General features: G+C 42.5%; 1 protein-coding gene across 1 annotated transcript; it reads left to right on the top strand.

The window, feature by feature from the left end:
* Positions 1-35,385: 35,385 nt before the first annotated feature.
* LOC147905530 (uncharacterized) lies at positions 35,386-50,699 on the top strand. Its single transcript, XM_087373172.1, has 8 exons — positions 35,386-36,863; positions 36,964-37,953; positions 38,755-38,946; positions 45,928-46,026; positions 46,301-46,451; positions 46,714-46,855; positions 46,950-48,737; positions 50,181-50,699. The coding sequence occupies exons 1-8, from the start codon at positions 36,335-36,337 to the stop codon at positions 50,658-50,660; spliced, it is 4,371 nt and encodes a 1,456-aa protein (XP_087229298.1). The 5' UTR covers positions 35,386-36,334; the 3' UTR covers positions 50,661-50,699.
* Positions 50,700-72,089: the final 21,390 nt, after the last annotated feature.

The following is a 72,089-nucleotide window of genomic DNA, read 5'->3' as shown; positions in this document are numbered from 1 at the left end:
CAGGTGACATAAAGTTTTCTTTTGAAAATGGATCTGCATTTGTTTTGAAAAATGTGAGACATGTGCCTAAGCTGACCAAGAGTCTCATTTCAGTAGGTTAGCTAGATGATGTTGGTTTTGAGACCACCTTTGGTTTTGGGAGTTGGAAAATTCAGAAGGGCTCTATGCATTTGGCCAAGGGTGCCAAATGTGGGACTATGTATCCCTTACATGTATCAAGAGTGTCTGATCATATTGTTGCAATAACCAAGTAGACAAGTACTTCTTTGTGGCAATCAGGTTGGGCCATATGAGCCAAAATGCAATGAGACTCTTATGCCATTTGGGTTATGTACTGCATTTGAGTTTTTTTTACTTTGAATTTTGTGAGAATTGTCTCTATGGGAAGTAGACTAAATCAGCCCATAAAAGTAGGGGAAAGAAAGAGCTTGAAAATCTTGATTTTGTGCATTCAGACATTTGTGGTCCCATGCCTACACGTTCATTAGGCGGGGTTGAATACTATGTGACATTCATTGATGATGCAACTAGGAAAGTGTGCACTTATGCTATGGCTCAGAAGAGCGATGTGTTCTAGGTATTTCAAAAATGGCGGGCTTTGGTTGAAAATCACAACCGCAGAGATATCTCATCAAATTCCACACCCTTGTCTTTGTTGAACCCTTTAGCAACCAAACGGGCCTTGTACTTAGGCACATCATCACCTATAACCTTCATCCTGTAGACCCATTTACATGGCAATGCTTTCTTTCCATGTGGCAAAGAAACCAAGTCCCAAGTATTATTCTTCATGAGTGAACTCATCTATGGTTGCATAGCATACTCCCACTTGTGAAAATCCTCATGCATCATAGCCTCTTTGTAACAAGAAGGCTCCTCGTAGCGAGTAAGCATCACATAGTATGCCCTGGAACCTATCATGTGGTCTTGACATTCTAGTTGATCTTCTCAAGGGCATTTCAGCTTGTTGTTCCACCTGCATATCAGCCACATTTGGCTCATCATTTCCACCAATAGAGGATCCATCCTTTGTTTTTGATTGTGTGTACCTATAAGAGTTCTTGGTGGCACCATTTCCTACACATTTGATGCATGGACAGCTTGTTGTCTATCAACATATGTAGGTGGATTAACATACTGGAAAGTGATTCTCCTCATTTCCACATCCCTCATGGGTGTCTTATGCATCTTTTTCTCATTGAAGACCACATCATGGCTTCGTATGATCTTCTTTGTTTCTAGATCCCAAAGACGATAGCCCATTCCTCCACTTTCACCATAACCTAGAAAGATGCATTTCCTAGACTTAGGATCTAGCTTCTTTCAAAGCTCTTTTGGAACATGTGCATATTCCTCACACCCAAATATACACAAATGAGAGTAAGAGGGCTTCTTAACACTCCATGCCTCTTCAGGAATACCACCATACAAACTCTTACTAGGTGATCTATTGATCACATGCACTACAGTCTTCATTGCCTCAGCCCAAAAACCACCAGAAAGACTTGCCTTTGAAAGCATACATTGCAACCTTTCCTAAATGGTGCGGTTCATCTTTTCTGCAACTGGATTTTTCTTTGGAGTATGAAGGGACGTGAGCTCTCTCTTGATCCCATATGTATCACAAAAATGCTGAAAGTCATGAGAGATATATTCTCCACAATTATCAATCCTCGTGCAAAAAAGCGTTGCCACGTCACATTTTTTTCCATAAATTGACACATCATCCATTAATATTCGTACAAATACAATTTTATTCGTACAAATAAAACTATATTAGGACAATTATGTGACTCGTTTTCTGTACCTAAGCTCACGATTCGCCTATTTATCTTCTCTCACACTTGCGGTTGTGAAGATGACCACACTTAGATGTGTACTTGGACTTGTGGAAGCAAAGGATATGGAGCTTATGTAAATGGATGTCAAGATAGCTTTCTTGCATGGGGATCTGCATGAGGAAATTTACATGGTACAGCCAGAAGGCTTTGAAGAAAAGGGCAAAGAGAATTTGGTTTGCAAGTTGAGAAAGAGTCTCTATGGCCTTAAGCAAGCGCTTAGAGAATGATATCAGAAGTTTGATGCTTTCATTTGGTCCCAAAGTTTCAGAAGAAGTGAGATTGATCAGTGCCTTTACACTAAAAGGGCTAAGGACAATAGCTTGATACTCCTGGCACTTTATGTGGATGATATGCTATTGGCTAGCAACAAGCACACTTATGATCTGTATGAAAATGGCCAAGTTGCATGAGTCCTTTGACATGAAGGATTTGGGACCTACATGTCATATTCTTGGTATGCACATCACACGTGACCGGAGTAGGAAACTCCTTTGGCTTTCACAAAAGGAGTATGTTACAAAAGTATTGTAGCATTTCAATATGGAGGGGGGGGAGGATGTAAGTACTCCATTGCCTCAATATGTGAAATTCAGTTAGGCAGATAGTCCCAAATCAAGTGAGGAGAGTGTTGAAATGTACAATGTCCAATTGATGGGATATTGTGTTGGTACTCTAGAGGGGTATGTTTGTGGGAATTATGGTAGCCACACAAGAGGATGTGGACTACATGAATGGATGTGGGACATTGGTCACCACAAGTTGGATGTGGATCAAAGGATGCCACACAGTAGGCTTATGCCTTGAGACTCTCTATATAAGAGGTCTATCATTGTATTGTTTATCAAGCATTGGAATAGATTGATTGAGTGTTGCTTACATTGTTGTATCTCCTGTAATGGATTTTCTTGTATGGTTCAATCCTCCATGATTGTTACACTAATCTCATGTAACCCTAGGCTTAAGGGCGGTCTCATTCAGTTTCTTAACATGGTATCAGAGCTGGTAGTCCACAAGCTTAGGTAGATTAGTGTGTTTTCTTTCATGTCTTTTGTATAGATAAAAATATGGCAACACTCTTTATCATTTGATTTCGGAGAGATTATGTGAGACCTTGTGCAAGAACAGAGAATCCAGCTGCTACCCGAGAAAGAGTTCAAGTTGCTGCTCAAGAGGATGGTTGTTGTGATATTGTGGCTGCTCAGTTACTTCTCAAGAAAGTCAAAGACTTGTTGCTGCAGAAAAGAAGCAAGCTATTGCTATGGAAGATGCTGCCGAAGAGAAGAAGATGTTGTGGAAGACATACTGCTGCTACAAAGAAGGACCTATTGCTGTGAGGAGATATTGCTGCTACAAAGAAAAGAACACTGTTTGCTGGGACGATGAAGATTGTTGAAGGACGTTGCTCCTACTGATGCTGGTGTAAAAAATACTAGAGAGTGCTACTGCAATTTTGCTGTTGGTTAAGATTCAAATCACATGCTACTGCAATTTGCTGTTGGTTAAGATCCGAAGCACACAGATGTTAGTTTGTGCTCAAGAAAGTTGAGCAAGTAGTGTTGAAAGGCACAGTTTAGGTGCACATATGGGTGTATGTTTGGAAGCTTTGACAGCAAACTCAAGACAATAGACAGATCAGTGAAGGACACATTGGCCTTATGAGCTTTGTGTGCTCATAAAATTAGTGCCTCAATAAGAAGGATATGACTGGTGTAGCCACAAAGCAACGAGCATGCCTGAAAACTGTTTCTAGACTAAAATAATTAATAGAGAACAGGGCAGATGTTGTTAAAGAAGATAATGGTGCAGCAAGAAGAAAAGCTTAGAGGTTGCACCAGCTTGCAAATTCAAGAAGAAATGTCAAGCAGCAATGACGGCATCATGGGATGCTCCGCAGGCAAAGAACGAATCAATGAATTGGTTGAGAGATAGGAGCAATCAATCGGACCCAAAAGGAGCCAGTGAAGGGCCACTTGTGCAAGAGAAGAGCACCTTCAGTACAAATCGATGTCTTGGAAGTGTGAAAGAAGACTTGCAACAATAGCAAAAGAAGAAAGAGAAATAGTGTGACATTGATTCGGATGTATTGTTGAAGTCAATCAACCAAGTTGCTACCTAGAGTAGACGTCTGATGTATGCAATAGACAAAGGAAACAAATAGCCAATGGAGAGCTGATTTGTTTTCTGAACATGGGAATCGTTTTAACGATTTGAAGAATTCAATGCCATAGAAGCCCAGGGAGAGCAGCTGAATGACATTCAACATCACAAGAACAAGTGACGATCTGTAGAAAAGAGGAACGAAGGTAGCAGCGCCGACCAAAGCATAAGCCGAGCAAAGAGCGAAATAGACACCATCTTGCAGGGAGGAAGAGTTGTTGATAGTATCCCACCAGCTACTGTCGAGGAGCCATGGATGGGGAAATGCAGGCGCCCTTCTACATTGCAGGAGGGAGCTCCTCGTGCAGATCTTGCAAGAAAGAAATAAAGAGAAGTGTAAGCTATGAGAAAGGCACTGAAGAAGGCTCGCTGAAGAAGAGCATAACCACAGATTGAAGGAGAACTCAACATGACGGCATGAGAGCAGCTGCAGCAGGAAAAAGTTTGATGGTAGACGATTACAAACATGGAGCCAAAGTCCTTAGGGTTGGAACCCTACCTATTTTAGCCACATGCACATTATCCTTATTTTATGCACCTTAAAAACCCCTTTTGTACAAGAAATTTTTTCTTATGCCTTGAAAAATTGGCACAGCATCGGCGTGTATGGCAAATCATGGATATGTTGTATACACTATGACTGAGATCACTGTGGGTGCCCTGCCCTTGCATTGGCATAAAATGGATGTAATTTTCTCTCACCCATGTTTATGAGGGTCCTCTGCCCGAGCCCACGAGTGCGCAAAAAGATATTTGATTGTGGTGTGCAGGAGTAGTGTACATTGATGATGTACTACTTGGGTTGGTTCCTTCTCCCTGACACATGGGGTGTCTAAAAAGCACTTGGGTGTCCCGCCCGCACAGCATGGTGTGTAAAGTGGATGATAAGGTGTCTAGGTTGCTAGACACATGCACACACATTTGTTGAACACTCCAATTTGTCATTGAGGGGGAGTGTTGAGAGAGTGAGTTTGGCAATGCCAAATCATTGGGGGTGAGAGATGAGATGGTCACATATGATTGTACATTGAGGAGGGGTGTTGAAATGTGCAATGTCCAATTGATGGGATATTGTGTTGGTACTCTAGAGGGGTATGTTTGTGGGAATTATGGTAGCCACACAAGAGGATGTGGACTACATGAATGGATGTGGGACATTGGTCACCACAAGTTGGATGTGGATCAGAGGATGCCACACAGTAGGCTTATGCCTTGAGACTCTCTATATAAGAGGTCTATCATTGTATTGTTTATCAAGCATTGGAATAGATTGATTGAGTGTTGCCTACATTGTTGTATCTCCCGTAATGGATTTTCTTGTATGGTTCAATCCTCCATGATTGTTACACTAATCTCATGTAGCCCTAGGCTTAGTGGCGGTCTCATTCAGTTTCTTAACAGAGAGGGCCATGATGGCCAAGGCTACTTATGCATCAGCAGTTGGGTGTCTTATGTATGCTATGATAGCTACTAGACCAAACATTGCATTTGCACTGGAAGTTGTTAGCCAATATATGGCTAATCCAGGAAAGAGGCATTGGGAGACAGTTAAGTGCATCATGAGGAGATGTGTATCTACTTTGGCATAGGAGAGATGCATGTACTTATATACATAGATTCAGACTATGCAGGGCATGTGGATAGCAAGAGATCCACTCCTAGTTACGTGTTCACCTTTGTAGGTGATGCAGTGTCGTGGATGTCTCGTGCACAGAAGTATGCTGATTTGTCTTACACACAGGCCAGTATGTTGTAGCCATAGAGGGTTGCAAGGAGGCTATATGGCTTAATCGGCTAATGGGAGACTTGGGGACTCATACAGGTGTACTGACATTGCATAGTGATTCCATGAGTGCTATTCAACTAGCATGAAATTAGGTCTTTCATGCAAAGACCAAAAACATTGAGGTGAGGTACCATTTTCATCAAGGAGGTACTTGAGGACAAGCGCATAGAGCTTGTCAAGGTTCATACAGATGATAACTTTGTAGATATGCTAACGAAGAGTCTACCTAGTCAACAGATTGATTATTGTCGTGTATTGATGGACATTGGATAGTATGCTCACTATTTTTCTCCCTTAAAGGCAAATTGGCCTTTAAGTGGGAGGTTGTGGGGTTAAAGGCCATTGTGCCTTAACCCCGATTATGTATAATACTCAAACACACACACACACACATATATATATATGTGAATGGGTTTTTGGGCGTTCGGAACGCAATGGGACAGACGGTTTTGGAAACCGTGGTCTCAATCACTGGGTCCAACACACGGACTGAAAAATGTTTTTTGAAACAGAGCTGTTTGTAAACTCCACCGGAGTGCGAATGATGAGCAACATAGAAGTTTTAGGACCTCTTGAGTCCACCGGAACTGACAGATCTGCAAATGGTTGCTCCAAACTTGAGTTCCATCACCCGGGCAAAAAACGCAGAAACTGACACAGAGAGCCAGAAGTCCAATGAAATGATCCCGGATTCAAGAATGAAGGTGTTTCCAAGCTCCTGAAGTAATGTGGACACCAAAAGCAAGCAATAGTTACCTCTACAAGTCAATACGGAGTCTCTGTCATCGAACGGAACAGGGAAAAGCTCAAAAAACGACTTTTTCTTTGAAAGCTCTTAATAGGCTCTCAAAACCACTTCGCAAAGCCAAAATGACTTTTCCAAAGGTTCCTCCAAGGTCTCTGCATACTCGGATGCAAGTAAAGTCACCCAGAAAGCTTCCCACAAAGCTTCTCCTTCCTCCCACAGAGCTGCTGAGCTTCCAAGCATTCACGCACGCTCAGCTAAATCACTCGAGCTCTGATACCAGTTGAGAGTGCTCTCAACAGAAGCAAGAACAGAAGAAGGAGAGAGAGCGAGAGAGAGAGACAGAGAGCCACACAAGTTTTGGTGGGTGCAGAACCACCCTAATCTTCTTTTTCATTCATTTATATATGTGTTTGAGTATTGTACATAACCGGGGTTAAGGCACAGTGACAACCCCCACAGAGCTTGTGTGAGAGCTTCTTTCAAAGCTATAAAAAATTTATCTTGACGCTCAGTCCATAAGAAATGTTTAGCTTTTCTAAGAAGGTATGTCAATGGATGTGCAATATATGCGAAATTCTTGATAGACTTTTTATAAAAGCACACAATCCCAAGAATGATCTTAATTCATGTATATCTCGGGGTTTAGGCCATGTGACTATGCACTCAATCTTCTTTGGATCTACTCGAATCCCATTGGCGAATACAATGTGACGCAAATATCTATTTGATCTTGAAAGAAACTGCTCTATTCAGGATTTATGTACAATTGATTTTCTTTCAAGAGTGAAAAGACTAGCTTCAGATGTTCCTCATGCTCCTCAATGTCTTTGCTAAACACCAAAATATCATCGAAGAATACTACCACACAATCTTGGTGTTTAAGAAATATTCGGTTCATCATTCTACTAAAAGTAGCTAGAGCATTAGTTATCCCAAAGGCATAACTAGGAACTCATAACGTCCCATTTGAGTTCTAAAGGCAGTCTTGTATATATCCTCTTCTACCATATGAACTTGATGATATCTGGATTTGAGATCTATCTTATTGAAGACCTTGGCCCCTTTCAATTTGTCCAAAAGATCATCAATCCTAGGGATTGGATATTTGTTCTTCACTATGATTTTGTTTAGTGCATGATAGTCTATGCACATTCGATAGGTTCCGTTTTTCTTTTTGACTAATAAGACAGGTGCTCCATAAGGAGAACTGCTGGGTCTTATCAATCCTCTCTCTATCAGTTCCTCCACTTGCTTTTGAATTTCCTTTTGTTCTAGCAGATTAACTCTATAAGGATCTTTGCAAGGTGGAGTATTGCCCAGTAAGATTTGTTAGGTATCAATGCTCCACTCTCGTGTAACTACGCCGTGTAACTACGCGCGTGTAACTACGCAGGAACCAACTAACTCTACTTGTAAGCCCCCCATATGAGGAGAAGGCATTTGATTAGCTCGATTATCCGATAGGTCTTGGTTTGGACACCAAATGGGGGCCATGTGGCTTGATGGCTAGACGGCTTCAGATAGAGTTGGCACACTGCCAACTAGGCTACATGCAAGTGCAAGAAGGCATCCCATGACTGACCGCACTGAGGGTAGACGGAGCATTTCTCAGGGCAGCCCACTCTCAGGCTATGAGGCCCATTTGGAACCCCAGATGTGATCTCGGATGGTGGGCCGAACGAGGACCGTAGGTAAGTTGCTCTATTCTGCACCACGGTTCTAACGTATGGTCGTTGGCCTATTTCGGGACCGACCTCCAGTTGGCCGTTTTGGGCCAATTGGGTCGATCTCCCAATTGGGTCTAATCGACTATGACTAGTGGCTATATAAGAGCAAGCCCATGAAGCCCATCATCATCACTGGCTACAGCAACCCTGATTCCTTAGCATCTAGCCTGCGTCCTCTACTATTTCTAGCAGGCCATCAAAGCTTCTCACATAAGAGCGCACGGCTGGGAGGTAGTGCCATCTATTGTATCAGTTTTAGAGTAATCAAATTTTTGATTCTCCATACTATCTGCTTTTCTCTCATGCATACGAGATCGTGTTATCTGTTGAGCACAGACATTGTATTGTTTTCTTTCAAGATTTCTATCCTATGATCTTCAGGTCGAGAACGTGGTAGTCCAGGCAGCAAATCGTCTAAGAAACAATCAGAAAACTAAGAAAGAAACTTTTGGTGGGTAGGCTTAGTGTTTGGTTGAGTAGCCGTTACCATATTCACCAAAATCAGATATGTCTTCTCACGTTTCCTAATTGCTCTTTTGCTTGTGTGTGGTTGAGTAAAGGACTGAAACTTAGGTTTCATTGAGCTTTTCAGACATATTTCTTGTGTGTCCTTCTCAATCCACATTTGATGTGAATTGTAATCTATCTTAGGATTATATTGATGCCTCCATGGCATTCCTAAGATGATGTCCACTCCCTGTAGGGGTGCCACTAGAAAGTCTCGTGTATCCTTGTAGGGTTTGATTGAGATTTCAAGATTCTTGACTTCTCTAGTGCAATTGTACTTTGTTTTGGTAAAAGCAGCTTTGACCTTATAGTTAGGTGGGAAAGACTCTAGGTTTAGCTTTGCTAAGGTTCTTTCGAAAATGAAATCGTGTGCACTACCATCGTCATGCAAAATAACCTCTCTGCCATTAATGAAACCTTTCATCTTTAGAAGAGCATGACAATTATACTTACCTCACTCTTGCTTGGCTGCTTCATCATCAATCACATGCACTTCCACTGTCAGGGTCTTCTTTCTTTTGGGACACTCAGTGGCTATGTGTCCCACCTTGTTGTACTTGAAACACCTTATTTCTTTCTTCAGAAAATTTCCACTGTTCGGCTTCAAAGAAGAATATGTCTTCTATGGAACAAAACCGTTTTTAGATTTAAAGAAGGGCTTTTTATCAAATCTCTTTTTCTTATGGAAGGGTACATGCCGTTCTAAATCTTTCCCTTCTTTTGGGATCCCATTCTTCCTTTCACAATTCATTGCAAGAGACATTGCAAAGCTCAGTGAGCGAGGATGAAACATGTTAATCTCAGCTCTCAACTTAGATTTTAGACCTACCACATACTTCCTTCATTGATCTCGCTCATTAACTTTCTCTAAGGACTGTAATTGGATCAACGTTTGCCAAAATCTATTAGTATATGTGGAGATCGTTTCCTTATCGAACTACCTAAAAGTATCCCACTATTGTCTAGCTTTTGCTTTGAAATGTGAGGGAAGAAAATCTCTCTTGACGAGCTTTTGAAAAGACTTCCAAGATTTTGGTCGCCTTTTACTATGCTTAGTGATGTTCCACCAAAGTGCAGCACTCTCTACTAAATGATTTGTAGCACATTTAATCTTATCTTTTTCAGAGAATTTCTCCCCTAAGAAATAATCATCTAGCTAACTGATCCAAGACAAGACAGTGCGTGATTCTTTCTTTCCATCGAAATTTTGAAATGAGAAAGCTTTTCTACTTATCTTACTCTCCTTTCTTGAATTTTGTGCTCTCAATGTGGCTTAGACTGTCTTGATAATAGTATCATCATCGGAATCATCGTCAGATGACTCATCATTAGATGAATGTCTCTTCCTTTTCTTACCATTGATTTTCTTTTCCAATCTCTCCCTATGCTCACGCTCATCGGCCAACTGTGCTTGAAGTGCGTCTAACTGCTCTTGGAGCATGGGTGGTTGTGGCTGATGCGCCATGATAATGCCATAAATACAAATTAAGCAGAGCGGAGGAAAAATAGAGATACTAAGTGTATGAGAAATTAAACAGATGAAAAAGTGTGATTCGAGTGTATGGTAAGAAATGGATGGAGGAAGATACTAAGTGTATGAAATATAAAACAAAAGAAATCACTTATCTTGCTCTTTGATCAGAGATAGAAAAGGCTAGAGTGGGAGATATGTGATCGATGATGTCACTCATAGTCGTCCTTGCACTCGATTGATCTCCGATTAATTGCTCGGTGATTCGTGGTTCCAATCTGCAGAGTTTAGAATACAAGGAAAAACTCGTGGGCCAAAATTCTTTGATGGGCGTCTAGACTCTGAAGTCTGCACACTATGAGGTTGTGAGGTTTGAGGACTATGACTTCAAAATTTGCATGGCTATAAGTACACGAGCGAGCTTGAATGGGGCTCCAAGAACACATGCCTGGCATTGTGGGCGCACTATCTCTCCCCCATGGACTCTATTTTCTGCATATGTGTCTAGTAGTCCTCTTTCTAAGGTGTCTTTTTTCTTCTCCCATGAGCCACAAGGTAACCTTCTTTCTTCACAAGAGCATCACCAAGGCTTTGATACCACTGAAACCAAAAGGTATTGTTTTTAATATGCAAATTCACCACTTAATCAATTAGAGAAAAAGAGCACAATCACACCATGAGAACGACAGCAAACTGGGTACAATCTCTCCCCCCTAGATGAGTGGCTCATGCTTCCTCATCTAGAGTATAAAGCACCAAGGAACCAAAATTGTCCCTCTCATCCAAAAATGAGGGATTTAATTTACATAGCCTTCTTAGGCCCAAAAATGAATTATGTCCACTATAAAATATATTGCTCAGACTTGTAATAATAAAGCAAATACAAAATTGGCCCATGGCCATATATAATGCACTATGTGACACCTCGATCAGTACCCTCACACTAACTCCAATCCTCGCTATGAGTTTCATCACCTATACTCAAGCCGCCAATTACATTAGTTATTAATAATCGATTGAACGAATCACCAAATCAATCGATCCCAACATAACTGCACTCAAAGCACAATAATCAAGCACAACACCAATAACACTAGCGACATCAGTATTAACATGGAATCACCCACAATACCAACCATCTAGCATGGCAAAACACAAGCTAGTCAGGCATCCCCAACTAACAACACAAAGTATCCACTAGGACCCTTGTCGCGTCTGGTGTGCTCCTATGGAGTACTTTGCTATAGTCACACTTGACTAAATTAATAATGTCCAAAGCAAGATATATCAAAAAAATATAATTTTTGTAACAATGTCATACCTTGAATTGATTCTGTCAAAAGTTGATTAAGCAAATAGTTTACAGTGACAATTACTTCTGTCCAATATTGATTTGGAAGATGCTTCTCACTGACCATTGGTCTAGCCCATCTGCTAAAGTCCCATTCTTCCTTTTAGCTATTGCATTCTATCAAGGAGTTTCTACACATGTGAATTGCCTTTGAATGCCATTAATTCTGCAAAAGTCCATGAATGCTGATCTCATGACTTTGATCGTTCTGCCTATCTAGTTGTCTACCATGGCTTTGAATTCTTGAAATCTAGAAAAGACTTCAGATTTCTCCTTTAGAAAGTAGACCCAACAATATATGATGTAGTCATCAATGAAAGTCAAGAAGTAAAGTGAACCACTGATGTTGCAGTTCTCTGCATAACCCCATATATATGTATGAATCAAATTTAGTGCTTCTACAAAAATTCGTTCTCTTTCGTTTACCAAAGCAACATGCTTTGCAAACTTTTCCAAGAAACTGAAGTTTCAGAATTCCAATTTCCATATTCTGATTTCTTAATTATATTAAACTTTTGAGATATGTCCATATCTCATACCATAATGCAAAACGTGGCATTGGCTGCTACTATTGAGCTGACATGGCATGCAAATCTAATATTGAACCTTGCATTTTAAACAAGCATCCTTCCTTGAATGTTTTTGCCACTAGTTAGTATCCTCTAGAGTTATCTCTGATTGTGCATTCATCCCCATCAAAGATGACTTGATAGTTGTGTCTTATCATTTTCTCAACTGATAAAAGGTTCTTACTGAGCTTTGAAACATTGAGTGCATCTTTTACCAATCCTCTCATACCAGTGAAATTGTTAATAGGTACAATGCCTTTCCCTTGAACTAGATTTGATGTGTTACCTACCATGTAGATAACAGTCATGAGTCCTTCTAATGGTTTCATATTTGTGAACCATTCCTAATGCTTTGTCATATACCAAGGTTCTTTATCTACTTGATCAACTTGATAGTTGCATTCCGCTTTGGATTCACAATCAATGTCAATGTACCCTATGTTAGTTTTTGCATATCCTCACTTTTAAGATACACAGTGTTAGGCTCATTGGCATAATGACAGTGACTTGGATGTCCATCATAGTGATTTCTACTTCCACATAAATTCCCTTTATTGCTATAAGATTGTCCTCCTTGGTCATACTACTTCTTGCAGCAACAATCTCTTTCATACTGTCCAAACTTATGATGGTAGTTGCACTAAATGTTTGACACATTGGTGGATGCCTTCCCTCTTCCTTGAAATCTTCCTCTGTTGAAATAATTTCCTCTTGGATGTTGACGTTGATGCTAATGCTATTGCGGATGTAGATGCTATTACTAATGCTGATTTTGATGTTGATGATGACTTCATTGAGATGCTCTACCTATGTCTCTACCTCTGTTTCCACGTCTATCTAAGGTTGTGAATGCTTGATCATTTGAATGACCTTTGTGTGCTTGAATAGCTTGCATCTTAGTTCTTCTACTACCGAGTAACACTAACTGTAACTCTTTCAGTGTTGGAATTTTCCTCTGAATGGCAATACTCTGTTGGAATTTTACTCTAGAGTCTTGTTTCATTGATGTTGAAAAAACTCTGGTTGATCTGGTTTCTCAGTGTGAGAATCCTGGATGTGCTCTCAGACTCATAAAGTGTTGCAAACATATCCCATGCATCTTTGGATGTCTTCACTGTGTTGAGTTGTCCATGCATGGCATCTTGCAAGTTCTATTTGATCAATGATATGCATATTTGTCTTTCTTGTGCCATTCTACCTATGCTCTGGCAATTTGGCATGATCTACTATAGATGTGGACACCATTGGCGTAGGTATAGACCCTTCTACTTGTGTTGCGGCAATGGTGGGAGTTGTTGCTCGTCCATTGTAGACCCATTAACTTACTCCCATTTTTCCTAAAGTACAAGAATGATCTCTATTTAGTATCTCCATGTGCTTTACAATGAAGGCATGTGAGTGCAAAATGAAATGATATGTGATCTATTCTCTAAACAATCTTCCAATACCTCTGAACACTTTGAAATTTGCTCACTGATGTATTGCCGATTAGGTTTCAGGACATCTAATGATGTGAAACTGCATGTGAGCGTAGGGACTAACTCTGAGTAGAAACTAGTTGGGAATTTTTGGGCATGGCTTTGATTGGCTACTTTGGAGTTGTCTCCTCTATAGATGAACTACTTTGATCTAGAGCTAGACCAACTACCCTCGAGCAATGAAAAGCAGCAAATAATTTATTTTCTTTTTGTTCCTTTTAGGTGTTGGGTCAAATGCATTGAAGAGGCTTAAACATGTGCAAGGAGTTCGTTTGATGCTAAGGCTGAAAACTATGTGATACAAGTGCCGAAGTGTCCATATGATGTGATGAGCATGTAGAGCATGAAATTCTAGTGTGTGTTTTTTTGCAGCACCCTCAAATTCTTCCTAGATAAAGAGATATGGCTTGATCTAGGTGGAGGGGCAAAAAAAGGGTGAAAAGATGATGTGTCAGCTGTGTTCACAAGGAAAATTTGTGCCTAGTAAGGGGTGTGCCTGTGGAGCAATGTGTGTGAGGTGGTAGCTAGCTGCACATGCACAATTGCACCCTGTGCCTAGGAAGAGATCACTATGCTTATGGATGTGAAGATAGTGAGAGAGGGAAGGAGTCTCACTTGTAGCTTTCTCACATACACAATGGGGGAATACACACAAAGGTGGAGGCTGAAAATAGTTTTCCTCTTCTTAGTTGTGAAAGCCAAAAGAGCTCTAGTACAAAGAAATAGAAGAACCCTATATGTGGGTCTCAAACCAAACTCAGCTAACTAAGGTGGCATACTAACTGAGCCATGAACTAGAGTACATAAGGATAGCTATCATCCAGCTATTATTCATGAGCAGTGTACCAACCGCATCTGCAGCTAACACGTCGATATTTTTTAGTCATGTTTTTTCCTATAATTTACTCAAACCTTTAATTTTCCACTCTATGTAATAATAGGAAACAATAATTGATTCTATTTATAGTACAGATGGAGCTTGCTTGGACTAGTTGATCAACTAGATTTGTCAAGTTTAGATTCATTTTGATACGTTGCTATTTTTGAATTTACCTCACCCTCTCATTCTTCCTAGTTTGATTACCATGAAATTTGAAAGTGTGTACTTGATTTAGTGTAATGTCGGCATGGACCCTACATTTTGATAGAGCCTATAAGCCATCGACAAATCTAGCTAGGGACGAGTGTCTCTAATAGTGCTAGATGGTATAGTATATTAGTACAACTTTGTGTCGACCAACATGTATAACTAGGCCGAATGCTCAACACTCCTTTATGGCCTCGAAATAGCTCGAGCACACCACACGTTAAAGCTAGAAGTCTAAGATGGTTCATAGTTAGTATGCCAATTAGAAAGTCTGCATTAAAATTCTAGATATCAACAAGCTCTATAAATTTGCAAGAGTTTGAATCCCCAGAGTGTTGAACAATGTTGTGGACTCTTTGGCATGAGAAGCTTGTACTCAAGTAGATACACACTCATGAAAAAAATCATGGCATTGCCTTAGAAAGATGAATGGCCCATGCATGGGTAATAATTTTTGCATAATACTTAGAAGAAGAAGGATGCCAATCATTGAAGAAGATTCTTAGACCCTTTATCTTCTATTATTGGTTAGTAATTTTGATGTTAGTCCATAACATTTAAAAACTAAGATGATAATATGTGAATAAGGTCAAGCACCATGGCTTGAGAATTCTTGGATTTTGATTAAATTTGAGCAGTGTGCTTTCGAAGGTACAAATGTATTGCAACAACTTGACATGATATATCATAAATTTCTTGCAAAAATTAACTTTGACACCTTGATCATCTTGTTGTTGCTACCAATAGAAACATGTCATCCATATTGAGTGCAAGATTGTGAGACCATATGCATTCCTATTCACATAGACCCAAGATCAAGTCCACCCCTTGTGAGCCCTTATCATATATAATAAGTGTAAATGTTGATGTACCAAGTCTATATACTGCCTTCTTCAATGTTTTTTGATACCTTTTCAATGAATCCTTCTCGTTTTTTCATGTGAATCTCTTCTCATACATCATTATTCACAAGCTTGAGACTGCAAGTTTAGGTCCATATTGCTTGGAAGAGAGAGAATAAGAAGGTTGTGGTCTTCATCCTTGTTATCAAAACAAACATGTTTTCAAAATCAATGCCTCATGCTAAGCATATCTCTTTTTGCCACTAACTTTAACTCTCTATTTATCACAAAATATTAATCTGAAATTATCTTACATTTCTCCAAGATCCTCTAGTAGCCACCTTAGCTAAGCTTGATATGTACACCATGCAAAGATAATGCTGGAGTCTCTTGCTTCTTGTTGGACCAAGACACATAGTGAGAATCCAACAAAAAAGCATATCCTCAAACATACTTTCTCTTGGGACCACCTTCCCAATCTGAATCATAGAATCCAAGTAGTTATGGTTCTATATCATGAGTATATTTGTTATCACATTCACAAATGAGAATAGTTCTTTAGCTATTGTAATGATGCACACATGGCTTCACCATAAAGTGTCTCAAATCTCCTCTTAGGACCTCCTTCCCACTATGAATCATAGAATTCAAGTAGTTATGGTTCTATATCATGACTATGTTTTAGGTATCATGACTTATGATTTGCTATCACATTGATAGCCTATTCTAATGATGGACACATGACTTCACCCTAAAATGTCTCAAATTCCCTCCTTCATAGGAAGCATTTAGTTGTGTTGATGTCAATAAGTAGATCAACTTACCAACCACTTATCAATAAACTATGGGATCCAAAAATGGAGCGCTCTTCACTTTCTACCTATTATGTTGGTCTCTATGTGGGCACATAGGTATGGCATCTTGCATCCTAAACCATTCCACCATAGATTCTATGTATCTTGTCTAACTCAAGCATTTACCTTCATTTATTTGTTCAATCTCAACATCTAAATCAAGATGTATCACACAAATGCATACTCAAATAACATTTTTATGAGAACGCACCAAAACTATAAACATAGCACACAAACATGCAATCCAAAATCAAACCAAAGGAAAATAAGACAAAATTTGAAAATGATCACTAATAGGCTAATCCTTAGCTACCCCACTAGGGTGTCCATTTGCATTCATTTTGAAGAACGTAGAAGAAGTTATTTGCTTTTGAATCATTGGCTATACTTGTGATGTATCATTGGCCTTATAGCAAGGCTTCCTCTAAAAAGAGGTCATCACATTTACTAGTGGTACCACCTTGTGAATTACTGAGGAATTACTGCATTGTGGGGGTAGCTCAAATGTTGAGGCACTTAGGCCTTAGTGATGGTTATCATCATACCTTTTTATTAGAAGGCCTTGGTAGCTATATCATAGGTGTCTATGGCTTTAATTGCCACTACTTGGTTAAAGATGAGGCTCCATAAGAACTTTAAGTATCCATATAGCCTTGCTATATATAGCTAGCTGATTGCTACTAGTGGGTAAACTCCATTCTAGAGGTGGCTATATGTCAAATACTTTACGACCTTTTCTTTCTTCACTGTTGGTGCTTTAGCCTTGTTGTAGGATTTATTTTTGAGAAGGATGTTTTCCATTCATTCCTAAGATGTAATTGCTAGGATATTTCTATGGTGGGAGAGTTTGGTCACAATGGAGGCAAGAGAGATTAGGAGAAATTTTGAAAAGGACCCCTCTTCTTCCCCTCCCCTGCATTTTCTTCCCACTCCTGGTGGCTAAGCTGAACTCTATGGCCTAGACAATTGGTTAGGCCTCAACTTGGAGCTCTTTTGAAGTCAACTTCACTTATATTGATCCCTAGAAGGTTCCTCACTGGTCATCATTCTACTCTAGCCTAACAAAAGTTTGTCAATTTCCTAGACTAGTTTCTACACAAACAAAGAATCAAACATAACTTTGTGAGGTTTGCTTAGATATACTTTGTTTTTCTAAGTCAAATTCAAAATCAGTGACATTTGGACATCATGAGTCACCAAGAAGAGGGGGTCTTGGTAAATTATCATTTTTTAATGGGTGATAGAAAACTAGAGAAGCAGCCTCCATATGCTACAACATTAGCTTCACCTTACCTAACACTAGGTAAAACGAGATGATTCCTGTTTTGCAATAGCAAGTTTTCGTTTTCATAAAAGAGAATAGTGAGATGAAGCACAAGTTCCAAGAGTTAGAAGAGAGAGTAAAAGTGGTTGAGATTAAAGTGAAAAATCCAACTCCCTACTTAGTTTTAGATGATAAAGTTCTCTTTAGTCAAATGGAAGAGATACATGAGAAGCTTAAGGGAGAGGTTCAAGAGAAGCTCAAAGGAGAAATAAAGAGATCCTTAGATGCACAGATGTCTCCTCAACTACAAAAGGAAGTAAAAGAGCAAGCTAAAAGATTGCGCAACTCAAAGATGCTCAAGATTGGAATTTGGAGGTCTACCAGATACAGAAAAGCTCAACTAAAGACTCAAATATCAAATCTTGCAAAGGTAAAGGTGGCCATAAAAGAAGGCAAATGGGCTATCTTTCAAGATGGCAAAGCATTGATCAAAGACTTCAAAGGTAAATCAACAAACTCTCAATCCATAGCTAATGTTTGATCTCCATTTGTCTTCTTCTACTCTTAGTTCTATTTCTTCATCTTCACTGGTTCAACAAGTTGTACCGAAACTTAAGGTTATTATCTTGTATTTTGAGACATTATAATACTTTTGCTCCCAAAAAAAAAAAAGGCTCTAAGAGTGCTTAAATCAAAAAAGGATGACCCAAGTCTTTGAAAATCTTAAGTACTGTGATGAGCTTAGAATTTTTTATATGTCTATTATTAAATACTATCTCATTGGCTCCTTCCCTTGTTTTTGTGGAATCGTGCCCATTGTTAAGCTCAAATTGTGGTCACATGCCATTGAGTCATTCATTCTTCTAGACATGCTAGTGCATTTGCATTTAGTGTAGGTATGCAGGGAAGATTGCCATTTGCAGAAGCCAAATGATGGCATGTGTCACGTGGAATGTGCAAGTAAACATATTGCTAAAAAACAAGTGGAAAAAAGAAAACAATGCTCAAGAAATGAATGTTGCACATATCTTTACATTTTTAAGGCCCCTTGGGCAGTGGAATACAACTAGATCTTTGGCCAAACTCTACACAACCACCATAGCCTTAGCAACAAGATGATCTTAAATACCTCATGTTGACTCTCTTATATACAAAGCCCTTTAACAAAGCATGGGAGGTACCACCTACCTACACTTACATTCATCGACACCTACCTGTCAAAAGGGTAGTGCCAACAAGTTCTATGAAAATGATTTTGACATGCCCTAACACAAGTAGCAAATCCTTTTGACATAGATGGCAAATTATTTTGACATAGGTGACCTCAACCAGCTTGATTTGATGTGCTTCAGCAATGGTCATTTTGTGTCAGTGAAGATGATGTGTGTTAGTGAAGATGATGCATGGTTTATCCACCACTTTGACCTATTCTTTGACCACCCCCTACATTTTTTCTCCTCCTTGTCGGTGCCCTTCACTATGCTCAGCCTTGGTCCTTCATTTGGTTTTGCCTTTTTCTAAAATTTTGTCGTATTTAGGGGCTCAATATTCCCCATAATTGATGCTCAAGACATGTCCTCATGATTTGGATCTCTTACTACTATGGCATGTAGCATTACTTATGATGGCTTTCCATCTTATCACCAAGGCTTGTTTGCACTTGTGAAGAAATTTATATATCTAACATGCTTTAATCTCAAAGATGTGGTGAATCTGGAGGCCCTTTGAAATCTTGGGGTAGAACACAACTTTGTGTTGGTCCCTAGACTTGGAATCTTTTTATGGTGTCTAGTAGCATATTATTGTGGTTGGTTGCCACCTCTTAGATCTTCTAATTCTTTGCTATTTGCACCCACATTGGCCCTTCACCACGCTTGCTCCATGTTTAGAGGCATAATGAAGGATATTGGCAAGACCAACTCCATTGTATCTACTTTTTGTAGGGCCTAATTTGTGGGCTGCAAAAAAGTAGTGTCTGCTAGCAAGTCATTGGGGTGGTGGGATGACTTTTGTGGTGATGTTGACTACCTAGCTTTTCTCTTGCTCTCGTAGTTCTTTTATTCTATGCTATTCCAACCATAGCTCCTCTTTAGGTGCCTTTGTATTCTTGTGCCCTCTGCTTTGGCTCATTTGAGTACTTGATCCTCAAGGTTTTTGGGGTCATTCAAAGACACCCCTACTGAACCTCCTTCAAGATCATTTTCAACAATAGCTCCAATAGCAGCTCCTCTTTAGTTATCCTTTGCTACTCCAACAACAGCTCCTCTTGAGTTGCCTTTGTACATTTGTGCCTCCACTTTGGCTCATTTGAGTACTTTATCATCAAGGTTTTTGGGGTCCCTCATAGACACCCCTACTAAACCTCATCCTCTCATTAGGGATTTGGTCTAGTTGACTCCACAAGGGGGAATTGACCATGCCAAAATGTCAAGAGGTGTAGAAAATTCACTTTTTTTTTGTACTCCCACAATTTGGGTTGTCTTCTATGAATGTTGTAGCCCTAAAAGATGAGCATGTGCAACCAAGGACCATGGTAATCCTAAAAGCATGTACATGATTGCTTCAATCACTTAAGGAGTGAGGATTGTAAAGGGAATAGTCATAGTTATACTTCAACTAGGTTGAAATATTATAGTAGATTCACCAAACATCATTTTTATATTCTATGCTAAGCTAAGTCAAGATCCTATATGGCCAAGCTAATAACATGATCTAGTGTGCCACATCATCTCCTTTCTAATATTCCATACACAACCCATCTCATTTCATCATCATGAGTGGCAACTTTATTGGTTTGAGTTCATTCTCTCAACAGTCATGCTCTCCTCACTACTTTAATTAACATCTAAAAAATAGGGTGCTACCAAACAATGAGGCTTTTTTGAGCGAGTATGCGAGTTTTTTTTTAGTATAATACACATTGGGAGAGATGCTAGCAATTCTAACTCCACATGCATGCAAATATGATCTCACGGAACCAATATAAGGTAGTCTTATAACCCAAAAACCGAGGCTCTTGCAGTTGATCATGCAAATTAACTCTAAACAAGAAAAGTAGTAAGATCCAAGAAAGAGAAATGATCACAATTGTTCATAAAATTCTTAGGGATAAGTTTTGCCACCAAAAGCATTTACTTTATTATACATGAAATCTTGAGAGCTTCAAAGAGACAATGAGATCATCTATAAACCATCTTAATTGCTCAAGTATATGGAAAACAAACATGTTCTAGAAGACACAAGGCATTGGAGAAGTTCAAATTCATAAGTGACTAGTCAAATCCATGACCTACCAAAGAAGCAATGAGATGTATGAAAGAGCAAAGATCTCAACTATTCATAAAATTCTTGGTGATAAATTCCAGCAACAAATGCATTTCCTTTTTTATACATGAATTCTTGAGAGCTTCAAAGAGACAATGAGATCATCTATAAACCATCTTGCTTGCTCAAGTCTATGAAGGGAAAAAAACATGTTCTAGAAGAACAAGGCATTGAAGAAGTTCAAATTTACATGTGACTATTCAAATCCATGACCTGTCAAAGGAGCACTAAGATCTAAGAAAGAGAAACGATCTTAACTATTCATAAAATTCTTGGGGATAAATTTTGCCAACAAATGCATTACCTTTTTATGCATGAAATCTTGACAGCTTGGAAGAGACAATGAGATCATCTATAAACCATCTTACTTTCTTAAGTCTATGAAAGAAAAAAACATGTTCTAGAAGACACAAGGCATTAAAGAAGTTAAAACTCATATGTGACTATTCAATTCCATCACTTACAAAAGGAGCACTAACATCTAAGAAATAGCAAACAATGTACATAAAAAGAAACAACAAAATGTTCTTACAAAACTTGGGAAATTGTATCAATGCTTGATCAAAGCATATGCAAGGTCATCCAAAAAAATATAGCTTAGACTACTTTGTTTTTTCCTCCACTGTAATGTCATCCATAAAAATACATTTGGGAGCCAATTTCATCCTTTTCTTACAAGGGTTCTCATCCTCTCGACATGCCATCATATCTACAACTTCTCACACATAGCATGGCAATGCACTGCAATCATCACCAAGGACTATGTCAATGGTGAGAAAATTCCAAATCATATCCACTCCTCAAAATATAAAAGCATAAAAAATACAAGGATGCTAAAGTAAAGGTACCACACTAGTTCTCCTCTGGATCCTCCAATTCAATTATGCCTTCAAAGGCTTCTTCCTCACTTGAGCTACCATCAACATTTTCATTCTCTTCAGCATGTTCCATTGAAATAAAGAGCTCCTCTACAAAAGACACCATCCTCTTGTCATTGTCCATACCACAAACAAGTCTTTTGCAGTGCAAGGCAGCCTCTATAGTGCTACCACAACCCATCATTAGGTCAGGTATACTGCCATTTGATGGTGTCAATGCCTCTTTCAAAGCTGCCATAAATATTGGGCTCTTCTCCAACCCAACTAAAGAAAGAAAGTAATGAACATTGTTTAATCTAATATTGGATGGATCTTCACCAACCACATTCTGAAATATCTACCAAGACAAACCAATCATACCACGACATAAAGTTTTGTCTCCGTAAACATGTCTAGCAGTAGCAGGTAGGAAGTGTCGAACACAATCATGTGACAAGTCAAGAAATGGATAACCATCAACACAATGCTTGAATGTGAAAGGAATGCCTCCCTTCCTATGATAAATAGACATTATCAAAATAAATGTACCTTCTGCAAGAAAAAGCATTAAAGGTGAGAGATATAAATGTTTAAGCACAACACAAACTTAAATGCATCTTGCATATAGTGATGAATTTTCTACAACACATGAACTTCTTCCTAAATCCAAAACGGTTACATACCTACCTTCCATTTGATGCTCTTGGACTCAAGCCCACAACCTCATCAAATTACTTAGTACATGTACATTTACAATGTCAACTCATGGTTCTTCATCATGGCAGTAGCACAATCATACCTACGAAGACTCTCAGTGTGAAAAACACAACTATGTGTCATGTGTCAAAGACTGCCAAGTCTGCAATAGCGAATGCATCATCCACAAGCTGAGGGACCTCATTCCAACATGGTGTGGACTCTCCAAATCCTATGGCAGACAGTGCTATTGGTAGGTCGAGAACAACCAAATCCACACCCCATGACCTCATCTTTCCCCTCATACTTCCTATCTTTTGCTTTGCAATGAAAAAATCTTTCAAAGCTTTGAAGGGCACACTTGCAATTTTGTGTTGAAGTTCTCTTGATATTTCTTGGACATCTCCATGAACAATCTGTGCATTTTCTAGTAAGAGAGACTTTTTCCCAATAACAAAGCTCTTCGCTTGTGTATTGAAATAGTCTACAAGCTCCCAATGACAATATAAAATGAAACTCAAATCAAAATGAAACACCAAGACCAAAATAGGATTGGTAACAAGTAAAATGAGAATATGATTGTATGAGGTAAATGCAATAGAAGTCATATGTAACTAACTTTTGACATATCATCATCATGCTCTCGAGCCCGCTTACAGGGAGACATTGGATCCAAATGCATTGGAGTCTTGGAATGGCTGAATCCCTCATGAATAGGTGTTGTTATATTTCTCAAGAGTTCATCCTTGTGGGCAAGGTACTTCTCCTTTTTGCAGTCCAAAAATTCACCCACCTCATAATCCATCCACCAAGGACAATTCTCAATCTCCCATTTGGACAAACCCCCAGGTCTATCTATGTTTCTTGCAATTCATAAATATCCAATCTTAAAATATTGAACATATATTTCAATGTCCAAAAAAATATTATACTTGTTCTTACCTTTCTCTGGGTACATTGTTGCCATAGCATCTTCAATATTCTTTCAATTTTGCATAACATCTGGACGTTTGGATACTACTCCATTGTCCATCAACATAAACACATACAAGTCTCCAAAGTTTAGAATGATATTGAAAAACTTGAAATTGATTCAAAGAGAAGGCCAAATAAATGGCATCAGACAGGTCAAAGTAGGGGCAAGAAGAAAACAAGAGCAAGAGGCTCTTCAGAAATAGGAGGCAGAGATTAGCAAAAGCAAGAGGAAGAGACTAGGAAAAAGGATGCTGAGGTGGTAGAGAGGCTCAAGCAAGAACGAGTCTTAAAGAAGCCAGCAACTCAAGACAGCTTATAGACCTTCAAAGTTATGTTTGAAACACATTTTTGGAAGCCTCTCTATTCATTTTGCCAAATCTTCCATAGGATCTTTGATCGACATCACATCATGAACAATGTCCCCAAGTCTGACACATGAACCAAGTCTGGTCCAAGGATGGATCTTGAGCAAGAGTTAACTACCACTATTAATAGTTCATGCAAGTGCCATATGTTTTGCAAGATAGAGTGATGAAGTAAGAGAAGATGAGGGGTAGACAATATGAGATCCTCCTTGGAGCCGTATTGGCCAAAGAGTTTGTAAAAGAGAGAGAGAGAGAGAGGTGAGAAAGGATAGGGTTGGCCCTCCCCTTAAAAGGTGGAATGTATAGAAGGCCAAATGTTTGACTTTGGTCTTCATTGTGTATTGCAACCTTTGGAAATACAAGCTCTCTGATTTGCTCCATTATTGTTGATTGAGTCTTCTTGCTTCTCCATTGCATGTTGCCTTGTGATTGCCACTCACCCCCTTTCACTCTACCCCTTCCTTCCATACTCCTTTCCCTCCCTTCTCTTCCCTTGCTCTCTCCCTCCTCCTCTCTTGTTGAGTCACATTGTCACAATCTTATAGGCACTTGCATGAAACAAGTGATAGCTTCTTGCTTTGTAAAGCTCTCATGAGGAGTTGTTTGGGAGAGGAGTCTCTGTTAGCATTCCTTTAAGATCCCCACTACATGTGGATTCACCACCGTACTACACAAATAGACGAATCCTACCCTTAGTGCCCATTAATCTATCTCAATGTTTACCAACTTGGCACAGTTAGGGTTCATTTTCTACCTCTATTTTTAAAGCAACTTCAAATTGAGAATAAGGGAATTTGGTGTTGAATCAAATTCAGTGGTACCCCTCCAAGTCCTTGTGTTTCCATGCAAATACATCCTTATAATCTAGAAAAGGTTCTTGGGCTTGCTCGATAAATTTTTCGAAAATTTCTGCATTAATCTTTGGTTCCCCCCATGAACCCACATTGATCTCCTTGATGGCTTTCCATTCTATGATTTGACTGCTACCACTAATTCATCCAGTAGGCTATTTCTTCCTAGACTACTCTTTGTCCCTCTTCTCATCCTTGGTGAAGCCCTTTGGGAAGGACATCTTACTTGATGGACCTCTACAACCATCTTGTGCTTGTTGAACTAGCACGCTTTGGTCATGTGGCTTGAGAGTTTTTAAATAATGGAATACTTACTCAATTGACACTCATTAACTATATGGCTATCGACATTGCACTTATGGCACTATACTTCACGATGGTATGTAGCTGATTGCTTTGTCTGTTTGTGATGCATTCCTTCACGGATTGCCATTTCTTGCTAGAGCAAGTGATGGCACACATCATGTCAAATGAGTGCTAAGAATATGCAATGAAGGAGTGAAATGTCGGGTGTAAGAGAATGACTTACTTAAAAACAAATGGAATACTAAGGAAAAGACAAAGGGAAGAGAAACGTACTCAAGGGAATGGAAGAAATATACTTTTCATTGAATGGCTCCTTGGGCATTGAGAGATACAAATGGCTCTTCAGCCAAACTCTATGTACACTATTTGCACTGGCAACAACACTGAGAGATACAAATGGCTCTTCATCCAAACTCTATGTACACTATTTGCACTAGCAACAAGATGACCCTCTTGCTAAAGGAGGTGCTATTGTTGAAGTGCTCGGATCAGTGTGCCTTGGATATTCCATTCTACACTAGAGTATGGATCAATCATTGGCCAATTTATGGTGCAATCTTCACCCAAAGTGTGTATGTTGGCTTCCCATCTGTGACATCGTGGAACTGCATAGAACTTGGGATGGGTTCTGAGACATGGAGATGCACACCGGTACTCTTTCAAGAAGATTACATCAAAGAGCTTGGGATAGTGCCAATTAGGTTGGGGATCCAATCGCTTACCCAATCTTCACTAATTTGACACTAACGAAGGTTGGTAGGGAAGTTGTCGAGGGTCCATCCACCTCGAGTTTCCATATCAAGATATTTGCTCCAAATTTCCTTGATGGGGTTACTGGGAAGTGGTATCACATCAAAATCATACCCATCATTGGAATTTGGCATGGGAGTGCAAATTGGATTATCTAGATCATGATATTCAAAATCAAATACTGGGTCATTTTTTGTTGATGGCAGCACAAGTAGTGTCAAAGGTGGTGATGGGGCAAGGAGAGAATCTGGGGACATGGGGGAGAAATATGGAAGAGTGTTAGTTGTGGAAGGGGGATCAGAGGGGAGGGGGGGAAGAACTGAGCAAATGACTTGAGCAGCTTGGTAATCCTCAAGGGTAGGATTAGCAAGGGAAGGGAAGAAGCTAGGTGTGAGGGGCTAGTAAGTTTGTGAATGTTGGGTTAGTTGAAAGTGGTGAGAGGCATGAGCAAAGAGACAATGAAGGGAGTATATGTTAGGCTAGAGCTCTAGGCTAGAGCTCGGGGAAGGTTAAGAGGATGGTAGTAGTTAGATATGGGAAGTTGGATGTGAGATAGGCCCTGTCATCTTTCGAGACTGACATATTCATCGGCATCTGCCCAAAGTGTTGGCCACCAGTAGCCTGCGAGGACTTTTCGTGTTGTTGCTTCCCCTTGGAAGTGTCCTCCTACAATGCCTTTATGGACTTCACTCAAGATTAGCATGATCTCATGAGGCATTACACATCTTCTTAAAACTTGGTCACCTGGTCCTTACCCATCTTGTACAGTTGTCCTGATAGGGTGCAGCTTTTAAAATTAGTTTTCTGGCATCCACTGCTTTCATTTCAAGGGGTGGTCTTCCTACCATCAAGTACCCAATGATATCTGCACACCATCTATCTAAAATAGTGTGGCATCTGACAAGTCATCTTCTACTCCAGTGGCTTCTTCTCCTGACTTGACACGATACATGTGATCAGCAATGTAGTGTTGGGCACCTTTGCGGACCACTATTTTAAAGTTGAATTCTTGAAGCGGGAGTTTGAGGGAAAAGAAATTAGGGAAATTAAGGGGAGCCATCTAGTTATTCTTCTTGTTGTACATGGACGGTTCACAAGATAAAGCAATGCAAGAGGTCTAGGTATGATTCTAAGGCTTCATCGATTAAGGCAATGGGGAACCAGGCGACCTTGGTTTCATTAGATTGATCTCCACCCGCTCGGCATGCGGCATCAAAATGTTGGTGGAATCGGGTTGGATCGCCCTTGCCATTATATTTGGGAAGTTAGAGTTTGCCCAAGGGGCACTTGCCTTGATTGTTATTATTGTTGCCAAAGTTGTTGTGATTGTTAAAGAAATTGTTCCCCTTCGCATCGAGTTCAAGATCCCCATCATCGGGATGGCGGTGCTCGGCCATGTTGTGTCGTGGAGGAGTTAAAGGGATTTCTTGAATTTCAAGGGGGGGGAATTAGGGTAGAGGCTTGTCAGAGGCATTGGGCGCAAAGGAGTTGTATGCAAATTTAGCGAGCATAGTTGTCGGATGCATTGGTCAGGGCGTAGCTGCATGTAGATTTAACGAGAGGTGGAATGGGTGTCTCTGCCGCAAGTGCGGGTGTTGATATACTTGTGTTAGGGGGGTTAGAGATGAGTTCGTGTTATAGAGACCATCATGTTAATAATGTGCCTAGGATTGTCCCACATGTGTAGGGAAATGTGTCGGTGTAGACGGATCGTCAATCAAAGGTCACGATGGAATTTTATGAGCAAATTAGTGCGAAAAGGGGCCCATATGGGGGCATGAATTAATGAGTGCTAGGGATTCCAAAATGGTGTGCAATGGGCTAAAAAATTGCCCGTAGCATGGCGTTTCTGTGTGTGAAACCATGGTTCAAATGGGGTCCAATTTGGGTCCCAAATGGGCGAGTCATGATGTGTTGAAGTAGGGGTAAAATGTGTTTTTTTTTTTGTGGGGGGGGTTGGTCCTTGGCCTTAAGTATGGTGTGAATGGTCTTAAACTCTAAGTGGGGTGGACTAACTAACCTAGTCTAGTTCCTCAAATTGAACCAACCAATTTGTCTAACTATTAGTTACTCTAATTGTTAGTTAGAGGAACTACCAATTGCAAGGACAGTTACTCTAACCTATTAGGGCTAGTTAGTTCTAGGGTGGGTTAGTTTTTTTTTAATTTTAAATAAAGGAAAACAAGATGAATGCTCATTAAGCATTCATAAGGCTTGCCTCATATGCGCAGCTTGGAAGAGAGAGAGAGAACTTGGATGTGCAGCAAGGAGAAGAGAGAAGAGAGAGAGGGGAGGGGAGGGGGCCTTGCCTTGAAATAGAAAGAGAGAAAGAGGGAACGTGGAAATTAGAGAAGGGCACAAAAAATGGATTAGAAATTATTTTCGCTTTGCCAAGCTCACCCACCGTCAATAAGGCTACCACTCAAGTGGCAGGCTAAAAATGGGGGGGCATTGCATGGCACTGGGCGGTGGCGACGGGAGGGGGGGTCTCTGAGGGGTGGAGTCGAGGGGGTGGGGAGGGAGGTGAGGAGGGGAGTGGAGGAGGTGGAGAGGTGGTGTGGAGGAGGGAGGGTGGAGGGAGGTTAGAGAGCTTCTCTCTCTACATGTACGAATTGTAAGACATTCTCTCTCTACATGTAGAACTTGCATATAGAAGTTGCATGTAGAACTCGCATGTTGCATGTAGGAGTTGCATGTAGGAGGGGGTGGGGGTGGAGGGCGGCCGGGGGGGGAAGGGGGTGTGGATGGAGGGGGGGGTGGAGGGTTGGGGGATGGGGGGGCAGGGATGTTGGAGGGGATGGAGGAGTGATGGAGGGGCGGGGGGTGTGGAGGGGAGGGGATGGGTGGAGGGGATGGGGGGGTGGAGGGGGGGTGGAGGGGAGGGAGGGGGAAATGGTGTCCTCTGTACTGAAAACTTTGATGGAAATCCAAAGGGAGGAAGAGATGGTCACCTTAATGCTCTCCAAGTCTTTCTCAATGTAACAGGATTATTGAGGGCGAATGGACGGTGGATGAATGGCTAGCTTATCGCTACGAGAAAAGGTCAAAATAACTCACCATGTGAGGATGGGAGTAGTGTGGTGGTCGATGGAGAGGGAGGAGGGTCTTGCATAGGGCTCGGAATGGGGAAGTAGATGGAGGCTAGATATGAAAGAAGAAGAATGGGGGGTGGAGTGGGTAGGGTTAGGGTCAAACCCTAAACTCTTCCTGGACCATAACTTTTCATGGTTAGCTCGGATTGCTCTTCTATAAAAAGGTAAAATGTTTGGAATTGCAAGCTCTATGCATTTGTGTCCATTACCTAGCCTGATTTGTTCGTCAAGTGGCTTATTTTTAAGAAATAAATAAAATTTCTTAAGGTAGTAACCCAAGGTTTATGCTTGGGATTGATACATTTGGCTAGAGTTGGGAAAAAATTTTACTCTCCTTGCCCTTGAGTGTTATGTTCGTGAAAATTCATAGTAGTTCTTGTTTTACACATACTTGCATGTTTACTGATTACTTGAGATACTAGTCTCCCCGACAGCGACACCAAATGTTGGCTCTTTCCCATGACTTCCACAAGAAGAGCAGGGTTTGCTCAGTATGCAGGGTTCTGAGGCTTTTTGTTACCCATAGATATATCGGTGTGGTCGTTTGTAGTATAAGTGTAGCTTAAGACCTCAGGTCGTATTCCGGTGAGAGACGTAGGCTTAAGTGTGGTAAGCAAACATAGTGCATGCATGTGTGAAAGGAACATGTATCATCACGGCTGGGGTAATGAAGGCTTTCACCTTCATTGGGGGTTGAAGGGTTTAGGTGGAGTTTAAGGGTTAGAGGGAGGTTCAAAGCTTAGAAGGGGGTTTCAAGGTTCAGATAGAGGTTCCAGAGTTTATAAGAGGTAGAAGGAGGATCCAAGGTTTAGGGTAGATTAATGGTGGAGGACTCGTCTCCCTCATAGATCATGGAGGTTAAGAGTTGAGGAACTAAGGGTTTAGGGGGAGCATAGGAGTGGGAAAGAAAGAAGGTGTAAGAGCATGGGGGAAAAGGAGAAAGAGGAGAAGGGAGGAGGAGGGAGGAGGAGGAGGAGGGGGGGGAGGAGGAGAGAGGTTGAAGGAGAGGGGAGGAGGAGTTGCAAGGTTAGGACATGCTTTTGGACGTGGAGTGCAAGGAAGCATGGACACTTGGAGACAATTGCTTGGAATACCAAAGTAGAACTCAACATAATGCCCCAAGAGTGTGGGCTTCATTCCATTATGGGGTATTTATACAAGTTGGAGAGCTTCTGTCTCTGCATGTAGGAATTGTAAGACATTCTCTCTCTACATGTAGAAGTTGCATATAGAAGTTGCATGTAGGAGTTGCATGTAGAACTCGCATGTTGCATGTAGGAGTTGCATGTAGGAATTGCATGTAGGAGTCGCATGTAGAACTTGCATGTTGAGGATTCCTAAGAGAGATTCTTCGCTCCATGTTTTATTATGGAGACAATCAATTGTGTCAAAATACCACCACCAAAATTGTTTATGACTCTAAGCTCCCATCCATTAAGTCAAAAACACCACATCATTTGAGTTAAAATTAGAAAACCTCCCTCCAAGTGGTTTGAATATTGGATATTTGGCAATCGACACATATGCCAAATGTGCACATTGTTTTAAGCAATATAAAATACAATTTTGATTGTCAATATTTTTTTGTCTTTATATATCACATATGTAGTTCTTAATCACTTTCCATGTTATGATTGTGTTCATGTTTATATTATTCATATTATCAAATACCACTTTTCATTTTTCTATTCATGTAGTCTTTGGAATTAGCTTATATAGCATCTCAAAAACTTACTTTCATTTTTTATATATATGCACTCTTCCTTTAAGTTATTCACGTTGATGTTGTGACCACCTTGAAAATCTAAAAAGTAATGCATTCATTAAAAACAAGTTTCTATATGGTTAAAATTTTGATAAAATCTTTGATTGTATCTCCAGAGCAGATGCAAAAAACATGTAAGTTATACTTTTATGTGCGCCAAGTTTAATAGTATATCTTGGTGACAAGACAATTGGGATCTCTTGATTTGCTTCTATCCATGTGGTTAGTTTAAGATCCACATTGTGACTATTATTGCATGTTACATTGATGCTAACTACATCGCACACACCCCTTGAAATCATCTTATGGTCTAGCGAACATGTAGCACGGGCATCTATTATTATAATATGATGAGATTTTGACCAATCTTTTGATTTTTAAACTTAAAAGAACTCAAATGGAAATATGGGCTTTTTTATAAAAATGGTATGCACTAATAGGTTGGTCAAAGATCTATAACACATAGGCTAGTGAAAGAATTAAGATGGCAGTGATTATAAAGATTTGATAAGTACAAAAACATGACCAACACTAGATTGGATTAAGGGAACATTGAGTCTATTCCAACTAGGTTGCCCCTTGCAAATCAAGCTGTAATTGGCCATGTGGATAGTAGTGCAATGCCTTGTAGTGGACCTCACATACCTAATAATTAAGTTTAAGAACCATATAGGCATATACAATTTTAAAAACATTAAAAACACATGTTTTTACAACATAGGCTAGTCATTAAAGGGTAGATGGGTCAATAGTGAATCTGTATGTGGGCATAACCAAACCTCAAAGCTAATATAAGAAATTAGTACATGGAAATAAGTTGTTTGTTCTTAGTGTAAGTGAGTTTCATTCCCTTAAAAACTAGTTGAAGCTTTGACTATGGTCATCCAAGTAGGTAAGGCAAAGATCGATACGTTAAACTTCGACTTTTGTAAACTATTTAGTAACAATTTAATAACAAGGAATCACACAACGTATGAACAATTAGAAATAATAGTAATTTTGTACAATGTTGAGATAGAATTGAATGTCCTTGCTCATGTGATAGGAAATCTATGACATTTCTATTTTCCTTTTGAAACTTGAACCAAGATGAAGGATAAAGAATGTGATCAAATTTTTAATCGGAAATGCATCTAATTCCCTTGTGTAAAAATAAAGCTATAATTTTCTACTTACTTGATTTATGCATTATTTTCAATGTGAACCATAGTATGACATCAACAATTTGCACAAACAAGAAACGAGTGACACTCTCCATGTTATAGTCATGCAACTTAAGAAAGCATGGATATTGCTAATACGAAAACTTGATTGAGTCATGTAGGAGGTGTGTTTGTGCACCTTGCCCTCAATTGCTATTTCATGGTCCATGTTAACAATACTTTTTTTGTAATTTGTAATGTATAGATTACAATTAGATGGTGTAGACAAATGAAGGAGAGAAAGGCAAGCCTGGGTCACATCTTTTTTAGCTTAGCTTGAAGGTGGTGTGTGAATGGGTTTTCTTTGTGATGCATACATGGATGCTACATGTACTTGTAACGAATGGAGGGAAAGGCACATGGTTTACCTCCTCTTAGCTTAGCTTGAAGGCAATATGTGAATGGATTTCCCTTGTGACAAGGATGCTACATGTGTACTCGGGTGAGGCAAAAGGAGGTAGACAAGTACATGGATGCTAGATGTGTGCTAGGCAAAAGCACTGAGAGAAGTAGGTGAAGTAAGGACCTTGTTTTTACCTCTCAAGGCATTTCTTGGAATAGAGGAAAGACATAATTTTTCATTTTAATAGAAAAGAAAAGAAGAGGGATACTACAATCACCCAAACAATAACTCAATGTGATAGCTTCCACGCATAGAATTGAGTTTTCTATGCATGCATACATCATCCACTCTAATATGTAGAGGTGCACCATTGCCACAAGTTGGAAACATGCCTTTCTATAAGAATGACAAGGCTCTAAAGTTGAGTTTGAAGCTTTAGCTAGGCCCTTTAAAGGTTTTTGGCCTGCCCTAACAATGCTTCAAATTTGGCAAAGCAGAAATTAGGCATTTTTAGAAATTTTGGAAGTGCATTTTTCTTATTGGACAATATGTTGACTCTTCTTCATTGGACTTGAATGGAGACTTTAAAGTGGTTGACTCTCTCTCTCTCTCTCTCTCTCTCTCCTTCTTTATATCCTCTAGTTTTCTTACTCCCCGCTCCCACCCCCCCCTCTCGCTCTCTCCCCTTTATCTCCTCAAGTCTTCCTCCACACCATTTCCTTTTTGTTTGCTGTTTTGATCTTGGCCAGGCCTTATGAATTATTAAATATCATTCACCTTGTTGTTATGTTCCAAGAGGCCATTATTTTTTTGGTTCCCTTGTATGTTGACCTCCCAAGTTTGTAGCCTTATGTCATCCTTGCCTTGAACTATACCTCCTATTGTTAGTAATGCAAAAGTTAGTGAGCATAAATTCATGCTCTCTCTTGACAAAATATGGGTAGATGAAGAGCAATGATTTTTAAATTGAATGTGGAGCATGACTTGAAATCATAAAAACTATAGAGGCTTTTGCCTATCTAAATCGTGAAAAATCATTACTACTTTTCCACAATATGTAAATACAAATATGAACTTATTGAATACATTTTTTAAATATAAATATATATATTTGAGGGAGGGAGTCCCCATAGACATCAGCCCATTTAAATGTGTAAACCAATCTTACACAAACCGTCAATCATGGTGGAGCGGCATTATCATCCTTGCCTCATGGATAAATTTGTATTGAGACATGGTGATCCCATGAAGCTTATCATCAGTGACCTTTGGAAGGCATGTTGTGTTCGCTTGAGCTAACGTAGACAATGACGACCCTTGGTTCTTACTTGCCCTCTTCTTGTGTTGATGTGTTATGTGTGTGATGGTGCAACTTTATGCTTCTTGAAGTCCAAACTTTCTTGAGGTTAAGTCATGTCCACATCAAGGTGAGAGTCCCTACATGCACCTAGAGGCATTCTCAAACGGCAGAGGTCTAAGCAAAGGTGAGCACTTCACAAGAGCTCTGCCTTTGCATGCATTTACTTCAATTGTAGGCAGAATGTAAAGGGGTGGGGTGGTTGGGTTGAACCAAGTGGATGCGAAGGATGTGATTGGGTGGGGGATGACAATATGATGAGGCATGTGGGGGCCCCTCTCTATGAAGATGGGTGCCCTTCTCAAGGCATTTGATTAGGCTTTGAGTAGCCTTGTCAGCATATTATAGAAGTGGAGGGCAAATGGGACGCTACTATAAGTTAAGACTCCTAACAAAGTGGTATGTTCAAGGAAAATTAGTGTTGAGCTTGTTTGCTGGGTCCATCCGAGGGAAAAATTGCGAGCACGAATGTACATTTGTTCAACACGGATGCATATATGCTACAAGACAATAACTCGCCCATGTGGCTTGCTTGTATCACCCACACCTCTGCGAGTGTTGGCTTACCAAGGGAGGCACATGTGAGAACATGAGTACCCCCCTCCAATGACTTGCCGCGTGCTGCTTGCACCCCCTATACGAGATCTCAATATCTCAATAGAGATATTGCAACCATTTGCATTGAGGATGATGTTGAGATGGGAGGAGTGGCAGGAGGATCTAGAGATTAGCACAATGAGACGAGGAGGAGAAGAGGAGTACATAAGGAGTATATAAGCATGACAACATTGTACATTTGAAATGCCAAAATCTATTGGATGAGTTTTTATTGCACTCTCTGCTCATAAATTTGCTAGCACAATCTTGCTCCTTCAAAGACAATTAAAAAGGGCATGTTGCCCGGGCATACAGATGCTTGAGAGCTTGCATATGTGCTCTAGTCAATAATGGCAAAGCTTTACTTGTTTTGCCTTCAACACTCCCATCATTCAGAAGTAGGAGAGGGAGCATGGATAGGCATGGTAGTGGGTGATGGGGGAATGGGAAAGAAAGCATGGGTGGTGAGGTAGTGGGGGTAGTACTAGGTAATAGTAGTATTACCAGCGCTAGCAGAAAACTTTTCTCCAGACCAGTTAAAAGAAAGGCATTGGCCAAGTCATCTGGTTTGCCGCATCTTGAAACACACACGTTTGTGAGGGGTTGCACCGGATTGCTGAGAACCACACACACATTTGTGAGGTGTTGCATCATCTGATGTGGAACTGTAATTGGTATTTCGAAGAGATGGGGAGAAATCCAAGCTGGTTTTCCCATCTCGAAACAGGGTGTTGCGATTGGGGATGAATTAATGGAGAACCGGCAACAATTGGTGTGGAAAAGGCGGGGAGAGATGCGAGGTGGTGTTGTCAATGTGGACTGGTGTGGCAAAACGAGGGGCCCTAAGTCGTGAATGCTCATTGCCAAACTTTGTCTCAGAGCCACCAATGCACGTCGACGGCGGTCAATCAATCAAAGCGACAGCAAATGAATCCTTAAAAATTCCGAATGTCCGCCCGTGGGTACCGTGCTGAATAGTTCTAATTCTGTGAAGCAGAAATTCAGGATTTGTTGCTTTTTTTTTTTTGTTTTCCCAGGGAAAGAAAGCGGGAACGACTTGCATAGGGGAGAAGGGAAGGCAAGGAAGGGAGGGCGGGGGGGAGGTGGGGAGGGTGTAAATGAACCCACCAGGAACCGCAAGGAAGGGCGGGGGGGGGGGGGGGGGCTATAAAAAGGGACAAGGCCTTCATCTCATAAACCACACTTCTTTGTGTGAAGTCCTTGTTGTTGTTGTTCCTTTGTCTTCTTCTTTTTCTTCTTCTTCTTCATTATCTTCATCCTCTTCAAAATTTGCAGTCCCTCCCCTTCTCCTCCTCCTCCTCCTCCTCCTCCTCCTCCCTTTAGGGTTCCTCCCCTCCCTCCCTCTTCCTCATCCCTCGCATCTCTTCTTCTCCCCTCCTCCTCCTCCAGAACTCTTCCACCTTCATCCCGCACAGTCTTTTGTCCCTCCCCTGCTTTTCTATCCTCACTCCTCCCCCCTCTAGACTTCATCCTTTTGCTTCCGTGATCATCCCCACCCCCTCTTTGCCTCTGATTTCGCTTCTGCGTTTCTTCTCCCTTCTCCCACCCTTGCAGATTGCAGTTGTCAAATTATTGATTGCAGGACGCTTTCTCTGCTGCATTCTGCATACCTTGACCCTATATTTTCCTCGGGGGGAACCATTGCCTCCACAACCTGGCTTGGGTCGTGTGTTACAAGTATCCAAGATTTGATCTCATCTACAATCTGGAGTTTTTCCTTCTGTCGATTGCAAGGGAGGACAGCATCCAGGATTCCTCCCCCCCCTAATCTTTCACCTTGAGGAAGAGTCCTACCTAATATATGAATCCCCCGTGGATTCAGGGATTCTTAAAATGCATTCTCACATTTATTTTGTCCGCCTTTACACGTAAACAGACAGATCCCTTAGTCATCGTGGACACCGATGCTGGATATGCGAACGAGCGCAATATCAGGGTGGATATCTTACATTTGGCATTGCTAGTCTTATTCGTCTTGCCACTGGTAACGTGGGGAGATAGAAGGCCTTCCTTGGCAAGCGGCACAGCGAAGAAAGGAGCATGGATGCTACGTCTTCCGTCTATGCGATCCATACTTTCGGGAACTCTTGCTCTGAGCCATTGAGCTGGCTTTTTTAGGACAACACCATAGGTCCTTTTTTAAATTCTGGGATGGGGTCCAAGGGAAGGCCGATGTTTGACCTAAACGAACTTCCTCCCGCACAAGATGATTGTGATTTGTCTCCAGCCGGTGAAACGAAGCCACAAAATTTTCAGCCTCCTTCTGCGACAGGAAATGAACAAGTTGCTTGGATTTTCCCACACCTGCCTCCTGTCGTTCCACAGTCGTTGGATGTAGCCCCCCTTCCACCTGGGCAGCATCCTCTTTCATGTTTTCGTCCTTTTGTGAGGTCTATTCGCAGGAACGTTGCTCCTGAAGAGCCTGTGCGTGACGTTAAGGTTGAATCTGATGTAAAGGGAGCGTCCCTTACTCTCCAAGATGCTGGCCCCGTTGTTACTATGCCTTCGTCAAGGTGCTGTGCTTCACCCAGGAGTTCAAGTGTTAAAAGCTGTGATGTAAAGGACTCGGAAGATGACGATGCTAAAACGGAAAGCATGAAGGACCTTGAAATGGAGGATGGAGAACTTGGAGTTTCCGAAACTTTGGATAGTGATCAACATAATGTGGAATCTGAAAGCGGTGAGCTCAATTTTTAGCTTCATAAGTCTGAAATCTTTTGGTTTTTGATATGTGGATGGCTTGCCTACAAAATTATTAAAGGCCGTCTTAACTCTGGCAGATGGTAGACCCCGAAAAGCCTCTGAGACGGAGGGGAGTCCTTCAGAGGTGAAAGGCATGGCTGTCGATGACAGTACCAATGATGCTGCAGGCGCTACACATCTTTGCGAAGCTTCTGTGGGAGACGCAATGGAGTCCCAGGAAACCGTGCTAGCCAAGTCTAGCTGCCGAGTTGCATCTGAAACTGAGGAGAATGCCTCGCTCCGATCTGCACCAATTGATGCCACTGTTAAAGCAGATGCGTTGAGGGGACACCAGTCATTCGTGGAAGGTAAGTTTTCTTCGAGCTTTGGAAAGAGGGGAAGATCAGATCACAAGGATGCCATGCTGGGTAAGAAGCGTAACAGGCAAACCATGTTCTTGGACGTTAGGGAGGCGCCCCGGCAAGCAGCTCCTCCAAAAGCTTCCATGTCAAAGAGAAATTTGTCATCCCCATCTCTTTCTCGACACCACAAAGATGCACCCAAGACCCCACTTGCTCAGCCTGCTGCAGAGAAAAGCTGGGACTCTGCCACAAGGCCCAAGGAGCAGAAAAACTCCAGTCCATCCAGTGAGGGGGGTAAGGCAGGGGCTACTGCGTGCTTATCAGAGTCGAGGAACAGCAATAATGCAGTGGCTGAAGGTCCAGAGCCGAGCGCTTCTGATGCACCAAAGCAGTCCCAAGTGCCAGCCAAGAAAGTTGGGTCATTTCCTTCAAATACTCTAGCAGAAAGTGTTTCAGCTAGGCATAATTCTTGGAAGCAAGGACAAGGTGATGATACACCAAAACAGGCTCTGTTCTCGAAAACTGTGGGTAAACATTCAACGTCAGCAGGCCAGGGGAAGGCAGGAGCAGATGAAAAGCCAACTAATTTTTTGAGGCCTCTTCCCAAGAAAAACATGAACAATTTCCGGAAACAAGCTGCTTCAGGAAACACATATCATGCTCAGGATTCATCTATTGAGCGTCTGCATCGAGAAGCTACCTGTGATAAGCTATGGAAATCGCCTGGTTCGTAATTCAAGATAGTCTGTTTGTTGCTATCTGGTGTTTCTGTCTTGCTTTTTGGTAGTTCGGGGTAACCTAAGTTTTTAAATAAATATATGTGAGTGCTTGTCTACACGGTAGAGTTTGCTCATGCCTCCTCATAATCAGTGCTGGTGATGCGAATACAGCAAATGAGCCAGGCCACTCTTATGCTGTGACCAGCTGGCGGGGGCAGTGCATACACATCCTTGGGTAATGGATTTGCAACTGTTTTGGAAATTATTGTTGAAGAACGGTAGCTGGCCTTTGTAATGATGATAAGCACCATTGCTATAAATGGATGCAGCAGAGGCACCGCTTGACATTCAAAGATATGCTTGGACATGTCAGCATCTGGAATGAGCAAGGAGGGTTTGGTATTTCTGTGGTCAAGTTGGATTTCTATTTCCAGATATCCTTGGGTGGTCTGTAGACTACTTTTACTCTCTGTTAGTGTGTAGTCTTCATAACAACCTGAAGGTTGCCCAGAAATCAATGTTTGCTTTCTTGCTCTAGCTGGATGCCCTGCTTTGTGATTGTTAGTGGGAAGAATGACGCACATGTCAAAGCTAGTTTCTGTGCCTACCCCTTCCTTCTATATACTCAGATGCTATTTTAGGTTTTATCAGTATTGAACTCATATGTTGCAGTCTCTCTTTTTGAGGAAGTACTTATTATGGTAGAATTGACATACATCCTGTGATTTGTATTGTGGAGCCCTAGTAGATTGATAAGATGCCTCTTGAGAAGTTTGTGTGACTTATGGTCTTCCTAAAATGCCTACAGGTGAGGCTGAATTGCAGCGTGTTCCAGGCAGCTTTGAATCAGTCCAGGAGTATGTAAATGTTTTTGAACCGCTGCTCTTTGAGGAGTGCAGAGCACAGCTGCATAGCACGTGGGAGGAATTAAGTGATGGAGTCTCCATTAAGGATGTGCATATTCAAGTCTCTGTGAAACTTGTTGATAAGCGTGAAAGAGGTAATATGCCGCTTTGTTCTTCTTGAGATTTGTAATTCTTTGATGTGCTTAAAAAAGTTTGTTCTCCAGGTGTGTTTAACATCTTGCCTTGAATGAGTATGAGGTTCCACATGTGTTTTGCATCAAATTTGCCTTTTCTATAGATCATTATGAAAGATTCAAGATGTGCTACCCTTTCTTGCTGATAGAAGAGAGGTTGGTAGTCTTATGCAGGAACCCACTGTTGCCTAGAGGCAAGGCTTCTGAAGACAGTATGGGAATAATATTTTATGCCTGTAAACAAGGGCAATCTATATTGAGAATCTATATTGAGGAGGTTTAGGCATCCTTTTTGCCCGCTATTTAGTACCACATCCCCGATCAGTTGTGTCTTGCTCCTCTCTCTCTCACTGGTTATGTTAGTAGTGACTTGAGGTCTAATTTGGCTAGAGGTAGACTTTACACTCGCAAGCTAGTAAGTTCCTTCCCTGTTTCTTGCTTGACTTGGCACCATCCCTCTTCGCCCCAGCTTCCCTTTCTTTCTCCCCTTCTTCTGAAAGTGCATGCGTTTCTCCTATTCTTAATCTTCTGGCTGCCTGCACATTCATCCCACAACCCTATAGAAGGATTGATACATTGAACAAAAAGATCCAATCAGAGATGAGTGTATAAGTCCACCTCCCACCCATTATACCTCAATTTTGATGTGACGTTAAGCGTTCCTAGTCTTCGTAGCTTTCTAGCTCAACTTGTGTAGGCTTGTGTAGGCTCCATCTCTCTTTACCTCCAGTTATTTTGCTAGTGACCTATCGGCATGCAAGAAGTCACTAGTTCATCGTGTAGCAAATAACGAAAGCTTAGCTATGTTGATGTTGCAAGCCTAGTTTTAGAGCCAAGATGGGCATTATTTAGTTGCAAGTGAAGGTCGGTAGCCAAGGTGCTAAAGATGGGCTTAGTATACGGGCCGGACTATCTCAAGGAGTTGTAAAGTTGAGTGGGCATACAAGACTTGAGTCCATTGAAGCCCTCCAAGGGCTGAGAGTGTAGGGCCACAGAGAGTCTTTCGAGATTTGACTTTTCCAGTAAGAGTTATTTGTTGTTTAGTTGAAGGAACAATTGGACATTTTTTTCAAACATGGTACTTGAGTGTTTCGTGCTTTTCAACGTTTTTGTGTGTGTGTGTGAGAGAGAGAGAGAGAGAGAGAGAGAGAGAGATTTTATTCTTGTTTTTTGGTTTGATTTGCTTGTTTATTTTTGCTTAGTCACCTTCTTCCTTTCTTCTTTATTTTTTGTTTTCTTTCTCTTTTGTTTATTTGGTGTATTTTAGTAAGCATTGGTTTGCTTGTGTTTCCTTAGAAACCCAGTATAGCTCCTTATGCTTGGGCACTGCTGATGAAAGAAGTGTTGCTTTGCTTGCTAAGTATGTCTTCCTTTTGTTTTTCAAAAAATTGTGTTTTTTACTTTTTCTTCTCTTGCATTTTCTCTTTTATTTTTTGTGTAGATTTTTGGCTTGTGGTAAGGTAGCCTATATTGACGTTTTTGGTCTTACGAAGCTAAAATTTACTAATTTTTAAAATATTTCTAGCTTTTTTGTGATTAGTTGAGGCTCCACTTTTTCTTCGCCCTCTCTCTCTTGTTTCTATTTTGGTCCTCCTTTTTCTTGGCCACTTAATGACGTTCCAATTTTTTCTTGTTCTTTTCCTCTTTCCTATTGGGAATCCCTTCATGGCAGGCCACTTGAAAGTGGATATATTCTAGTCTTATAAAGGTATAATTTGTTCTTTTCTTCTCTTTAAAGCATCCTCTCTTTTGTCTCTTTCCTCTCTTTCTATTTCTAGCACCGTCCTACAGGCTTGACACTAAAAAAAAAAAGTGTCCCTCCACTTTTGGCCACTTTGTATTCTTGTAAGTCCTCTCTCTCTCTCTCTCTCGCTCTCTCTCTCTCTCTCTCTCTCCCCTCCCCCTTCCCAACCCCCACTTGCCCCCCCCCCCCCCCCCCCCCCCTCTCTCTCTCTCTCTCTCTCTCTCTCTCTCTCTCCCCCCTCCCCCTTCCCAACCCCCACTTGCCCCCCCCCCCCCCCCCTCCCCCCTCTCTCTCTCTCTCTCTCTCTTTCACACACACACACACCCTCTCTTCCCAAATCAACTCGTCCCTCTAAGGGTAGTGCTCACGAGTACTTGTACTCGCTTGTTTGCCTTTTCTACCTTTGTTTGGTTTCAACTTTCTTACATGGGTATTAGAGCCTATGCAATTGTCTTTCTCTCCTCCCTCATCCCATTTCCATCATAATTTTTTGGATGCTTATGCTTTTCTCTCTAGGCCTTATCTTCAAAGAGGATTGATACATTTAGCAAAAGGCCGACTCGTGATCAATGATAATGACTACGTTGGTACGCCTTTAGGTTAATGTAGAGGCTTATTTATTAGTGATTCCTGCAAGTAGTGATGTCGACTTCCTTGCAACAATAACACAAAGGTGAACACAAAGCGAGATCCACCAAAATGACTCCTTTCTAGGTGGGCTCAGTGAAGAGTATAGTGAAGCTTGTTCTAGCAGGATTTTGAGTAGCACCCATCGCCAACTTTCCCCAATTGCAGTCATCACCTTTTCTTCCCCACACACACTTGCTATCCAATTGCAATTGCAGAAGCGCGTATGAACTTGAGTGTGTGAGGATGAATGCAGGGTAGGGTTGCAACTGCCCCTTCTTTTGTAAAGAGTACCATGGTCGACTTGAAATGTGTGCTCAAGGCATGCTAGGAGCGACTCATGTATTAATTACATGTGTCACAAGGTTCTTTTTGAATTCTTTGTTTGTCCATTGTTGCTTGTGATGGCTCACTCTTGATATGTGACTTGAGACTTTCATTTCAGTTATCATCTCTATGTTTGTTTGTTGATGTTTCAAAACTCCAGTCATGATGCCTATGATGATTGATCTATCATGGAGTTTTGGACTTTAATGTTGGAATAGGTCACATGGATAATTGATGTGGCTATCTCTTGGTGAAGTTTCTTGTAGTGTGGAAAATCTTACCTCTTGTGGCGTTGCACATGATAGTAATAGCAACAGTTCTCTTCGTCTACTTGGCACATGTCTTGCTGTCTAGGAAACCTTCGTATTTGTTGTTCTTGGTACGTCTTGTCGAGGTCGACATGGGTCCTTGACCCTCAGAGACTCATGAGCTCGACATTCATGGCAAGCTCGGAAGTGATTTGACTTGCCACTTGTCACCATGTGATGGCTGCACTTGAAAGATGCTGCATGGACGACAAAATGCATTTCTCGACGCTTGTGTATTGATTCAGCGGCAATACACAAGCGTCAATATCCATGTTAAGAGGCTTGTCTTGCCGTTGTACCTTAGGAATGATGACTTCACTGGCTTTTGCTTCTTTCTAGATTCTCTGATGCTTGTGGTTTGATACTAGGCAGGAGTGGCGTATGTGATCTATTCTTTCTTTGCACCTCGAGCCTTGCTTTGTTGGTCCTCTTTGGCCTCCTGTAGGTGGTTCTTTCCTGTAGATGGAGATGGAGAGAGGCAGACTGCTCCTCTTCTCCCTGTCCCTATCTATTGCCCAAGGGGGCTCTGATTCTGTTGTGTAGGAGGTTGAGCCTGAGGCTGCAGTTGCTTGGGGTGAGCTGTTGGCTGCAGAAGCTGATCAAGAATGAGGGGGATGACCCCTTTTATAGGCCTGCAGGGCAGATTTAAGTGGACTACGTCTGTGCCATGCAGATTGGCCTGACTGGGTCTTCTGCCGGCCGACTTGCCACATCATCGATCTTGTTTGGGTGAGGGAGAATACCAAAATATGGAGATGTAAGAATGACCAAAATGAGGAATATATCCTCTACAAAGAAAGCTAATCATAAACAAACCCTAGGGTGGAACACCACTTAACTAGGCGGAAACGGGCTCTAAGGATGTGTTGGCGCCTACTGTGAAGCCTATTCATGGTACTTTGAATTAGACATTCCTACCAATGATACATTCCTGCAGGTATGCTTCTTGCACATATTTTTGGAGCTGTATACAGCTCTCTTAGTATGATGCTTTCCACGCATGCATTTCAGGTTTTGTGTACGAGAGATGGTATGATATGATATGACTAAAGTCTGCTGTGTGAGACCCTTTTGGATCTATGGGACCGGTGATCATTATAAACTAATAGCAATCCCTTACATCTAGTGTAACAAAATATTACAAACTTGCTAACTTGCTATGTAGTGAGTACTTGTTGGGCTAGCTTGTGTGCGAGTCCTTGTACTCGTAGCAAAACATCTTTTAAGTAGCCTCCTAGCTTTTCTTTTTGGTTGGCTCTTCCAATAGATTTTTCAAGATGTATTCAATTTTCCGCTCTACATTTTAGGAGTACATGCTACTCAGATGTTGCGTCCTTCTCCCTTGGGGATCTTGTTTGTTGCCCACCTGCCCCTCTCCTTTGGGGAGGGAGGGAGAAGGGGGGGGAGGGCTGGAGGACGAGTGAGCCAGAGAGGGAGGGAGGGAGGGACGGGAGAGCGGGAGGGTGAGCGAGCCCCTCTTGTTCATCTCTACATTGTGTCTGGTCCTTGCATCTCTCCTCCCACTGACCCATGCTGCCCTCATCGTCTATCTCCTCCTCCTCTACTTCGCTATGTCTAGGGGTTGATTTGAATGTGTAGAAATCTATTACACGTCCCTGAGCTCGATCCATCTCTGTCTCCCACGGCATTGTCTCCATCAGATAGAGACCAATGAGATTTGGTTGTGGAAGTGAATTAGTTGAAGAGAGGTAAAAAATCATGCCCCTTTTGAAAGAGTAGTAAATTCAGTAGTTGAGTAATGAGATTTATGAAGGATGATGCACGTGACTTTAGAGAAAGTTGGCCTAATAACTATGCCATAAAAAAATTCCAAGGACAGGCTTCAATACATAAAGGGGACACTTGGACCCCTACTTAGCTTGAGGAGTGGATCACGAATCCAAAGCTTATTCCTACTTTTATCCTAAGGATGACGAGAATAAGATCATAGTCACTAGTATGTTATATTGATACTCGTTAAAAATTCATTGAACAATGTTGTCACGTGGGCTCAATTTAAGAGTCTCATGGTCCCTAGTCTTGTTCCCTACACCAACTTTGGAGACTCTCTCTTTATGTAATATGTATTTAAGGTCCACTAAAGGATTGTGCCGTCCCTTTGTAATAATGTCATTGTCATGATAGCTATAACACTTGTCGAGATTTTTGAGCAGAACTATGTAAGAAAACATAAGCAAGTTCGAGCAACACACATTGGGATCATAGTTTTTTCCATACGTTACCATATGCATACGTTAGACAAGTATGGAAGTAGTATGGTTCAGCCCCTAGGGCTGAAACATACGTGACCCTAATTTTACCCAAATAGAGCTACAAAACTTTCAACTTTCAACTTTAAACTTCAAACTTGTATTAATATTAAAGTCATGAATCATGATTCATGAAAGTTCAAAGAGTCCAGCCTCTAGAGACAAGAGTCATTTGGAATCTGGATTCTAATATATAGTGTCAATGATAGATCAATACTTCACCAAACATCATGATCAAAGGTAGTAGGTAGTAGAAACTTGGAACTTGGAAGTAGTTACTACAAAGGCAAAACATCGTATAAGAAAAGGCTGCCACAACCCGGAAATAAGCCGAAAATTGAAATGCATCACAATTCACAACCGATGAAGGCTCAAGCCTCAAGCTGCATCCTCATCCTCATCCTCATCATTATTTGCATTAGTGCCATCCTCCTCATCCTCTGTCATCCTCCTCATCCTCCTTGAGACCATCCTTGAGGCCAACCACAGCCAAAGTCGCCAACAGTGTATGGAGTACAGATTAGCAGCATACGGATTAGAATAGTTCTAAAAAATGTGTTTTCGAAGGTTTTGGCCAGGCACAAAATCGATCCCCTCCCCCCCCCCCCACAAAAACGGAAACAAAAAAAAATAAAAATTGTACGGAAGGCCGTATGGAATGACGTACGGATGGATTATAAAAAAAAACGTATGTACACGTACGGACCTAACTATGATTGGGAGGCATTGGAGGTTAGAAGAAGAATAAATTGCATGAATAGCTTGACAAAAAGAAAAGTTGTATCAAGACCAAGTGTAATGTTGCGTTTAAAAAAAATCGATGATCAAGAGGTATTTTAAGGGCCATGGTAGAGAGAGGGGGAAAAGGTGAGAAACACTAGAACAGCCAAGCGTGGAATTGCCAAACGAGAAGGAGAAACTTATGGATGCCCTTCAGATCCTAGACGTGACTCACGAGGGACAAGCAATAGCGCTGATATAGGGCGATCCTTGATCTTGAACCGCACAACCTCTTTACTACATAGTGAGGGCAGTACTTTGTTTTGTTTACTGTTTTGGATTGCTCCTTCAGCAGTCATCTTTTTTTCCAAATGATATTGACCACTGACTTCCTGCAGGGTAATCTATACTTATGGGTATTAGCCATCCCTGTGTTGCTTTGGAGCGTTGCTAGATACTTACTTAAGCTGACTGTGTTTTGCTTTCCTCTTCCTTTTTAATTAGTAGTTCTGTAAAGGTGTACATTGTCATTTCAAAGTTTTTGGGAATGTCCTTCCACCTTGTAATCTTCTTCTATATGAGCAAGAGCAAGTTCTAATTAATCAGTGAGGAATTATGTGGAAATTTCAACGGGGTATTTCCTGCATGACATGTTTGGTATTACAAATATGTTTTCAAGCAGAATTGGTCTAGTGACTTTGATTTACAGACATAGAATCAAACTCTTCAAATAGAATCTATCATGAGGTATATGCTATGTTTGAAATGCAGTACTGCAAGTAGCCATTGGTGTATGGCTTATTGTATGTGTCACTTGACGGACAAATTGGGATTTCCTCAACATGTGCGGGGGAATTCTTCATTTTAATTGTTTGTAGGTTGATTGATGTGTTGTTTTGAGTAGCCTTCTATGCTGCTTTGATGCTAAGGAACTATTTGTTGTCAGGTTGGTTTGATCTAGTGCTTCTTCCTATCGAACCTCAAGCTAGGCTAGGATTTAAGGAGGGTGATGTTGCTGTCATATCCACTCCAAAGCCTGGATCAGGTATATTCTTAATATAAACTTGTTATGGACATCCTCTTTATGAATGTGAACAAACACTTGTCAGGAAACTCTGTCTGGTTGTGCAACTCGCTGCCATGGTAAGCTTTAAAAGTATTGAAAGTTTGAGGTTTATTCATTTTTTTTGTTTTGTCTGTGTCCTTCAATGATTTGGTTTGTTCACCTAGCAAGGAGGTTGATTTATTTTGTTTGTGATACAGTTGTGGGATATGTCATGATTTTGTGATGCTTATTTGACTATTTTTCCTATTGACAGCTGGGAAGATGAGACGAAGCAATGGTTCTGGCATTAGTGAATCATCAGATGCTGAGTTCTCGAGTCGATTGGCTGGCATTGTTCGGCGCTTTGTACCTGTTGACACTCGTGATCCTCATGGGGCTATCCTCCATTTTTATGTTGGTGAAAGGTATGAGCTTCAAACTATGTTTAACATTCTTTTGCACTAGAATTAAGTCGTTGCTTTTCTATCTGAAACCAGATTTACACCATCTTTAAAAGATTTGTTCAGTTTAGCTCGTTCAGCCTAGTACATGTTTCGTCTGCTGCCAGAAAGTGTAAACATTGCTGTTGGCAGAGTGTTTTTGGGTGCTAGACAGCAGTTGGCATCCCTTACATTTTCAATGGTTTCAAAAAATGCTAAGTTCATCGTTGTGATCTTGTGATAGCAGTGCAGGATTGGCTAGTGAAGAGGCTATCAAGAAAAAATACCAGTCTAATGGGGCCATGTGGTACTTAACTGTGCTTGGATCACTTGCAACAACCCAGCGAGAGTATGTGGCTCTACATGCCTTCCAGCATCTTCATTCGCAGGTAAGATTTATGCTCTTACTGATTATGAAATCTTCCTGTTCACTGATTGATCCAAACATTAATGGTTGCTTCTTTTCCTGTTCACCTATTGCAGATGATCAAAGCTATCCTTCACCCTAAACCAGATCTTTTTCCTCGGTATGATGAGGATCCTCCGGCAATGCTTGATTGCTTTACACAATCTTTTGTGCAGCACCTCCATAAAACTTTCAATGACCCACAATTGGCTGCAATCAAGTGGGCAGCTATGCACACTGCAGCAGGCACGGCCAGTTCTAATGGAGCTGGGAAACGCCAGGATCTGTGGCCATTTACTCTTGTACAAGGTCCCCCTGGCACTGGTAAAACCCACACTGTGTGGGGTATGTTGAATGTGATACATCTTGTACAGTATCAGAGGTACTATGCTGCATTACTGAAGAAACTAGCTCCAGATAGCCTGAAGACAGAAGAAACTGTCAATGACAATGGTTCGGGTCAGGGTGAAGGTTCTGGTTCAATTGACGATGTTCTTCAAAAGATGGATCAAAGCTTGGCACGAATTCTTCCCAAGCTTTGCCCAAAGCCTCGAATGCTGGTTTGTGCCCCATCAAATGCTGCAACCGATGAGTTGCTAACAAGAGTCTTAGAGCGGGGCTTCATCGATGGGGAGATGAAGGTGTATCGACCTGATGTGGCCCGGGTTGGCGTTGATACTCAGTCAAGGGCTTCCCAAGCTGTTTCTGTGGAGCGAAGGTCAGATCACCTACTGGGAATGAGTCGGGATGATGTTTTGGGTTGGTTACAACAACTCCGTGCTAGAGAAACCTATCTGGCTCAACAAATGGCCTCCTTGCAAAAGGAGCTAAGTGCCACTGCAGCTGCTGCCCGGTCACAGGGTTCTGTGGGTGTAGATCCAGATGTTCTTGCTGCACGGGATCAGACAAGGGATTCAAAGCTGCAGCAACTGGCTGCTGTTGTAGAGGAAAGGGATAAGGTGTTAGTTGAAATGTCACGCCTGTTTATAATAGAAGGTCGCTTTCGTGGTGGAGTTGGCTATTCACCAGAAGATGCAAGGGCTAAATTGGAGGCGAGCTTTGCAAATGAAGCAGAGATTGTCTTTACAACGGTTTCAAGTAGTGGAAGGCGCCTCTTCAACCATCTCACTCACGGTTTTGACATGGTAGTTATTGATGAGGCTGCTCAAGCTAGTGAAGTTGCAGTACTACCACCACTTAGTTTGGGTGCTGCACGCTGTGTTCTAGTTGGTGATCCTCAGCAATTGCCAGCCACTGTCATCAGCCGTGCCGCACATACTCTACAGTATAGCCGAAGCCTGTTTGAGCGGTTTCAGCAGGCAGGTTGTCCTACAATGTTGTTGTCTGTACAGTATCGAATGCACCCTCAAATTAGGGATTTCCCTTCTCGATATTTTTACCAAGGTCGCCTTGTAGACAGTGATAGTGTGTCGTCATTGCCGGACGAAGCCTATCACAGGGACCCTATGCTGAGGCCCTATATATTTTACGATGTTAGTCATGGCAGGGAGTCTCATAAAGGAAGTTCTGTTTCTTTTCAGAATGTAACAGAAGCCCAGTTTGCAGCACAGTTGTATGAGTACCTTCAAAATTTCATAAAAACAGAAGGAACAAGCAAAGTCTCAGTTGGAGTTATTACACCTTACAAATTGCAGTTAAAGTGTCTGCAGCAGGAATTTGGGTCTGTTCTGGGTTCTGATGCTGAAAGCAAAGCAGTGTACATCAATACAGTGGATGCTTTCCAGGGACAGGAGCGTGATATTATCATCATGTCATGTGTACGAGCCTCAAGTCATGGAGTTGGCTTTGTTGCTGACATTCGCAGAATGAATGTTGCATTAACACGTGCTCGCCGATCTCTTTGGGTAGGCTTTGTCTAAACAATCTCTTGTTGATTTGAGGTCTTGTATAAAATCAGGCTACTGCCTATTTCTTGTTAGGATGTGAATTATATCTGGGGCCCCGAATTGGTTTGAGAATGGTGTGAATTTGTTGGCTTTTCATATTTTCCTTTGATTTTTGCATGCAATTCATATTGGAGGAACTGGTCTTTATTGGTATTATTCCTCTTTTTATCTAGAGAGGCCTGCTAGGCAAAGCTAGATCAATGTCCTGTAAAATCTGCTACTGCCATAACATGGTGCCTGGGACCGATTGGCAAAATTAATTATTTAAAATTCACCTTTAAGGTGCTTGCCTTCGTGCTCTCCCCTCCCACACTTCTATTTGGAACCCTAGGCTGTATATAATAGTATGCTTGTGTCGGGTAGACGGGCGTACCTGTGCTTGTTCTTGTTGTCATAAGCAGTAGTAGCTCGGTTAAGGAGGAGTAAATGTTTTTGATTAGCCCGGTTTTTGATTGCTTGCTCATAAAAAAATTAATTTGTGCTTGTGTGAGAATATTATTTTACATTGCTTCTCTCCTACTGCCGAGTGCTGGTGAACTTTTTGGGCATGCCATAGGAGCTAGCCTGTGCACTGCATAATTGATTTCTTGGTTTGCAGTCAGTGCTCACTACCATTATGGCTGAGTCTCCCTTTTTCTCCTGGGGTGTTGAATAGATGTCTTGACAGTGTGCGTACTCGGGTGTACACACTTCTGCATTAGTACTGTTTCTGATTTTAAGAAACAGATTCTTAAACTTGAGAATTCATGAGGCCTTCATTGGTAAATCTTGTGGTCAACTATCAGAAGAGTATGCTTTACCTCGTGGACTCTGGGCATGGTCTTGACACTTTTTCATTCATGTTTCTGCTCTCTGAAGTATTTGTCCTGGTTGCAGTCAACAGATTTGGTGATAATTTTTGAGCTTCTTAGTGCTGTGTATGTCTATCAGCCCTCATGACAGAAAATATTGGGTGAGACTAAAATTGAAACAAATGTGCTTTTCAAAACATTTCCAAATGTGTTTACAGGCGAAAAGCAAGGAGGAATTCTGTGAACCTAACAGCGTAATCTTAAATTCAGCTACAAAGGTCACTCTATTTGTGAAAGTATCACCATAAAAATGCTAGCAAGTTTGTATTTTTGTATTCCACCAAGCCCTTGGTTTAGGTGCACTGAATTAGTTGCTTTGTTTGTGCTACAATTCCTTTCCCTCTGATTCCAGTTAATCATCAAGCACTTGACTTGGTTTGTTATAATACCTTGCTATAATCATTCCTTGTGACTCTTTTGCCTATGGGGTACTAGAAATGTCCATCAGTGTTTTGGATTGCTTTTATTTGGTGTTTTTGCCTGATTTGGGCCTTGGATGATTGCCTTCTGTAACAACTGATTTATTCCGTAACTATCATTGCTCTTACAGGTGGTTGGTAATGCGGCTGCACTAGTTCAGTCAGAGGATTGGGCTGCTCTCATTGCTGATGCGAAAGACCGAGGCTGTTTTGTAAGCATGAGTACCTCAAATGTGAAAAGTCTTCTTGCTTCATCTCGAACTACCTTTGCACCTCCTTCAAGTAGAGGTTCTGGATTATTGAGGGCTCCAAGGTCGTCTGGTTTAATTAAAAGTGGACCTCAGGATGGGGAAACTGAAGCCAAATATTCAGCAGCAACTGAGATTCGGCAGGCCTTGGGCAATACTAAATCTGGCTGTGACAGAGTGGGTGGACAGCCAGTTGATTCATCTGGGGATAGCTTAAAGTCTGCAGACGGCACCAAGGAAACGTGGCAAGATTCTCAGAAGTCTAGATCATTGGATCACTCGTATGCTGGGTCCAGCAAAAGTGCTGCCTCTCTGGCAAGATCTGACAGGAATGCTGTCAAGCAGCTCCGACGAAGTAAATGACATCGAAGAGGAGCGTCTTGTGATTCAGTTGTGCTCTAAACACAGGTAAAACCATTTTGTTTAGTTTTCAGCTTCTGTATATCAGATGGATAATTTGCTGAATGGTGTTCTCTTTGGCCCTCCTGCTCCGGTTCTCTCTGGTTCTTCATTTTTTATCGTATTCATGTGTGTGTGTGTGTGTGTGTGTGTGTGTCTGTCTGTCTGTCTGTGTCCTCTAGTTGTTACTTTTACATCTACCCAAAGACAAGAATGGACCAGCAAAATTGGGCAAATGATCTAGAGCTACTCAATACTTGCTTTTTTGGCCGTAAATATAAAGCTTCTCAAAGCCACCCCTTGGTAGCAAAGGCTCATAGAGTGTCTCTATAAGGGGTGATAATATAGCTGTTCCGAGGCTGGAAACATGTTTCGGAACCCCTGTGGACAATTTACAACTCCAAAATGTTGAAACATTTCATGACCATGTCCTTCTTCCCTTGAGCTGCCTCGTGTATTTCTTGAGTTTGAGGAACTTTGGCTTCCATGTGTATGAATGGAAAATATATGGATTTTTGATTGTGGCTTTTTCAAAAAGTTATGTTTCGTACTATTGGACATTCCAATACATTCAATACACCCTCGATTCACAATTTTATCTAGTATTGCTGTGTCAGGATCTTGTGATCAGCCTCTCTTTCAACGATTTCCATCAGCCAGGCCAAATTTTTGCCAGCTCCATAGCCAAGTTATTTTGCCCCTGTCCCTCTTTATCAGCCTTGCTGATTTGCCTCTTTCCTCTTATTTGTGGCAGCCCCTAGTTTGCTGCTTGGTTACCAACGCAATCCCCGCTGCTGTCTTCTCTTCCCTAGGCTGATTTTCCATTTCAAATTCAGCTTCAGCCCCTTCTTTTCTCTGCCACAAAACCCTCATGGCAGATGCGATTGATCCTAAGGTTCCCGAGGGGGAGCATGTCATGGATTTTCAAGTTGGGGATGACCAGGGACTTTACAATGATCTGGTTACCAAGGATGCTTTCAGCAACTTCATACTGTGAGGTTACTTCGGATCATTCGGAGTGTTTATTACATCAGTTAATGACTTTCTCCACATTTACGTTGGTGTCTTAGCCAGTTCGAGAGGGAAGGTTGTAAGTCGGATGTGTGATTTTGTTGTGCTGAGGCACATTCTTAGTCACATTTTATAACTATGGTTGTTTATGAAGTCATAATTGGTTATGTAGAAAGGGTGGAGGGGGGCAAACTTGCTCTTCATGTGATTCCTTGGGTGGGCCTGCGGGTTAAAGGTTGAGGTTTGTTTGCACCAAGTGGAAGTGGCTCGCAAAGTTCTTCCATAGCAATGCCCATGTATAACTTTAATGAGATGAAAATGAAAGTTGGTCACTGGAAGTAGTGAGCTGGCCCATAAGTCTCCATCATTTTTATTCTAAAGATGAAGAGAGTGGATTTAGTAGTTATAGGTTGCAAGCTTGCCTAGAAGGGGGCTTAGAGGGAGGGACGTGAGCATCGAGAAAGATATTTGGTGGAGGAGAGGTACGGATCAAGGGGTTCTTTGGTCATTTGGACACGAAATTGCGTAGGTAACAATTGCAATACAAAAGGATCACTCATTGGCTCTAGATGCAAGATAAACGAAAACAAGGTTGTCAGCATTACCCTTTTCTACGAATTTTGCATTTGCAACCTATATGGCAAGTTGGCATAAGGTATTTTGTCGCTCGTAATTATTGTAGATACTTGCGAAAAGGAGATGTTGCAACCCTCCCATCATGCATTCACGCATTTTGGGGCTCTTCTCAGCCATTAATGCGTTTTACGCACGTGCTGCCTATTATTTGCTTATATTCGCTTGCATATTTGGCTCAAAAACTGTGGTAACTCGGTCAATAGCCTAACATCAGATGCCATTAAATTGAGCTTGTGCTGGCTGATTTTGATGTAGGGCATCTAGGTTTATGAGGTCAATTTTGTGTCAGTAGTGATGCTTCGAATGTGGCAAGCACTTGCACATGTTGACTAGCCCAACAATTGAGGACTTAATGCCCTAAGTGTACTAACTTTGACTTTTACTAATTGTACTAATTGGTGCTTCTTAGAAGCTAAATCATGGTCGCATTCATCTGTGATGGATATAGCAACATATGATGTTACAACCAATCCAATCATTCTCAGGATGTTGTTTGATTGTTGCACCTGCTCTCGAGCTGCTCCAACCCCCTCCCTCGCCTCAACCGTCTTCTCCTCTCGCCTTCTTTCTCCGCCTGCAGCCTCCTCGTCTCCCGTCATCTCCTCTGCCTCTAGCCCTTCTCCGCCTCCCACTTCTCCGTCCCTCGCCTTCTCTTCCTCCACCCCCTGCCGTATCCTCTTTCACCTCCCGCCTCCTTTTCTTCTTCACCTCCCGTCCTCCCTTTCCCTCCGCCTTCTCTTCTCCACCTCCCACCATCTCCTCTCCCTTCCTTCGCCTCGTCTCGCCCGCTTTTGCTCCTGCCTCTGCTCTTGCCTTCACCACACCTTCACCCACCATCCCTCCGCCTCATCCACCTCTCTCCTACGTCTCCACCTCGCCTCCATTCCATCTCCCCCCGTCTCTGTTCTGTCTCCTCATCGCCTTGTCACCTTCTTTGGAACCTTCCCTGGAAAAGGACAGCAGAGACACTCTCATTTCTTTCCCTCTCCCCCTCTCTCAACAGAGACACTAGGGACCATGACAACAGTCGGGCTGGACCCCCCCAAAGGATTTTATTACTTGAGAGAAGATGAAGTTTAGCGTAGAGCTGTTCATACATGAAAATCCAAAACGTGAATGAATGAATCATTACATGAGCTCTTAGGCTCCCTTTCTTGGCAACAAGCCACTTGTTAATTTCTACATTACTTTCCTAATTACATGCCACTGAGGGCAACTCTGGAGTCTTCGAAGCACTTGGTCACGCGAACCGCCTCCCAGACTCTTATTAGGTTCCCGTAGCGCTTAGGAAAATAACTCTTCCTAGTACTTGTAACAATTAATTAAAGCGCACCACCATGGCACCCATTAATTGTTAGCGCTTTGCATGCAAACAACACATTGTGGACTAGCTCCAGTCATGGTGAGCGTTCCCACTGAACACATGTGCACACATAACAAATATAAAAATATATATTTATTCTCTGGTTGATTGAAGTCAACGCTCTTGATCATAATTAAGGAGCTTTGACCAAGGGTTGAGGTGCCTTAATTATAGCCAAGTCTCTCCAACCGAAGTTGGCACATCTTGGTTAACTGTGGTTAACCCTATTGGCGCATGCCAAGTCTCGTTGATTGAAGTCAACACTCTAACCGTAGTCAGCTCTGTAGTTCTCTGGTTAACCGTAGTTAACCCTCTTGGTAATAAACCATGTCTCCCCAACCGAGGTCAGGTTTACTTGACCAGAGTCAAGTATCTTTGACCGTAGTCAATTCTTTGACCATTAAAAGAACTCTTTGACCATAATTAACACATATAAAACTCTTTAATTATGATCAAATAAATGGTCAAGTGTACTTTGACGTAGGGTATTTACATTGTGGTGACATCCCCTTGGCTTCTATTTAGTTGACCTCAACTGAAAAGCTTCCTTGTAAACATCCAAAAGTTGTGGATGATCGGATAACATGTCTTCGTCCATCCACTTGGCATCTAATGCCGTATAATTCTTGAATTTTACAAGATACTTGTAAAACTCCTTGCCCTGAGGGCCTTTGCGTACGGTATGGTACACAATTTGCTTTGGCTGAAGGACCTCCTCTAGCTCATCCACTTCAGGGGGATCCTCTGATACTGGCTCTGAAGGCTCTGGCCCCTGGAATTTCTTTAGAAGACTCACATGGAATGCATTGTGAATCCTCCAATGCTCTGGCAATGATAACCTGTATGCAACCTCATTTATTCTTTTTGTAACCCTGAAAGGGCCATAGTATCTGGGAGATAACTTTGCATACACTTTCTGTTTGCCCTTAAACTTGCGGAGCCTAGCTTTTTCAAACTTCAAAAGTACCCAATCCCCTTCCTTGAGATCTAACTGTCTCCTATGCTTATTTGCAGCTCTTTTATGTTTCTCTTGAGACCTTTCGATTGCTGTCCGGACTTGGCTGTAAGCTGTCGTGAGGTCTCTCACAAACTGATCAGCTGCAAATATTTCATCCTTGGTCCTCAGGATAGGTGGCAGAATCACCTTCTCATAAATGACCTCAAAGGGGGCTTTCCCTGTAGAGCTGTGTACTGTATTATTGTAAGCAAACTCTACCAATGGTAGGTACTTTTCCCAGTCTGAACCTTGGTCACACACGTAGCATTTCAGCATATCCAATGCTGTGGAATTTGCTACTTCACTTTGACCATCTGTCTGGGGATGGAAAGAAGAAGAAAAATTCAGATTCGTCCCCATGTAATCAAATAAAGCTCTCCAGAATAGACTGGTCATTCTGGGATCTCGATCACTAACAATGGACTTAGGCATACCATGATGCTTAAAGATCTGTGCCATGAAAAGCTTAGCCATATGATCTGCCTTTATGGTTTTGCGAACCGGAATGAAATGAGCTTGCTTGCTGAATCTATCAATGATAGTCCAAATCCCATCATTCCCTGACTTTGATCTTGGCAAATAAAAAATAAAGTCCATTGTAATACTTTCCCATGGTGCCTGAGGCACGGGAAGAGGCATAAGTAGGCCAGGTGCCTTCCGTCTATCATACTTCACTTTCTGACACCTAAGGCATTAAGTAACAAATTGAGGTATATCTTTCCGCATCCTTGGCCAAAAGAAATACCTCTCTAGTGCTAGAGTTGTTGCTGTAATTCCTCTGTGTCCAGCATAGGGAGGTGCATGGCATTCCTCCAAAATCTTTTTCCTCATCTCCTGGGTGATGCATAGGCAATCATCTTTCATTAGATACCCATCTTTCAGGCAATAGTGACTGGTGGATTGCCCCTCTTGCATTTGCTGTAAAATCTCACCAAAATCTGCATCACTAGCATATTGCTCCCTCATGCCTTCTAGGTCCTGATGATGAGCAATAGTCACATTATTGACCTGGGGTCTTCGGGACAAGGCATCTGCCACTTTGTTCCGAATTCCTGGGGTATGGACAATCTGAAAATAATACATTGACACCATGTTTGCCCATTTCATATGCTTCTCGGAAAGCTTGGTCTGAGTCAAAAAGTATCTCAGACTTTGGTGATCTGTTTTAATAGTAAAATCTGCACCCAAAAGATAGTGCTTCCATGTATGGATGGCATGAATTACAGCCAATAACTCTTTCTCATAGATTCCCAGATGTCTTTTTGCATCTCGGAGTCTCTTGCTCTCATAAGCCACTACATGACCATTCTGATGCAATGCAGCCCCAACACATTCCCCACAAGCATCACAATCCTCATCAAATGGTTGATACAAATCTGGAACGATTAAGATTGGCTTTGTAGTCAGTCTCTTCTTGAGTGTGGCGAAGGCTGTGTTTTGAGGAATTTCCCATCTGAAAGCTGCATTTTTCTTAGTAAGGTCGTGGAGTGGAGCGGCTATATCCGCAAAATGCCTGATAAACCTTCTGTAGTTAGAACATAGGCCTAGGAAACTTCGAACTTCATGCACAGTTTTCAGCTCTGGCCATTCCTGAATGGCATGGATCCATCTGTATCCCATTCTCCGATATTATATGCCCCAGATAATGGATTTATTCAAGGAAGAATTCACTTTTCTTGCTGTTTGCATAGAGCTGATGATTTCTCAGCTCTTGAAACACTCTAGCAAGATGTTCCTTGTGCTCTTCTTCGGACTTAGAAAAGACAATTATGTCATTGAAGAAGGTACCAGTGAACTGTGTGTAGGGTCGGAAGATACGATCCATCATCCTATTGAAGGTAGTTGGGGCATTGGTCAATCCAAAAGGCATCACCAGATATTCATACAACCCAGAAGCAGTGCAGAACGCTGTCTTGTGCACATCATGAGGTAGTATCCTCACTTGGTGATAGCCACTCTTTAAGTCTATCCTGCTGAAAACTGAAGCTCCATTTAACTGATCCAGCACATCATCAATGCGCGGAATAGGGAATCTATGCTTGATGGTCATTTTGTTTAGTGCGCGGTAATCGACGCACATACGGAATGAGCCATCTTTCTTTTGTACTAGCAGTACAGGGGAACAAAAAGGAGAAGAACTGGGCTGAATCAACCCCTTGGACAACAAGTCCTGCACCTGAGTCATAATCTCTTCTCGTTGAGTTGCACTAACTCTGTATGGGGGCCTATTGGGTGGCTCGCTTCCAGGAATGAGTTCCATGCCATGATCCTCAGGTCTCTCAGGTGGTAGCTCCCCTGGCAAAGCGTCAGAAAAACAATCTTTAAAATTTTCAATAAACTCAAATTTATTCTGATCTGCCTCACTTGTTTCAGCATACATTTCCACATCTCTCTCTTTTACAATAATCATGTAAGCTGAAACTGCAGACTTTATTTCTTTTCCAACAGAACTATTTGATACAATGAGAATAGTTTTCCCTCTATTCCTAGCAACCACACGATATTCTTTGCCCCTATGTAACTCCAACACTCTTTGAGGAAGAGTCAACTTCACTGCCTTGCGATGAAACCAAGGCATACCCAAGACTACATCATGATGTTTCAGTGGAGAAATGAAGAAGTCTTCCTGATCCACATAACTCTGTATATGAAGACGGAGCTTCCCTATCAAGGGAGTGATTGGCACAGGGTTTCCACAGAACATCTGATCGGCATCCAAAGCCCTGCCCAACTTCTCCGTCTTTATACCCAGCCTCAGGGCTAGGTCCTTTGATATGAAATTATCAGTAGCCCTTGGATCAAATAAAATTAGCGCTTGCTGGTCTCTGCCCCATGATAGCAAGAATTATCGTTCTTCTGGGTTTGAAACATGACCCAGTATGTCAGGAATTCCTCCTGCCATTGGCTTTTGCAGTCCCCGTGGCTTCCCTGCCTCTTTTCCCTTCAAAGTTGAAGGCTTTTCTGGGCACTGGGCAGCCACATGCCCCTCTTTCCCACACTTAAAGCATTTCCCATCTCTGCGAAACTCAGCTATCTGTTCAGGAGTGAATGGAGATTTGCCTTTATAAGTCTTTGAAAACTGAGTACCCCTCGGCGTCTGAGGCTGAAACCCTTTCTTTTCAACCTTGGGATACTCTTTCTTTTTTGATTTTGAAAAATCAGTTTTCTTTCTTTCAGCACGTCCTGCATGCAAGGATAGTATTGTAGATGGATCTTGTAATGGCACAAGACTAGCTATTGAAGCTGAATGCATAAGGTCTTGAATGTTCTTTGCCCCCAAAGCATTCACTATTGCCTGGATTCTTGGACTGAGACCTGCTCTGTACTTTCTCATTTGGGTTCCTTTGGAGATCTTTTTGAAAGGTGCAACCTGCAAATAAGCATCCCAAAACTTTTGGTTGTACACATCCACTGTATCTCTTGCATCCATATGCAAAGTGTCCCAATCTTGAAGAACATGATCACTAAATTGTTTAGGCATAAACTGGCTGAGAAAATATGCGCAGACGACGGAATTCTCTAGAGCTTTGCGATCGCGCCTTCACGTCCGACGAGAAAAGAAGGAAGAAAGCTTCCGTTAGCACTCAACGTAACCAACGCAACTAATCTCCGTTATGAATCTTCCATCGAGCCACGGGCTTGCTCCATATATGCCTTCATGGAAGCCTCGCCGATAGTTGCGCAAATATATAACGGGATCACCCACGCAATGAAACCATTTGCTCAACAATTCGCCATAGCATAGCCTCCTCGAGCGCTATCGCCTTCACCAAGGTATGCAAAATGACACAGGAAGCCAAAAATCACTTTGAGCATTCACGCGATACCCAGCAGTTACTTCGCTCCTTGGCAATTTGATTGCTTCCATTTGCTTTGACTCTCCGTTAGAGGCGTCCTCATGCCGTCATAGACATGAGGCCCTAGGCCTACCAACCAGCACCCCTTGTGCCCACGCCATCACCAACGTATCTTGCCTCGGGTCACCGTACGCTTTGCCTTCATTCACACTTGCGTATAGTCTAGCTTCAGCATACGATCCAGAACTGAACTCTTTGCGCTATCTCTGTCTGTTAGCCACTATTGCCTCCTCACTAGATCGTCACAGCCTAGGAAGGCCATGAGCCTTGGCTCTGATACCAATGGAACCTTCCCTCGAAAAGGAAAGCAGAGACACTCTCATTTCTTTCCCTCTCTCCCTCTCTCAACAGAGACACTAGGGCTCAGGACAACAGTCGGGCTGGACCCCCCCGAAGGATTTTATTACGTGAGAGAAGATGAAGTACATAGTTCAGCGTAGAGCTGTCGTACATGAAAATCCAAAATGTGAATGAATGAATCATTGCATGAGCTCTCAGGCTTCCTTTCTTGGCAACAAGCCACTTGCCGATTTCTATATTACTTTCCTAATTACATGCCACTAAGGGCAACCTTGGAGTCTTCGAAGCACTTGGTCACGTGAACCGCCTCTCAGACTCTTTTTAGGTTCCTGTAGCGCTTAGGAAAATAACTCTTCTTAGTACCTGTAACAATTAATTAAAGCGCACCACCATGGCACCCATTAATTGTTAGCGCTTTGCATGCAAACAACACATTGTGGACTAGCTCCAGTCATGGTGAGCGTTCCCACTGAACACATGTGCACACATAACAAATATAAAAATATATATTTATTCTCTGGTTGATCGAAGTCAACGCTCTTGATCATAATTAAGGAGCTTTGACCAAGGGTTGAGGTGCCTTAATTATAGCCAAGTCTCTCCAACCGAAGTTGGCACATCTTGGTTAACCATGGTTAATCCTCTTGGCGCATGCCAAGTCTCGTTGACCGAAGTCAACACTCTCTAACCGTAGTCAACTTTGTAGTTCTTTGGTTAACTGTAGTTAACCCTCTTGGTAATAGACCAAGTCTCCCCGACCGAGGTCAGGTTTACTTGACTAGAGTCAAGTATCTTTGACCGTAGTCAATTCTTTGACCATTAAAAGAACTCTTTGACCATAATTAGCACATATAAAACTCTTTAATTATGATCAAATAAATGGTCAATTGTACTTTGACTTTGGATATTTACATTGTGGTGACATCCTTCCTATCTCCCGCCTCTCTTGCCTCCCCTTCGTCCTTCTCTCCTTTTTCTTCCTCCCTGCGATTCTTCACTCGTCGGTCCCTCCTTCCTTTGTTGGTGATGTTGTCCATAGGTTGCGAGCTCCCCTAGTTTCGTGGGAAGCCTTTTGGTTCTACTCATGGAGCCCGTGTACGATGTAAACTTGCCTCTTCCAGGCGGTGCTTCTTGGGAAGCAGCCCGAGCTGCTCCTAGTTCGACATTGGCTTTGTACCAAACCTCGTGAGCCCTTGGAGTACTTGCAATCTAGCCTTTTTTCCTTTCTCCCTTTCCTATAGCAGCGGCGAGTTTTGTGCTTTGTCTTGGAAAAGAAACCTTGGTGGTGGCCCTTGGTCTGGCGAGAGGCGCTTTATGGCAGCACCCTCGAATCCCACAGCCGTTAAGGTCATTCTTTCTATAGCTGACAAGCAATAGGTGCAGCATGCAGTTTAGTCTCAGGAGAAGGCAATGGTAGGCAGAATCATGGGCCTTACCCACACAAGGCGACATGTGAGAGTGGATCAAGGCAAGCTTGGCGCTAGAGGGCGACCACATTCAGGAGGTCACCATCTATGGAAGAGGCGTCTTTCTCATCCAGTTGAGCTCCCTCGCCATCGCCTGGAGCAAAGTCCCATTCTTCTTAGCTCGCATTTGATGTACCTCTTTCTTTGGTACCATGGCTTTATAGTGGAGGACATGATCTTGACACACCATGTTTCCTGACTCCCGGTTACGCTCCGCTTCTCGGGGCTTCCAAAGGAATACAAAGCCATCCTACCCTCCATTTGTAGAGCTGTTTGGTACGGTGCCGGAGTCCTCGCTAGATTCGGTAGCTTCAGTGGTGGCAGACGATAGGGTCTCGAGAATTAGATTGGTGGTCGAGAGTTAGAGTCCCTCCTAGAGTTGATCCTCCTCGAGATCCTTGAGGGAGATACACTTCTTCGAGTGGAGATTTTTGGGTTACCAGGCTAGTGTCTTCGTTATAGGTAGATGGGACATTTGGCTAGAGATTGCCCATGCGGTCAAGGTCGGGCTCCCTCCCCCCCCCCAACCAGTACGAGAGCGCGTGCCTTGAGCTCCAAGACACAAAGGTTCGGCGGGTTGAGTTCTCCTACCACTCCACTGGTACGTTGGCTACAATAGGGGGACAAGATGGTGAAGCAGTTCTTTCAAACCATTGGACCTCAATTGGTAGGCCCGTAGTCACAATGTTATGAGACCCGCAGGGCATTATGCACATGGATCCACAGTAGAGTTGACCACGGTTTTCTAGAGCCATCTCTTTCAGGCGAAGAGGATGACTCTAGCTTGCCTTGTGGCTTGTGAGCTAGTTTGGGACCATGTTCTGATGGTAGTCTTGTAGGAGTTTGAAGAGCTTTTCACGGGTGAGGAGCTTTGGGACGGCCTTCTTTCGGAATATTTGGGAGATCATTTCCATCCCTTTTCAATTAGCTTGCCTGGAGATCTTCGACACGAGCCACCTTCCTCAGTCCTTGAGCAGCGGGTGGATTTATTTGATCTTGGAAGGAGGAGATAGGCCAGACATTCGACAGTGGAGACCAATCACCTTGCGTAACACCGCACACAAGATCCTTGCCAAGGTCTTAGTTTGCGGTTACGACCTCATCTCACTGACATCATCCATGACATGCATACGGGCTTTGCTCAGGAGCGCATCATCTTGGACTAGACTTTCACGATCTGGGAGGTAGTGGATTGGGCTACGAAGGAGTCACTGTCTTTGGCTATCCTTCTCTTGGATTTTGAGAAGGCTTACGACAAGGTGGTGTAGTCTTTCTTGGAGGGTATTGTGCGAAGAAAGGCAAGATGATGAGCCTCCCAATGCGTGAGCTGCAATAGCTATGACACAGTGAATGGTAGTGATCCAGGATGTGGCGGCAAAGGTTTCCTCAAAGTCAATGCCTTGCTGTTGAGCATAGCGCTTGGGAACTAGACGGGCTTTGTAGCGGTGTATGCTGCCATCATCTTTCTGCTTCAACTTGTAAATTTGGAGAACCCTCAAACATCAAAACGAGGGGGGCTTACCTAGACTTCCTCCAGCAAATCACTATGAAGAAAGGCAGTTTTAATGTCTAGTCGATGAGCCTCCCAATGCGTGTGAGCTGCAATAGCTATGACACAGTGAATGATAGTGATGCAGGATGTGGGGGCAAAGGTTTCCTCAAAGTCAATGCCTTGCTGTTGAGCATAGCGCTTGGGAACAAGATGGGCTTTGTATCAGTATACACTGCCATCATCTTTTCGCTTCAACTTGTAAACCCACACGCTACCTAGGAGGCAAATCACACAACCCCCATGTGCCATTTTTGTTAATGGAATCAAATTCAGCTTTCATGGCATTGATCCACTCTTTGTTATCAAATGCATCCTAGAAAGGTTCCTCATTACAGGCTGTGGCAATCGAAGCAACATCCAAAAAATTTGCCATGCATTTGTCTTCGTGCACCTCTAGTGTGGGGTCAGACAGCCATTCGGGGACTGTTTTGTGCTGTCTAATGACATCCCTCTCGCTGCAACTGCGTGTTCAATAGCATGATCATCAAGCTAAGGGAAGAGGAGGCTGGAAAGTACTAGCAACTAACCCTGGAATTGCTGATCCAAATCTGCATTATAGTGAAAATGGGTAGCAATGAATCAAATACAGCAGAGGCATTTACAGATGGCTGTTTTTGACAGTCCAGCCAAGGCAAAGCTTGCTAGGCTAGTAGAATGTGTAGCCTTTATTTTGTGAGCTGTAGCCAATGAATATGCACTTGACTGCCTTATCCTCCAATTTGTGCCTCAACTAAGAGGGTACATGTGCATATACCAAACTACTAAGTACTTCACCACATAGTTGACACACAGGATTGCATCCAACCAAAACTTGTTGGCACTTAAGCCTACACTTGCCCATTTCCATCAAGGTCCAATTCTTCTGCTCTGCAACTCCTTGTTACTGTGCAAATGTATGCTACTGTGCACTAATATTAAGCTACAGCCTAGAATATAAGACACTTGAAGGCTGCACAAAATAGCTTTCAACTCCTAGAAGGAGCTGACGATTTCAACAGAGAAGAGTTTTAGTCGCAGAAAGTAATGGTGATCTGCAACAACAAGCTGAGAGCTCAAGCTATTGGAACAAAGGACAGCAAAGCAGGATAAATTCAACAATCACCAATTCCTAGTGAGACATAGGAAGCAGATGACTACAAACTGAATGGGCTCCAGCTGAAGAGCTACCAGTCAGCTGAGCCAAGTTCGGTGCACCTCCAAGAGGGTTTTGTTCAGTAGCAAGAGGATTGGGGAAGAACTGTGACAAGAAGCATATCTTGTGACTGGGTTTTGTGAGAGGCCTTCTAGGCACCTGCTGGAACGGGCTTTGGTGGGACAGGCAGTTGTGGGACCATTTCTGCTAAAATTGTCCTGCTCCTAAGCTAGAAATAGCTAGAAGTCTCGATTAAGGCTCTGCATGCCTAAACGAATTCGAGAAAGCCTATTCCTGGGGGTGAGTTGCTTTGCTTTTTCTCTAACGTTAGGCTTTCTCTAACATTAGGCGTGCGTGCTTGGCAAAGTAAAAGCTTTCTTTTCACACAAACCCATGTCTAAATTTAGAAAAGTATGCCAAAGGCGGCTCAAAAAGAACACTTTGCTTTACATGCAAGCCTCATCCTAAAGTAGGCAGGCCTTTCCAAGAAAAGCGTTCTAACTTAGCTTTGAAAGGCTCTTATGACAGCCAACCATCATAAAAGAGTGAACCTCCTTGCAAGATCATGATCTGCTAGCTGCAAACCGCAGCTAGCACGTATGCTGTACATTGGCCTACATCCACAACTCAATTGCTACATGCATTATCAACTCACTGCTAAGCCACATGTCAGGTTTGATTTCGTCAACCATTAGCTGAATCTCCCAGCTCTACGCCATGCAGGGCTTATTCTCATGAGAATGCCCATCCCCAAGCGCTTATAAATCTTTCACATAATACGTATATGTTGGATCTGCTTCCCACCAAACCATGCGCCATGTTTGACTTTGTTCGTGCATGGCTCTCTGCAAGATTTAGGGTTTGTAAAACGTTTCTGAACATATTCACCCTCTCAAGATTACTGCATCTTTGGCATCAATCTACTCCTGAGAAAATCTTCCAACATGATGACGGATAAGCAGATGGTAGCACTCTAGGCAACTTGTTATGAATTTCATAATGCCTAACTTTTAAACGCCACCATCATAGCAGTATCCAAAGTAATTCTTACTTTGGGATAAACTTTTCTGCTTAACTGATATGATTTTCACTCAATAAATTACTAACAAGCTGCTTTATTCAGACCCTTCATTAGTGAAATCATGATTCTCTCTTGTGTAAATTACTATGCTACCTTGAAAACTGTATCTTAGCCATATGCCTGTCAGTTCTATGTGGACGCTTTAAAATTTTCTCCAGGGTATGATTCTAGTTGGTCTCCAGGAAATTTATTTTCTAAAATTTTAAACATTGACTCTGTTTTTGGACATGAGCCTAACTCTTTAGTGGTCTGGTATGATTCATTTTGATTTTTCAGTCTATGGGAATTCAGGTCCATTGAGGTGCTCAACCTTATTTCCAGTTCATCATGTTGATATGTTGGTGTTTAGCAGTGTTTTACATAGATTGCAGTGATGCAACTATCTTTTCAATTCAGCTGCATGGATCCCTCCACATGTGACTCGGTGCTATGACTATTGGAGGGTTTTCTTGGTCCATTAGTTGGAGGAGCCATTTGATGGTGACATCAGATACTTCCAAACTCTCACCATGTTGCCATCATTGTATTGGACCATGAAGCCAACTGTACAACAGACTGACCACAGTTGCCCCTTGTTGACCACAGCGGCACATAACGAGGTACCCTGGGCTATGAGCACAATATTGATACTCTGGAATCGTTCTGGGCATACCAGGAGATGAATGTCGTCAGGATGATGGATCACAGCAAACCTTTGATGGTCATATCAAATCAGTATGGCAGGGATGATGGATCATGGCAAGCCTCTGGTCCATAACAAGCAAAGATCTCACTATGCTGCTGTTTCAGAGCATCTCAGGGGGGTATCACTACAAGTTCCAACTCATGTTAGTACCCTTCTTTTAATGGGTGTGTCTAAACTTCAATATCTGAATGGATGCAGACTATGGCCAAGCATGTCTGGCTGACTGTTCAAATCGAACAGTTTGGGACCCCTTGTACATATGTCATGTAAAACAGGTACATATTTCATGTAAAGCAGGTAAGGAAATACTGATCATTCATGGGAAAGGGCACAATAGGGAAGTAAAATCAAGGCTTTAAGTGCCCTTCAGGAGTCTTGACAGACTGCTGTTGTTGAGAGACTGAGAGCAGGACCATGTTTTTTTACTTGTCTATACAGGACCTTCTTAATAGTTGCTGTAGCATTTCAATTTTGCAGAGCTTTGAGCTGAACCTCACAAATTCTTTCCAGGCCAAAAGGGGCCGATTGTACACTAATTGACAGGAAAGTGAAGTTATTTTGATTTATTGTGCTGTCTTTGAGGTTCAGTTGTAAAACAGTTGCAAATTTTTATTTCTTTATCCCTGCACAAGCGAACCAAAAAGCTGACTGCATCACAGATGAAATGTCTTCGTTATTTCATTTGTGCAGAATGGATAATAACACCTTTTCTCTCTGCCTGAGTTCTGATTTGTGAAACTGCTTCAGATTTGAGAGGGAGTGGTGTGCTGCAGAAGGTTGTTTTGTAATGATAATCATAATTCAGTATTATTATCTATTTTTTTCCATGAACTTTGAAAATTGTCCAGAGATCTGAAAAACATATTAGAATGTCTGTTTCTAGAAGATACTGACAGCAAATAAACGTCTTGAACCATCTACTCAGGACAATGGCAGCAGAACAGACGCTAAAACTTCGACCTCCAATGCAGCGGATAGATCCAGAATGAAGAGATTTTGGACTACTTTTTGATTAGCCTTCGCCTTTAGTGCTAGCCTTCATCATGGCTGAGTCTGCCCTTCACCTCCAGAGTGCCGACAGAAACTTAGCACGAAGACTTTGTATAAATGGATGCCCAAGTATGTGTGGGTGTGTGGATTTGTGTGTGTGAGAGAGCATATTTTTATACTATGGTCTACCCTCACTGTTCGGCGCTGATGACGTCAGTGGGGATGTCATAGTAGCTAGTCCCTGCTATGCGTGATGGAGTTTATGGTTTTCAACCTTATGAGTGACTATCATGAGATTGAAACTGCATTATGTTGTTTTTAGAGGATGAGTTTGGGAATGTTCCTAGATTCATCTAGGTATAGACTCTCCTAACATGTCCAGAGGCACACGGAATGCTGAACCCATACAGTGTAAAAGAACAGAGACAGAAAGACAGCGACAGACACACACTTGCATGCACTCGCGAGCCTCCACGCACACGTACGCGTGTGCATGAACAGAGAGCATGGGAGGGAGGGAGGGAGACTTCAACAATACTCAGATTTATAGCAACCACCATAGTGGAAGATGACTCCAGGAAGGAGCTACAACATCCAGTGAACTGCTGGGCAAAAGACAGACAAAGGACAGGCTGCAAAGGTATGAAGGGTGCAAGGAAGAGGATGCCTCTACCTGCGACCCCCCACGCCTGCGCCACTGTACGGCAGCGTACAGTCCAAAGTGCCTTAGGGTGGGGGTATGCTGTCCTGCACTTTCCTGTGTGTTGCTCAGCCACAGCCCATTGTACAGGCTGTGGTCGCCCCTCAGATTGCAAGGCAAGGGCGCGTTGAGCTGCAACCCCTCCTAGGAGTGGCGTTGCCCCTTTGCAGCCCGGTAGCTACCAGCCCCTCGTGGGATTCCAGCAAGGGCCGATGATTTGAGCACTTGGAGGTCTCGTGGCACACTCGGCAGAGGACAACAGCCAGTCCATTATGCTTGGGGCTGGCCGAGTGCGACCAGCCAGCAAGGTTCATGATTTGAAGATCTTGCCAGTCCTCTCAAGGTTGCGAACCCGGTGAAAGCAGCTCCTAGTTCGTTGTGTGCTTCATGAGATAGCGAATGGCTCACTCTCCCTTGACAGCTCTCCATTGCGCATTCCATTGATGTTCCAAGGTTGAGAGCTAGCTCGTGGAAGAACTCCGGGGCTGTTTTTCCTCTTCAGCATGATCTTCCCTATTGAAGCCTTCACATATCCAGCCAAGATTCAGTAAGGGTTTCCTCTTGCTATGACGGTCGGCGGGCCTTGGCGGACTTATCCACGCGTGGGCGCTTTCTCTTTTCACTTCTACTTTCTCCCTCTAGTTTTCCACCTTTATACTAGTGGGAGGTGCAGTTTTATTGCTTATTTCTAGTGAATGGGGCTCTTGGTGGTGACCTTTGTATGCCATGCCCTTGGAGTTGCCTATTTTTTAATCTTATAGCCTTGAAAAGATGGTATTAGCGTGGTAGGATCCCGTATCCATTCGGTTTGGGTCCTACGGTTCGTCTCCATTGTGGAGAAGTGGCCTCTGGAACTATTCGATGCGATGATGGAGCATCAGGTGTACCAGATGACGGATGTGTGAATGGGTCTACAGGGGTGAACTTGTGGTTGCCCATGGTACTTCGACACATTTTCAGCTTGGCTTCTCTCTAGCAAAGCTGAGATCAGGCTTAGCAAGGAGTGATTCGTTTTCCACCTGGGATTGTACTCACCCAATCGCATTAATGGACGTTGCAACAATGCCTCGATCTTTTCGGTGTTTGATGTTTCTTTCATGATGTACTGAGCTCGTAAGGTAGGGATTGAGCCAGTGGTGGCCTTGGTCTGACGACGAAGGGATATTGATTAATTGTATTCCAAATCTCCTTCGAGATCATAGAGAGTTGGTTTCTTGGAGTCTTCGCACGCATGCGAGCCTTGTTCTCCATTATCCCATCCTCATGAGCTTGACTTTGGTGAGTTTGAACGTGCATGGGCTTCATGATCGTGCGTGTAATTAGCCACAATATTTGAATCCAAATCTCCTTCGAGATCATAGAGAGTTGGTTTCTTGGAGTCTTCGCACGCATGCGAGCCTTGTTCTCTATTATCCCATCCTCATGAGCTTGACTTTGGTGAGAACGTGCATGGGCTTCATGATCGTGCGCGTAATTAGCCACAATATTTGAATCTTCGTCAGCAAGAAGTGCATCGGGCATTGGTAGCTCGTCCAATTGACTTGCTCTTGATCTAGGAACATATGTTTACACCGTCAGACATCACATGTTGACACCACCTCCTCCTTGGGGGGAGTCGAGAGATTTCGTCTCCAGCAGTTGGTAGGAGTGGCGAAGTATGCACTTTCGTCTCTTAGGTAGTGGCCTTAGAGATATTTGCGTAGGGGGAGCTCATACCAGGTCGTGTAGTGTGGATGGGTATTCAGAGAGGTGACATCCGGATTGGTATCCTGAATGTGTATGTATCCACTTGCAAGCAGCATCGTCTTGCTTTTTGGTGGCAGCCCATAGAGTGCCTCCTAGAGGTTGACCCTTGGATTGTTGGAGGTAACTTCAACAACCTAGAGTTTATGGAAAATAAGAAAGGCATCATTGTCGAGAGGAGCACTTGGGAACAATTTTATTTTGTGATCAATGTCTGGGAAACTCATGGCGGGAACTTGAGTTTCCGAGACTTTCGGGTAGCCTACAACTCTCTTTTGGACTGTGTCGACATGATGGGTTGTTGGGAGTGCCTAGATAAATTGTACATAGGGGTCTAGACACCTTAAAGGCGGCTCCATCAGCAATCTTTGCACGGAGCTCGATGTTGGATCACTCCTTGGTGGTCAGGGTCCTTCACTTGGAGCAGTCTTGCTGCGGACTCTCCCACAAGGGGATCTGTAGATTGAATGATCTTCTACGAGAGGTGGAGGTACAATAGGGTATAGTGGAGATTTGGAGACAACGCGAGGGCTAGGTGGTTCTCTAGTCCCAGGCCCTTCGACGGAGATTGGCACTTCAAGAGGGGGAGAACACTTCATCAAGATCTAAGTTTCATAGAGAGACTCAAGGAGTAGGATTCGGGATCCTAGTGGCTCAGGGATTGCTTGGAGTGCACGTTTGGAGCTACAGGACTTGGAGGTTTGTAGTGTAGAGTTTCGTTGTCAAACAGAGTTTAAGCATATAATCGAGGCACAATTTATCAAGGACGAGCTTTGGGAGGCCCCATCGGTCCAAAACTGCCCTGAAGAGGACGGCTTGGCCTTGAGCTTCTTTAGGTACTTCTGGGAGCATATCTCTATCCCACTCAGGTTAGCCTGTCAGAAGATTTTTGACTTGGGCTCCCTTTCACATTCTTTGAGCAGAGGTTGGATGTTTGATCTCGAAGGGAGGAGATGGATGATATATTTGTCAGTGAAGACCGATCACCCTACTCGACACGACTTACAAGGATTTGGCCAAGGTCTTGAGGCTACGGTTAAAACTCCACCTACTAGACATCATCCATGAGATGCAATAGGTTTTGTTCAGGAGTGTAGCATCCTAAACATCTTCACTTACTGGGAGATAGTGGATTGATCCAGGGAAGAGTCATAGCCTCTCGTCAATCTTCTTTTGGACGTTGATAATGCATACGACATGTAGAGTGGTCCTTTTTGGAGGGTACCATGGAGAGACTTGGCTTCTCAGGAAGATGAATCAGAAGGGTTTCAGCTCTCTATGCAGGTAGCTCTAGCCATGTGGACATTGGGGGGCACACAGGAGAGGTCTTTCCTGTTCCCGTCGTCTTGCCCCCTACCGATTCCTCTTTCTAGCAGAGGCCCTAGGTTACTTTTTGTGCTCCTAGGCACTTGGTCTCACAGGGATGAGGCTTTCGATTCGGTAGGAGGAGGAGCTCCTAGACTCTGAATTTGCAAAGAATATAGTCCTTTATGTCGAGGGCTCAACATCTAGATTAGAGAGGGTCAGGGAAGCCTCGCCCATTTATTGGGGCTTCCATAGCTCGCACAAACTGGACCAAATCTGTAGGTTTCTCACAGAGCTAGTGGAGGTCAGGAGGTTCGAGACTAGGGGGTTGATTCTAGCTTTCGATGGATCCCAAGGAGGAAGATAGCAAAGTACTTGGGTTGCCATGTTGGTTTTTGACAGCGTTCAGCGCAGGATCTTGTATTGGAGCCCAGTTAAATTCTCACTAGCAGGTAAGTGTTGGTGGTTAACTATGTCCTTGTCACGGCTTGGTATATTGCCTCTTGTTGGTGTTTCCATTGGGATTGCATAGGACAGTGATTATGCCATTGGGGAAGGGTGGTTGGGCACCATTGATCCAGAGATGCAGAGCAAAGCCTTGCTATGGGCAAGCTGGTGGTGAGAGGTCTCACCCTAGGTGCGGAACCTTGGAAGCTCCTTCAGTGGGGGCTTCTTGGGAATACTTCTTGCACAGGAGGTCACTGGCGACGCTCTTATAGGTGGATTTTCTCCGAGGCTCCCTTGACAGAGAAGGGCTCTCCATTGATGAGGAGTGTCTACAGAGCATGATAGAGATTAGTGGGACGACTCCTTCGAGCTAGTTTGACATGCAGGGAGGAGTTTGAGAGGCAGTTGCTCATTTGGCATGTGGAGGTAAAGGATTCAGAGGGACGCATGCTGAGTCAGCGGATTGGTATTGGATGGGCACAGTTGGACAATGGACCAGCTAGATCCTTTAGGGCGTGGATGCATGCCCTCTCTCACGTTTGAGGGGCAGGCACCCGGATGGTGGAGATTGAGACAACGATCTCTGACTCATGGTGGGAGGGATTTCGGAGTCCTTGGACCCTAGATTGTTGTGCAGGATTGTTCTTGCGGATGGGGTATCTCTTAGGATACGTTGCTTTCGGGAGTCTCTTGGATCCTGTCACTGTCAGTTTTATAAGGTGGGACCCGGAGGCTCATTGCAGGCAAATACAAAGTTGGATGATGAGACAGAGGCGTCCCAGGAGGATTTGGAGTGGCAGAGGCTTAGGATAGTGGGCCGCTTGGGCAAGACTTGGTACCTAGATCCCACCATAGTCTTATTGACACATGAGGGAGCCCTATGTGATATCTAGCGGGATTCGCCAGCCCGTGTAGGGCAATCAGATTGGGTAGAGGATCTTTCCTTTTTTTCTTATACGACTCGCATTGGGTGTTGCTTACAGCTCCAGGTAGCATCGTGGACCCCCTCAAGGGAACAACATTAGCTAGAGCAAGATATCTCGAGGGAGGTTAGTTTTCGGTTTTGTTGGCCTCGGACGGGCCTATACCCACGCAAGATTTCTACTTTTTTTGGTTGATAGTTGACAAGAGTCTGCCTGTTGGCCCTTGGTTGGAGCAGATGCGGGTGGATGGCAGGTGTATCTGCTGCGTGGAAGGACTATCCCTCATTGCCCATGGGGACGCTCGATCGCAGAACAATATGGTTGGCCTCCCTCAGGATTATGGCTAGTACATAGAGGATGAGGAGGGATTTACTTCGGGGATGGTAGTTTGGCTCACAGAGTGAGGACATGCCTTCTTGATTGATCCTGTTTCATAAACATACGTGAAACATGGACATCAAGTCTTTCGGATAGAGATCTATGATGCATCTCTCCCCTCCCGGGCACGTTTGTTGACTCTACCAGCACGATCTTGTCGATGATGAGCTCCCGATCAAAACGATAAATAAACCTCAATGTGTTTCATTTGTGCAACCTATGTGTTTTATTTGTGCATGAGACACAAGGTTTTTGGGAATAGCGTTGCAACTTTGATTGTTCCACACCCTCCTGAAAAACATCCATATAAAACAAAATTCACCTAAGCGATAATGATTCACAGGTTGCTGCAAAAGCTCGAACAGACAATAATAAAGACATCGGGAAATGTCGATTCCAAAGAAATAATGGATAAGTCAAAGTTCGTCATGTCGAGCTCCTTCATGAAGAGTTTGTTGCCTTACAAAATCTTTCCTTAGTGATTACTTGTAAGAGTTAATGCATCATGATACATGCAAGATCACAATCATTCCTATTTCCCCCTTCTAAAAAGAGGCAAATGTTTACAACTAATGGACTCCAACCAAGATAATCCAATTTGGTTAAAGAAGCCATTAATGTGCTACTACCATGAGGTTTCCTCAATTTGCACTCCTGTTTCCTTGAAACTAGAACATGCTCCACGTAAACTACTTTCTTTAGGTCGCAATTCAAAAATATACATGTGAAAAATGAACCATTCAAAATAGGCGGCCAAGGCAATGATTGCTTGCATGGGTGTCATCTATGTTCGTGGCAAAGGTCTCTTCAAAGTGAAGATGGTGTCT

Source organism: Dipteris shenzhenensis, chromosome 1 (genome assembly GCF_047967505.1).
Source record: "Dipteris shenzhenensis isolate YYH24624 ecotype China chromosome 1, Dip_SZ_1.0, whole genome shotgun sequence".
In the NCBI taxonomy this organism is placed as follows: domain Eukaryota; kingdom Viridiplantae; phylum Streptophyta; class Polypodiopsida; order Gleicheniales; family Dipteridaceae; genus Dipteris; species Dipteris shenzhenensis.
This window is presented reverse-complemented; position numbering and strand designations above follow the sequence as displayed.

Bases quoted from the DNA above. Each gene is read 5' to 3' on its own strand.
- LOC147905530 (XM_087373172.1), top strand. From the start codon at position 36,335: ATGGGGTCCAAGGGAAGGCCGATGTTTGACCTAAACGAACTTCCTCCC. The intron at 46,027-46,300 runs GTATATTCTTAA...TCCTATTGACAG, and splicing joins CACTCCAAAGCCTGGATCAG to CTGGGAAGATGAGACGAAGC. The intron at 46,856-46,949 runs GTAAGATTTATG...CACCTATTGCAG, and splicing joins TCCAGCATCTTCATTCGCAG to ATGATCAAAGCTATCCTTCA.